Raw genomic sequence first — 72,089 nt, 5'->3', positions numbered from 1 at the left:
GTCAGAGCGAGTTCCTGCTCAAATGAGCATTGAGCTGGTGCTCATCTCTGAGACAGTGGTGGAAATTTCACATTCCTCTGGCGAGGGCAAGGCCCATCTATAAGACAACCACCGTTGACTTCCCCACACAGTGGTATTCGTTTTATCGGCCATACATGGATGATGGGATGGGTGCACTCCACAATCAGCAATTGAATGCATAACCTTCCAACTGTGAGCCGCTCGCTCTACACATAAACTCGCACACACACACAGAAGACAAAGACCCCCCGTACAGCTTCAACATACTTTTGGTGCAAGTGCTGTTAGCGAGCATCTATGAAGGCAAACACAGCACACACATATATACACGCTCACTCAGTGGGGATACGCATTGGATCTGTATGCAGCAGCATACTCTGCTGGTCCTGCGCATTCGGTCATGTCTCCTACTCAGGTGTGTGCCCCCCCCCCAACTGTTTTGCTCCGAGCAACTGTTTTGATCACATTCCAATTTAAAACGATTCGTCAAGAAAGGAAAATAAAAAAATATTTTTCGGCCCCATGGTGTAGAATGCAGTCTCCAAAAAGTTTTCACTCTACCGCTCTGGCCTAACGATCTATATGCTATTGTAGGGGTGTCAGGGGAAGGATTCCCACCAATAGGTGGGTTAGTGGGAGGGGTGATCAAGGAGATATAAGGAGAGAACGGGCGGGAAAAGGGGGCCTTTGGCGGGAACGAGATTGGGACGGCTGGGGACAGGTGTGAATGGAAGAAAAGGAATAAAGGACGAGACCCCTGCAATCTCGTGTCGGCTCCCCTTTACATTTGGTGGCAGCGGTGGGATCTTAATGGCTACAAAGAAGAATCCCCGCGGGAGGGAGCCGAGGGAAGAGGAAGCAGGGGCCGGGGATCCTTCCCATCCCGGGCAACAAGGGGGCCTGCTATCAGAAGCAGCAGAAGGGGGCCCGGATCGCCTGGAGGACCCCATGGAGGACCGCATGGCCCGCGTGGAGAGGGCACTCCAGGAGCTACTGCAGAGGCTCCCTATGGGGGGCCCGCCAGCACCGGGACCCCCACCCCCACGCATACTACGCGAGGAGAGTCCACGGGACCCGGAGGCCGACCAGCCGGCCGGGCGGGAGCCGCAACCAACCTCGTCACGCCAGCCGCCGCCGCTCCCGCCAAAACCCCCAGGGCTAAACACCCAACACGGAGAGCAGGTGGCCGGACGGCTGCGTCGGCTGGGGCCCGTCGACAAGTTCGTGGCTGAGGAAGAAGATTGGGAGGGGTTTGTCCGCCGATTCGAGGCTGCCTTCCACGCTCTCGAGTGGACAGACGAAGAGGCACTACGAGCGCTGCCATCCGTTCTGGGCAAAGAAGCACTCTCCTCTTACACCTCCCTTCCCTCGCACAGCAAGTCCACGCTACAGGCGGCCTATGAGGCTTTGGGGGAGATCTATTGCCCGGCGGAAGGAGCCTTTAAACGGTTCCAGGATCGCCAGCGAGGGGCTAAAGAATCCCCTTTAGCCTACAGGGGTGCGCTGCTCGTGTTGGCGAGGAGAGCTTTCCCTCGCCTGGCTGAAGAAGCGCTCGAGGACCTCGTGGTCGAGCACCTCATCGCCTACGCTTGCCGCGCCGGCGTTGTAATGCCCGTGGTGACGCCGGAGGAACGCACCTCGCTGTGGGCTGCCCGGACCATCCAAGCCCACGAGCAGGTCATGGGCCGGGCGCCACCCGTGGGCCCGGTGGCTGGCGCGGTGGGGGGGAACAGCCGAGCCGTTGCCGCGGCGCTACTGGGTCCAGCGACACCAACCGCCGAACCTGCACCGTCGCCACAGGCTGCCTGTGGGGCAGCTGGGAATGGACCGCCGACGTCTGAGACGGAGCCATCGCTGCGGGAGGTGTACGCGGCGATCCGGGGACTGGCGGAGCAGAGGGACCAGGGGCGCGACCAGCCGCCGCGTCGCTGGCAGCCGCCTCTACAACATCGCACCGAGCCCCCCCGACGGAACGCCCCGTGGGTCTGCCACCGTTGTGGTCGAGAGGGGCATGTGGCGAGGGGGTGCCGCACGGAGCCGGAGGCCGCCAACGTCACCTGGAACCCGCCGGGGCCGAACGCCGACAGGATCCAGGCGAGTGACGCCGTCCCGCCCGGCCTCTCGGTCGGGCCGAGTAATTACAATTCCGACGCCGCGAACTCATCTGGAGTCTCCTCGGGGTGGGCGCCGGTGGTGTTGTTTCCCGGTCCCCACTGTTCTGGTCGGGGGAAGGGGATAGCGCCGGGGCCTGTGATTGCGTCGCGACCAGAAGTGGCGTCGCGACCCGGAGTGGCGTCGCGAACGGACGTGACGTTGCATCCGGAAGTGACGTCGCGGCCGAAAGTGGTGTCGCGGATCGCGCCGGGAATTGCGCCGGGGCCGTGGACCGCGCCGGGAATCGCGCCGGGGCTGGGGACCGCGTCGAGGATCGCGCCGAGGCTGGGGACCGCGCCGGGAGTCGCGCCGAGGCCGGGAGGGACGTCGCGAGCGGAGGTGACGTCGCGGGCGGAGGTGACGTCGCGGGCGGACGTGACGTCGCGGGCGGAGGTGACGTCGCGGGCGGAAGTGACGTCACGGCCGGCAGTGACGTCGATGTCGGGCGTGGCGTCGCGGGTGGGCGGGGTTTCGCGGGCGGGCGTGACGTCGCGGGCGGGCGGGGTTTCGCGGGCGGGCGTGACGGCGCCGGCGGGCGTGACGTCGCCGGTGGGCGTGACGTCACCAGTTACCTGCGACGCCGGCGAGTTGCCAGGGGCAACGGCCCGGGGGCGGAGGCAGCCCACACGGGGGGCCCCCCCACACCACAAGGGGGGCCCATCCTACGTCACCAAGGGGGGGCAATTTGCACCACATAGAGAGCCCAGCCCGCAACCCAGGGGTAAGCCCACACTATGTAACAAGGGCGCGTTCACCCTGCTGAGACTCACTCCAAAGGGAGGAACCCCATCTTCGGTCCATTCACATCCATCCCCCATCATTTCACCATGCACCACAGGATAACGAGACGCCACCTGGTCAGTGGCCAGACTCAGCCACACAATGGAGGAAGCTGGCAAGGCGGGTGGTAGCGGCCACGTCAGGAACCTCGGTCCTGGTCGGTGAAATCGCGGGAGTGTCGGCACGTATCTTGGTGGATACGGGGGCATCAGCCACGATCATCTCGAGCACCATGCACGAGATGCTGCCGGATAAAATCCGACCTTTAGTCCCCGTCAAGACAACGTTCATTGCAGCAAATGGAGGCAGCATGGGCTTCCTGGGCCAGGTTGAAGCCCCGATACAGATTGGGCAGCTTTCGGTAGCAGGACCCATCCTTGTCTCCGCAACGTTGCCCGTACCCTGCCTGTTGGGGACGGACTTTCTGAGGCGGATGCCAATGAAAATCGATCTGGCCAATGGGCGGGTGGAAGTCCAAGGAACGCATCTCCATTTCCTAAAGGCGGAGGGGGCCAGCCGGGGTGTACCCTACGTGCAGGCTCTGGTCAGTAAGTCTGTCTCCATTCCCCCGGCAGCCCAGATGCTGGTTCCGCTGCAATATTGGTCCCCCCTCGTGACAGCCCGACCAGACTCACCCATCCTGGTGTCTCCGGCGTCAGCTGCCATGGATCGCCATGCACTGGTGGGAGCCGAAACTACTGTACAGAGGAACCAGCATCTGTTCATTCAGGTGCTGAACACCTCCGATAGAACAGCGACGGTGCAGGAGGGAACAGTTCTGGCCCACGTTAGTCCCTTGTCACTAGGAGCCCCAGGGACAGAGCCCGAGCTTGTAGGCAGCATCAGCCAGTCCGAGGACAGAGGGGCCGAATCGTGGATGGACCAGCTGGCGGGGCCTGAGCCGGGATTGTCGCCCGACCAGAAACAGCAGCTGCACTCGTTATTGCAGGAGTTCTCGGACGTGTTCAGCCGGGGACCATTCGACCTAGGGCGCACAAATCTGTCACAGCACCACATCAACACGGGAGATGCCGCACCCCTGCGCCAAAACACATATAGAATGAGCCCAATGGAAAAAGGGCACATTCAACAAGCGGTGCAGGAGATGCTGCGGGCCGACATAATTTCTCCATCCTCGAGTCCCTGGGGGGCACCGGTGGTCCTAGTCAAGAAGTCAGATGGGTCACTGAGATTCTGTGTGGACTTCCGACGCCTCAATGCCGTCACGCTGGCCGACGCATATCCCCTACCACGTATCGACGACTCGTTGGATGCACTGGCGGGAGCAAAATTTTTCAGTACGCTGGATTTATTGTCCGGGTTCTGGCAGGTCCCACTAGACGCGGACTCCCGGCCTAAAACAGCGTTCCGGACACCACAGGGCCTGTTCGAGTTCAACTGCCTGCCTATGGGCCTCCAGACTGCGCCGGCAACGTTCCAACGCATAATGGAGTTGGCCTTAGCAGGCCTCCAATGGGAAACGTGCCTCATCTACCTGGATGACGTCATTGTTTTCAGCCGATCATTCGAGGAACACATTGACCGATTACGTCAGGTATTCCTGCGGTTCCGGAACGCGAACTTGAAGCTCAAGCCGTCGAAGTGCCACCTTATGCAGTCGTCGGTACGCTACTTGGGCCACGTCGTCAGTGAGTCTGGAGTGGCTACAGACCCGGAAAAGACGGCCTGCGTGAGGGCCTGGGCTGTTCCCACAACGGTTCTGGAAGTACGCCGGTTTGTGGGTTTCGTTTCTTACTACCGCCGGTTTGTGCCCAACTTCGCAACCATTGCCAAGCCCTTGCACGTGTTGACGGCGAAGAACCAGAGGTTTTATTGGGGCCCTCTGGAGGAAGAGGCATTCCAGCAGCTGCGCTCACGTCTGACAGATGCACCACCATTGGCCTTTCCGGATTTTGGCCTCCCCTTTATCCTGGACACGGACGCCAGCGATGTGGGCATCGGCAGTGTTTTGTCGCAAGTCCAGCAGGGTCGGGAGGTGGTTATCGCCTATGGTAGTCGCGTGCTTTCATCAGCGGAGCAGCGCTACAGCGTCACACGTAGAAAACTCCTGGCAGTCGTTCACTTCGTGCAGCAATTCCGACCCTACCTGTATGGTCGCAAATTTACAGTCCGCACTGACCACGCGGCCTTGCAGTATTCGCTCCGCATCGACCAGCCTTCGGGCCAGCTGGCCAGATGGATAGAGCGCCTGCAGGAGTACAGGTACCAAGTAGTGCATCGCAAAGGGACCAGACATGCCAACGCAGACGCATTGTCCCAACTGGCGCCCCAGGGCCCTTGTGCATGCACCACGGGCGGGGCACACTGCAAGGAGGCGAGGCCGGAGGGGACGGTCATCGCTCCCGTACGCACGGCGGAGGGCGCACAGGGTGAGGTCCAGCTGACCGACCACGACCTGGGGCTGACCTTGGACGATTGGAGACGGCTACAGCTGGAGGAAGCCCCACTGAGAACACTACGCGCCTCAGCAGAGGCAGGGGGGAGGAGTACATCGTATGGGAGGATTTCCTCATGCGATGGGACCCGACAGGGCGCCGGCGATGCCTGGTAGTTCCGGAGTCGCTGCGTCAACAATTGGTTATGGACGTACACGGCCGCCAGCTGCTGCACCTGGCGGGGCGGAAGACACTGTACACATTACAGGGTCGGTACTTTTGGCCAGGTATGACCGCTGACGTGCATCGATGGGTCGCTACCTGCGTCGAATGTGTGCGGCGAAAGCCGCCACCCCGGGTAAGCCGGGCGCCCCTACAGCCCATCACGGTGACCAGGGTCAACGAATTGGTTGCGTTGGACATCCTGGGACCACTGCCGGTCATGCCACGGGGAAATAAATACCTGTTGGTCGGAGTCGAGTACTGCACGAGGTGGCTGATGGCGTGGGCCCTCCCGGACCAAACGGCACAGACCATCGCCGATGCCTTCGTGGGAGGCTATGTCCTTGATAAGGGGGCACCGGAGCGGTTGCTCACGGATCAGGGCAGGAATTTCTCCTCACAGCTTTTGAAGGACGTCTGCTCTATCCTGGGCACTAAAAAGGTCCGAACATCTCCGTATCATCCCCAGACCGATGGGATGGTTGAGCGGCTTAACCGCACCATAGCGGCCATGCTGTCCCAAGTGGTGGACGAAAACCATTCCGACTGGGACCTCCACATTCCATCGGTCTTAGCGGCGTACAGGGTGGCCCCGCACGCGGCGACGGGGTTCTCGCCGTTTTTCCTGATGTACAGACGGGATCCCGTTCCGCCTATTGAGGTGCAGCTGACAGACATTCCCGCAAGAGCTGACGCATGGCCGAAGGCACTAAAGACCTCCCTCATTTATTTGAGAGAGGCCCGCCAAGCAGCCGAGGCCGCATCGGCCACGAGCCAAGAGAGTAATGTACGGATACGGGAGAGGACAGTGACAGCCAAGCCCTTTAAAGTCGGGGACCAGGCATGGCTACACTGTCCTCAGGTGCCGGTTGGCCTCTCACCAAAGCTGCACCGACCCTGGAAAGGGCCGGTCAAGGTCATTAAAGCACTCCGACCGCAGTGCGTCCAGGTCCAACTGGGTAAGCGACGATGGTTTGTACACCCCACCCGCCTTAAGCCATACATCTCTCCACCGTCATCTTCACCAACATCACCACCAACATCACTGCCAACATCATCATCATCCCTACCCAGGCCAAGGTCGCCGACCACCACGCGCCGACCGGCAGGGGGTTCGGTGCCCTGTGTTCCCTTGTCACCTACAGCACCCCATGTGAGGCCTGACGGAGCGGCGGCACGAGCGGGGGCCGGAGAGACAGCGGCGCCAGGCAAGGCGACACCGGCACCAGCGAACCAGGGACCGCGACGAGAGGGCCTTCGGAGGAGGGGGCCGCCACGGTCATCTGCTGCCTGTGGATGTCCGGGCTGTTACAGGATGCTGGCTGGAGACCTGGGCAGGCCGCGCAATTGATTTTGTTGTGTTATATTGCATTGTATGGTTGTGGGGGGGTTAAGGGCTGTCGTCACTGTCAGTGGTGGGAGGCATGGGGAGACTTAAATGGTCCATGGGGGAGGCAGAACCGAGGAGGGTTATTTTTTCTCCGGGGGGGGGGGGGGGGGGTGATGTAGGGGTGTCAGGGGAAGGATTCCCACCAATAGGTGGGTTAGTGGGAGGGGTGATCAAGGAGATATAAGGAGAGAACGGGCGGGAAAAGGGGGCCTTTGGCGGGAACGAGATTGGGACGGCTGGGGACAGGTGTGAATGGAAGAAAAGGAATGAAGGACGAGACCCCTGCAATCTCGTGTCGGCTCCCCTTTACACTATGAAGAAGGGACATTTCCCAAAACGTCACCTATTTTATATATTTTCTTCATTACAAGGCCACACGTACACGGTACCATTGACGAATGTGTTGAGTCTAGATTTGAAGCTTTCGTGACTGCAAGGATTCATACTCTTTGGTTCTTTCGGTTACGTCACGTAGGTGAAAATAAAAATAAAATTAAATAGTGAAAACAACTAAATTAAATCACGACAGCGAAAACAGAAACTGTTTTCGCTGCGGTTGTCCCTACCTGATAACGGACGCTTGTGTTGCGCCCGAAACGTCGTTATTTAATTTAGTTGTTTTCACTTTTTTATTTTATTATTATTATTATTATTTTCACCTACGTGACTTTACCGAAAGAACCAAAGAGTAACGTGTTGAGTGCTTTGCTCTGGCGGTGAAGACCCCGTGTTCTGTGATGGCCACTTCTGTTTTTTCTGCTCTGGCTCCGAGGCTTCTCGACGTTGGCTTCTGCGGTGCTGACTTCGTAACATTTCGAAATTAAATTCCCACTCAATTTTAGACATCACTTAATCCGGTTAGGTCTTGCTTTCGGCAGCGATACACTCACAATCTGAAAGTCACGAGATCAAAGGTGTCAGTCCTATCCCGACAACGAAATTGTGTTCACACAAAAAAATCCCGCAATGGGGTGGCGACACGGTCCAGCGGTCGGAGCGTGTCCACCGCCTTCCGTCGAGGGTTCGAATCAGAAGAGGTCACCCTGGTTAATACTGCAGGTATATTAGCCCCACGAAATATGATGGGCCGTCTGCATCAGAGTAAAAGTTGTTCGAAAAAATAAGTAGGCCATTGTGTGCCAGCATCGTGGTCCAAATATAAAAAAGTAAATACTCGCAAATGACTCGTTTGGTAAACACAAAAGCAGCAATTGCACCCTAAACTTAGCAGGATCAGATGCTGATCGAAAAGCTTTCAGGACTACGACTAATAATGAAAAAAAACAATTTAAAGTACTTTCTCTGACAGACATCAAAACGGTGGCACTCTATGGATCCGAGTGTTGGCCAGCCACATCTGTACACGAACAAGCCCTCCACACCATGGAGATGAGGATGCTCAGATGGAGCCTCAGACTCACTCGATGGGATCGTGTCATGAACGAAGACGTTCGGAAGCGACTTGGTGTGGCCCCCATTGCGGACAAGATGCTTGAGGCAAGGCTTCGGTGGTACGGCCATGTGATGCGAAGTGAAGAGTCATCGGTGGCCAAGACTGCCGTGCGTATTGAGCCAGAGGGCCGCCGTCCACGCGGACGTCCGAAGAAGCGATGGATGATGGATCGAATAAAGGAAGACATGAAGACGGTCAACGCATCTCCCGAAGATGCCCTGGACCGAGCCAAATGGAGAAGACAATGCCGAAAAGCGGACACTGCGCCACAGCGGGAACAACGCTAGGAAGGAGGGGGGAGGCTCTGACAGACATCAAAACAATACAAATTACAGGGGTCTCGCCACTGAGCTGCATCCGTCACCAAGGCGGGGGGGGCACGTGATGAGGGTGTTCGGACTCCGTGCTCAGCGTGGGACGCGGGCAACAGCAGGCACATTCCCCAATGCGACTGGAGACGATGCACCACGTGTTCCTTCACAGCAACCGGTACGTGCGGATAACAAAAAACGAAATCCACGCAGATCACCTTTTGTGACGCACCGTGGGTTATCACGCTGCACCACCTCCACCAATCCGGTTCGTTTGCATTGCGTACAAACGCCATGACCTCCGCTGCATTGGGGGAAGCCGGTAAACGCCTCGGCGATTGATTTGCCCAACATCTTGGGTCAGCAGGTCGTGTCAACATCCAGTGGCTTGTCACTTCAAAAGCGGGGGCCATAGCCCCAGCGACGCGTCGGCGAGTGGCTCTTGTCTCGAGCTCGAGTTGGGGGGGGGGGGCGGGGGATGTAGGTTGAACTTCTTTCACACCGTACGTAGCCAACCGTGCTAATCGGAGGTGCGGCGGGTGGGGAAGCGGGGGCGGTCAACTGACCACAAAAATCAGTTATAAATATATGAGTTTTCAGACCGGAAAAAGTAAAAAAGTACAAAAGGCCACCTCGTTGAAAACTGAATACCGTTCAGCCGGCAGGACTGCAAGAATGACTCACAATCACTGAAAACAACCGTTTTCCCTCGTCTCATTTGATTTATTTTAGTCATTATGTGTCCCTGACATTCAATTTCTTAAGACGTATCAGGCCTCAGGAATGTACGCCGGTTAAATTCATTTTTGTCGAGTTGGTGACTGGGCCCAGGAATGTGTTGCCAAGTGGATTGTGCTTATTGCTCACAAGAACAAACCTTCCCACAATGCAAAGCGCCAGCAATAATGTTATAGTTTTAATACGAATACATTAATTAAGCAGTCGTACTATTTGATCATTGCAGAGATTTGTCTATTAATCAACAGCTATTATTGGGTAAATATTGACATGCTTATTTAAAAACTGGTCATCAGAAAACATTGTATTACATTTTATTCTCATCAGGCCCCATGGTGTAAACAAGCGCAGTCTCCCAACTCTTATGATTATGGACTTCAATTTTTAAAGCTTTCGTGACTGCAGGGATTCATCTTCTTGGTTCTTTCGGTAAAGTCACGTAGAAGGGAAATGATAAAATAATAAAAATAAAACATAATAAAATACAATTCTCAAGACGTTTCGGCCACAACGCAAGCAGCCGTCCTCAGGTGAAGAACAGGGCTGTCGGAAAGACACTTCAGACAGCGTCAGATTATGGACTTTGTTTATCTGGTCTCTCAATTTGCATTCTGAAGAAGGGACATTGCCACAAACATCGCCAATAATATGTTTTTACTTTTGTGGCCAAAGTGTTATTATTGACAAATGTGTTGAGTTTTTGGTTGTGATTTGTGCTTGTGCATCACTGCCAAAGTTGTGTCACCGAATAGTTCATGCTCATCAGTTTTACACAAATGTACTTACAGGAAGTAGCTTTCAACACTTCGTAGAATGTTTTTTTTCTCTGACGGCTTTGAGTCCATGCATGCTGAATTGTTTTTGTTTGATCGGGCTCTGTTTGGGTGAGGTGCCACGAGGGTCAATGAGGAGGGCGAGTGGGATGAGGATGAGGCTGGAGGAGAAAATCTGAGAGATGGAGACGCATTCCGAGGTTGTGTGCGCGCGTGTGTGTGTGTCGGTCAGTGTTTGTCACAGAGCCTTGGAGCGAGAGCCGCTAAAGCCAAAAAATAATAACCGCGAAAAAATAAAACTCACGATGTCACTGAGCCAAGACTCCCACACAAAAGCAGCCCATGTTTGCCCTGGGCTTTCACGGACCATTTGAAGCCTTTTACAAGGAACGGGCCTCTATTAGAAGGGGTGGAACACGTGAAAAACATCGCTTGGATAGATTGAATGTGTTAGGCGGGCAAACATTAGTGTGCTAATTTATAGACGTGTTCATACACACACACGCGCTCGTGGATACACACAGACACACACGCAGACAGACGTGAGTATATATGCACACATAAAGAGCTCCCTTTAGTCTCATATACTATAGAGGCGAGCGCTATTCGCGAGCACATGTTACCAGAGCCAATCAAAACGAAACATCCACAAGGCACGGACTCACAGCGGTCGGAAATCATAATGCAATCAAGATGAAAACTGTCCTACGCATATTTAACAAATTATTTGGGTGACGCTGCTACGGCTGCATTGGCAACAGTGCACAAGCACAGACACCAACCAAATCAACGCACGAGTCAATAACCCTGTGGCCTTAAAATAAATATAATGGGCGAGGCTGCAATGGCCCCTCTTCACAGTATATATATAAAAAATATATTTTTTCGTGAAAAACGCCGCCATATACGAGAGGGGAAATGAGAAGCCACGCTTTGGGGGTTTTGTAAGTGCGGATTTGAAGCACCAAAGCACCCCACGCCTCTGGGCTGCCCTCCCCGCTCTGCTCTGCCTTGTGAGGTCTTCAAGGCACGCGAGGGCATTGGTGGGTGACTCCCCATTTCAGCCTTTTAGGTTGAGTAGACCTTGGTAAGGCCCAGGGCAGATTCACATTCTGTGAGGTGGCTGGGTGGCTCATGAGGGCGTCAGAGACACCGCTGGGTCACATCCACTCTCGCCATCGCCGAGATCCGGGGTTCGCGTCCCGTGTTTGTACAAGACGACCCAACCATGATTACAATCAATGGATGATGCGGTTGGATGTCTCAGAGGTCAGAGACGCTGAGCCGCCACCACTTAGATCAAGGGTTTCAATCCGGCTATCAGCCGCCCGTGATCCAACCTGCGTGCTCAAGTGTAGTGAGGTGATGGAGCCCGCTTGGTCACCAATGGCTGCACACAAAAACCATCACAATGTAATTCGACCTGTCGTTTAATTTGGCGAAAATCTTCACCTCTGAGACTATTCAAAATTGACATGGGAGGAACCGAGTTTGCAGAGAATTCAAACATGTGGTTACTGGTGTGGATAAGATGCCGTTCAAGTGACTTCAGAAGTAGTTACGTGATATCATCTTCTCGGGCCATTCTCTGATGCAGGGTGATACACAGCTAGCTGCAGAATCAAGTGTGAATGTTTGACTCGTGACAGGGCACAGATGGTACGATTAATTGGACTTTAACGGCGAGAGAAAAAAACCCATACCAAATCCCAACATCATGGTCAGGAATTGAACCTGGGTATCTGGGACTTTAGCTCAAGGACACACGCACAACACACCTGGAATGTGCCAGATCCTAGCAGACCTGGAAACCTAAACAGGGTTGAGCCTGAACAGTGACCTGGATAGGTGACCGCCTTGCGTGACAGATGCAGTCGGAATTGTGGGCGACAGAGATCAGAGCAGCGAAATCCAATAAACCCGCACTGCCCGTCATGGCGAAGTGCGGACAAATAACCCTCTACGCAAGCACGGCATAGAAAGGGCCTCACCCAGCAGTGCATATGACTAGACACGTTGTACATTCAGGCGCACAGGCCAAGGAAGATGGCATCAACCCTGCCGGAGCGAGTGCTGTTGGCGAGAATCTATTCATCTCTCAGACCGGACTCGGGCACGTGCAGAATGCAGCTGCCGGAGTTGTTACTCGAACATCAGTTGCTGAGCACATTACCCCTGGACTTGAGTCTCACCTAATTGGTTACCGGTCAGGTTCCGACTGTAGCTCAAGATCCTACTTCTCACAATGCCCTCAACTATGCCTCCTCCCCCACCCCCCACTTACATCCGTGACCTCCTCCACCCGTACGACCCAACCGCGAGGTCTTCCTTCGTCTGAGTGTGGGCTACTGTCGTGTGCCGAGCTCGCACCTCCACTCAGTGGGTGACCCCAGGCCTTTTCCCGTGTGGCCCCCAAAGCTTGCGGTGGTCATACTCTTAGTTCTTTCGGTAAAGTCACGTAGGTAAAAAATTAAATTAAAATTAATAAAAAATAAAAACAATAAAAATCACGACGTTTCGGAGGCAACACAAGCTTCCGTCTTCAGGTGAAACTGTCACAGCAAAAATATGTATCAACTTGATACAGATTTTTTAAAATTGTTTTTATTTTTTATTAATTTTAATTTCATTTTTTACCTACGTGACTTTACCGAAAGAACTAAGAGTATGAATCCTTGCAGTCACGAAAGCTTCAAATCTAGAATTGCGTTGGTCACTTCCGTCCGATATTCCATCTGCCGAGTTCCTCGGTTTATTTACATCCCGCTTTAAAGCATTGGCTTTCCTAAAGGCCTTTTCTCCTTGTTAATGTTATGCGTTATGGGAGTGTGGGGGGGTATTTGTATCCGTGGTCAAATCACGAGCCTACGTGCTTATATTAGGGTTTAGAATTTCGTGAGTTATTTAGTTACTTGCTTTTAGCTCTGCACAGCGCCTTGCGACCTCTGGGTGAAACGCGCTTTTTAAGTGTCAACTACATCATGAGACCTCCTTTGCCAGTACCAAAATATACTAATAGGGGTTTCCCCCTTTTTTTGGCAACAAAACTGATACCTTTTGCAAGGAATCATGTTTACATTAACCACAATACTTGCAGTCAAATGCAAACAAAAAACAACACTGATAATTTATGCATTGTCCTTGGAACTGATTGGTCCACACCAAAGACAGCTTTTCTTAGAGCCTAATCTCATATGGTGTTCGACCAGATGACGCCAAAAGGCGCACAGTTCAAAGACAACGCACTATCAGAGTAGTGAGAGCTCGGGGTGAGCAGCTACATCATGGGACCTCCTTTGCCAGTACCAACATATACTAATAGGGTATAAATTATCAGTGTTGTTTTTTGTTTGCATTTGACTGCAAGTATTGTGGTTAATGTAAACATGATTCCTTGCAAAAGGTGTCAGTTTTGTTTCCAAAAAAAGGGGAAAAACCCTATTAGTAAGTGTCAACTATTATTATTCCAGCCAACAAGGCGACACGAGAGGGGTGGCGCAGTGAGCACCACGCCCGACCGCCTTTGTCTCCTGAGTGTTTACGCAGCATATGGAGGTATCCATTGAAAGGCTGAGTTGCCCGAGACAAGGTCCCCCAGGACAGGTTGAGATATCAGAGCAGGATTGCATACGGGGAAGATGTGGTCGCGTTTGCCACATTCTCATACGCAATAAAAAATAGTTTGAAGTGAAAAAAAACTTCACCAAAGCCTAAAGACGTTTTACTTGAAGGTTCGAATTGGTTATATTTACCACGTGCTTAAGACCGCAAATATGAGATAAGCGCAACGACTATGCGACGTTCTAGGTCTTTAGACTCAGTATTTGAATTTCGATTTAAAGCTTTCGTGACAGCAGGGATTCATCTTCTTGTTTTTTTCGGTAAAGTCACGTAGAAGGAAAGAAAATAAAATAATAAAAATAAAACATAATAAAATAATTCTCACAGTGAGAATTATTTTATTATGTTTTATTTTTATTATTTTATTACTTCCCTTCTACGTGACTTTACCGAAAAAACCAAGAAGACTCAGTATTTGCTGCATAAAATAATAAATCCTGCACTACTGCCTCACTCATTTACCTTTTTGCTATAAGAGGCCATGCTGACATATGGCCGAGTCGCGTGACAATGAAGAACGAAAAAGAAAGTTTTCAAACTGTGCATCGTCAGCTCTGATGAATATCGATCGACGCATCAATACATCACACTCGAGAGCAGTGGCTCTTAACCTTTACTACGGACTTGCAACCCTTTAGTTCTCAGTCGTAAAAAAAAATGTACAAAAAATGGACAAAGGTTTGATGAAACAAAGTCGTTGTGTTACGTGCCCGTGCATATTTGTGCGTTTCGATGATTTATCTTAAAAATACAAATGTGGCCACGTCTCGCACCCCCAGAAAGGGAATCTTGCACCACCAGTGGGGTGCAGCGTGCAGCCCAGGTGTAAGAACCACTGCTCGCTAGATTTGAAGCTTTCGTGACTGCAAGGATTCATACTCTTAGGTTTTTTCGGTAAAGTCACGTAGGTAAAAAATAATACAATTTATAATATAAATACAATAATAATAATAATTATTATTATTTTATTTCTATTATTATTTTATTATAATAATTATTTTATTTCTATTATCATTTTTTACCTACGTGACTTTACCGAAAAAACCTAAGAGTATGAACCACTGCTCTCTAGAGTGCCCATCTCGGTAACCCGCTGTCCTCCACCCTGCACACGTGTTCCGCCCATCACAACCTCCTCTGCCTCACTCCACGCTCGATTCTGAACCTAAACGTCGCCTGCCAAGAGCGGCCATGGAATTCCTGGCGTCGTCCGCACGAGTACATGCAAAGCCCCCTTTCTCAATCCACTGCTGGATGAGTGCCTCTCAAACGCCCTGCGAGTTGTGGGGGTTATTTTTTTCGCCATACTTCATCGCGATAGTCAGTATGGCGAGGTGGTGCACTGAGACGTGGAAGGATGTTGGTAGAGAACAAGATGTTGCTGGCCTGCCCTCGACTGCCCATCACGTAGCTGTGGATGCTCATCCAAGCACTCTCCAGGCTAAAGCCCGCTTAGCCTTGCAAGATTGGAGATCGGGCGGTGGCGAGATGTTAACTACCTCGCCTGGTATGCAGGAGGTCGTCGGTTCGATTTCGACCCTGACGCCTGCTGTATATTTGCAGTTTGTGTCTCTCTCTCTCTCTCATCATCATCACGGTGGCTAGGAGATATTAACTACCTCGTCTGGTATGCAGGAGGTCGTGGGTTTGATCCCGACCATGACGCCTGCTGTATATTTGGAGTTTGCGCGTCCCTCTCCCCGTGGTTGCGTGGATTTTCCCCCGGGTCCTTCGGGTTTTCCCCTCCACCTTTAGAAGCAACATCACGCGTTCAGAGTATTTGGCTGCTACACATTTCCACGTGATAAGCCACTTCGCTGAGCTATAATTCGTCGCTTATGAAGAAAATATCTATAAAGTTCAGTAGTTTAGTTCAGTAATTTCGGACATTTGAGTGATGTGTTTCTCTTCCCGCACAAACTATCAAATGCCGGTCCTCTCTTGCTGTGGAATGAACGAGCAGTGCCGACGCACGGGTCTAAAGTTCAAAATCCTAAAAAAAATTCTGGCGAAGACAAACACCCCCCCACACCTCTTTCCTTCTGTTGTTTTTACGCAATGGGGGCAATCTGCAGGAGACATCTCCGGTTTCAAAAGAGGCCCTTTTAGACCCCACGGCCATGCGTCAAACCCGACCGGTCGTAACTCAGGGGCCGCAGTTCCCTTTCATCAAACCGCGCTACACAATCACACAAAACTCCCTGTTGGTTTTTGTGTATTACTATTATTACATTGAATATTATGAAATTCTTCCTGCCCCCAGCCTTTGTGTGGCATTTACTTATCGGATTAGTAAAGATTTCTAAAGAGACAGACATATGCGCGGGTACACAAAGACAAAACAATCTCTGCAACTTCCATCTTTACCAACTGATGGGACAAATGAACCTTATGGCGGTACCCCGGGGTTCCATAGCACCCCGGCTCTCGCATGATGTCCGTTGATGCAGTCATTCTTAGTCTGTTGATGGTCGGCGATGCGGCGATCGACTCATCTCGACGAGCTGTACACGATGCACCGCTACGGTGCGTACCGCGAGCGTTCAGGGTTTCAGCGCAATCGTCCTCGCTGCGTTTCGACATCGCGGAGTGTGGCACTGATTTCGGATTGATTGGTAACCCAGTCGCGGAGTTAAGTACACCCCTGGGAAAATAGTGTCCCAGAAATAACATATGTAATTTATTTTGATTATTTTTCAGGCTACAGTCTACATTATAGACTGCCAATACACTCACTCCGATTAAGAACCAGGCTACAGTATTATTTTTTTTGTTTACATTTTTATTCACTTTTTGTTTTTATTATAATTTTTCTATTTACGTGACTTTACCGAAAGACCCAAAGAAGATGCCTCGGCCATTTCGTATTATTTGGTACCCCGGGGTCCCGCCATTAGGATCATGTGCTGTTAGCGATCACATATTATTATAAAATGCTGTGTGCGTGGTGGTACAGTGGTCGACACACTTTGCTACGAACCTGCAGGAGGCCCGGACTAGATTCGAGGCAATGTTAACTCATCAGGTGCCACGTGCTAAATTGACCTGTCACCTGCCCGTCTTGATCGACTCAAGCCTCAAATGAGCGCCTGTTTGCTGCGCGTAACCATCGCCACCCACACCCTCGTGGGCCATGGCGACCTTCGGCGGGTGCTCGCTAAAACAAAGGAGGGGTGGGGGGTCCTTGTCCTCGTATGTACCCTAGAGAGTCAGATGTGTATACACGGGGTGTGAAAACGTCTCTACGTACACCGTGGAAATTGTGCGCGGAAACACTCGAACGCATACGAGTGTGTCAATGTGTGGGTCTGCAATTCCGCGTGTGCGCGATGGGATGTCTCGGCACACTGCGCGGACCTCACATCGGCAAAAACGACATCAGCAGGGCTTCATAAACAAAGCTCAATAGCTCTCTCCATCAACGGGACGCAAAGCGCGAGAGACAGGCAGCCACCGAGGAGCGCCCGCTGCCAGGAGCGCTAACGCGTTTACACGATATGAGAAGCCGAATATGAAGCCAGATGAGCGATATTAGCGAGTGTCACCTCCACTCGACAATATTTCCCCCCGCAGCCCTTCCGAGGCGCAACGTTGCGCGCTCACGAAGAAAGCGGATCTGCCTCCACAGCGAGACACCCGGGGGGATGATGGGCGCAAGTGCTGTTTGCGAGCACCTATTATGTCCTCTGTGTGACCGACTCGGCGAGTTCAAATATCTGGTTGGGGGTCCACTGGGGGTTGATCCCACGAGCAGCCGATCAGGAACGTGGAATTTCCAGCAGCTTTGGCTCAGGACAATGGGCATTTTTGAGCACTGCCTCAAAGCCCGATTGAGCAGGAAATCAACTTTAGCCCGATGTCCGTAGCGGTAGGGGCTGTGTACGACCCATGCAAAAACACGCGTCTGGCCGTCTCTTATCTCAAAGGTGGCACAGTCGGGTTTTTTACAATCGGGTTTAATTGTCTTTTTATATTATAGCCGATCATCTGAGATTGGGAGAAATCCGGTTTAATTGGTTCTAATTGCAAAACCGCACTTCGCAACGATGGGCTTCATCCATTCCAAGCGAAGGAACTCACTGGCGCCCACGATTGTGGAGGAGAAGCTCGTGTTCATCAAGACCAACCTGCCCGCCGCATTCTACGACTACCCCGTGCCCGACGGCCCCGAGTACGATAGCAGCACCGACGAGGAAGCAGCCTAAGCCTTGGATCAGAGTTTCGTATTCATTAAACCAGGTTTTAATTCCCCGAAATCGGGTTAAATTGTATTAAAGAAAAAACCCGATGCCTGCCGCTGAAAAATCGGGTTTTTTTCCCACCCATGTCTTATCTACGTGAGTGTTCACGACGACGATGATCATCATCACAGCGTCCCAGCAATGCGAACCGACTCATCAGAGGGCAGTGAGTGTCGTCTTCTAGCACCGTCGGTGTCGTCTGCTTCCCGCCTGTCACACGCGATGATGGATGCATTTAGGAATTGGTCACATATCTCAATTCTGATGCGAGGCTTGACGTCTCACCTCCGCCTCCCTTCTTCCCCCCTCTCATCCACCTCGCACCTGCTTGCTAGGGGCTGAACGATTAATCGATTTCAAATCGAAATTTTAAACAATGCGATTAGCAAATCGCAAAGACTGCGATTGTTTGCGATTTTAAAAGTCCTATTATTTTCTGATTGGAATTGTTTTATTTTTTATTGACTTTATTTAACTTAACAATTGTTCTATGTTTGATAGTTCGATTTCAATGAAAACATTTTAATAAATACATGTTGTAAGCAATTCATATCTTTTAAGTTCTTATCCTTGCATTAGACTATTGAGAGCAGTTCATATTTTGATGGTATCATGTGGTAATGCTACTTCATGTTTTAAATCTATGACACAGTGAATATTGAACTGAGGCTTGACTTAAAAATGTTTTAATCGCAAATCAAATCGCAATGTCAGAAAAACCGCAGATATTTTAAATGGTTCAGCCCGACTGCCTGCCCCCCCCCCCCGTTAACATCGTCTCAGAAACACACGTGGGCCAAAAGGGGCCGCAGGCGCGCCCGCAGTGACCACGCTGCCGAATGTCTTGAGAATCTTGAAGGATTGTCCCTTCATAGACTACGCATCCATGGCGATAGTTTGTTTGAACCACCGATTATGGCACATTACTAAAATTGGTGTTGTTTAAAGATGTTTAGGGATAATACAAAAGTATATAAAAAAAACAGGATAGGTCACATTTCACATATAAAATGCATTTAATTTATATTTGCTAGTTGTTTTTTTGCAAAAACAACGTTTGCACTTTACTCAAATGTGTCATTTTGAGTCCATTTCCTTGCGTTTATTAGGGGCAGATGTCACTTGTTCCTATGCAACGGAGAGTTCTCTGTCCATGTGTCCCCATCAGTCTACAAGACAAGTTACGTTTTTACACAACCACAAAAAACCTGTAACCACCACACACCTGCCCAACACCACCACCACCCAGAGCTGTAGAGCGTTTGGCCAAAACTGGGACAAAAAGTTTCTCCTGGGAATGTTTTTGTGGCTTTGTTGTACAGCTCCCAGGTGCGTATTTGGGTTGTACCCTGCGTTGTTCGCAGCGATGTCCGACGTTCCGTTCATCGCCATCAAGACCCGGCAACACCACCAACAGCAGGCAACGCAAACTAACCGAGTGAGAAAGCGAGCCACTTTATTCGGATTCCTCAAGAAGCCCCCACAACACGTGGAGCGAAACGTCGTTCATCGAGCCGAACAGCAAGTGGTACAACCGGACAACGCATCGGAACAGCCATGAAAACGCTTTACAAAAATATAGATACGCACAGCGCGTTAGCGCACGTCTCCCTCGACACACATTTCCTGTACAGCAGATGACCCTCGCACAGGGGAGGCTCCCCACACAAACTGGCTTGCCAGCTTGTTTTAACTCACAGAACCCTGCTCCATTTACTCAATTAATATTTATTAAAACAAATTTTATGGTTTCCCCCCCACCCCCCCCTACTTGCAATAAAAATGGGATGCAACGGTAGGCACAATGTGTTTTTTGTACAAATCTGTATTCATGGCGATGCGGGTGACGCTATGTGGTCATGCGTGACGCGATGCGGTCATGTGTGCGATGCTGTGCGATGCTGTGCGATGGTGCGTGTGATGTTGTGGAGCTGCGAATCCTGCCATGTTTACCGAGTACAACATTCGGGGCCCCCAACAACTCTCGTCTTCACTTTTCCACGGAGAAAATGTTGCCACCAACACTTTCCCACCAACACTTCCCGTCAAGTTTCTCTTCCCGGATTCTTGTCGACTTGACCCACTTTCCACCAACAGTTAAACTTGAGTTACCACCAACTTTCTCAAATGCCCCTGTGCCTCTTCCCACCCGGCAGTATAAATAGATACGGCACAGTGAGTTGATTGGCAGGTCACGTGTGGCGGGGTAGAGTGTGGGTACTCTGGCCTCTTCCCAAACATCTTCCAAAGTGGTAAAGTAGGCCAAATACTTCTTGGTTCTTTCGGTAAAGTCACGTAGAAGGGAAATAATAAAACATAATAAAATAATTCTCACGACGTTTCGGCCACAAGGCAAGCAGCCGTCCTCAGGTGAAGACCAGGTCTGTCGGGGAGACTTCAGACGCTGTCTCCCCGACAGACCTGGTCTTCACCTGAGGACGGCTGCTTGCGTTGTGGCCGAAACGTCGTAAGAATTATTTTATAATGTTTTATTTTTATTATTTCCATTCTACGTGACTTTACCGAAAGAACCAAGAAGATGAATCCCTGCAGTCACGAAAGCTTTAAATCAAAATTTAGGCCAAATACCTCGAGAGGAGGCCCCTTCGGTCAGCAGTGGCGTGAACATGCAATTGCGACTAAGAAATGAACAAGGCTGTGCTGTGACTCTACACAACACCGTTTTGCACGAGTTAATAAATTAAGTAACAATTCACGGGAAATGGTCAAGACTTTTGGACATGGTACACGTACGTGGTCGTGTGTGGAATCAATTTAAATTCGACTCGCAGATGTTTATGGTTTTACACCACTATTGATTCTAGTCTTGTAGCACTACAGATCCTATAGATTTTACACCACTACACATTGCTTTTGGCGTTTAGTTTATCCTTCTCCTGCACCTCCAATTATCACGGTTGGCTACGTACAGTTAGAAAAAATGTCAACATACATACATGGGAACAAGCCAGGCCTCAACGAGGCTTCGCTGTAACTGGGCAGTGTGGCTCCCTTACTTCACAGGGAGCTGTGCACTCTCACTCAGGACCAACCTCGGAACTCTAAAGTTTGTGACGTCACAAGGGGAAAGTGGAAGAGCAATGTCGTCGATGGCATTGCTCGCCGCTAAAGGTCAAACCCCATGGCGGCGTTATTGCGTGAAAAAAACCACAGCAGAAAATTAGGATATTACACTATTGTTTGGAATAGAGTACGCTAAGCCAAGCGTAAATTGAAACCGAATAGGAATATTACGATCGCTTCCCTGCAGCCGCAGAGAGGAGGAAGCAGTGGGGACAAAGCAGGAGGGACCATTACCACTCTGTGCTGCACAAGCCTGAGATTTGGATAAGAAACAAGTCCAGGAATAGCCCACTACCAGTGGCGTAGACTTGGATTCCCCATTTAATTCCTTGCGCCTGGGACCATGCCAGCCACGCTACACCACTACCCAGTAAAACTTCTCATTTTGTCATAGAAACGGAGCATGAGAGTACAGGTGAGAAGATGGGTACAGGCTGCCAAAGCAGGAGTGTGGGAATCCCGCGCACAGGTTGCGAGCGAGCTTACGAGTGTACGCGCGATGTAGGTACCGCATCAAGAAAGCACGACGCATCCCAAACTTGTGCCCGGTGCCAATAAAGTTATTCAAATGTCGTATGGCACACACACAAACACCCACACGCAGCTACCGGATTATAAATCGCACCCCCAACCTTTCCTTTAAACGTGCGTCTCAACAGTCCGGAGAGAGAGCGGGCCCCGTCGCGGCTCTCAGAAGAGAGCGCTGCGAGTGTATCCCAGCACGCACAGCGTGTGCAGCATCAGGTGCTGCACCTCGGCCCAGGTGTCCTCGTGAGCGACGCTCACCTGCGCCAGCTCGCGCACCACCTCCTCGTGCTCGCTCAGCTCGCGCAGGTGCAGCTGTTGCACGCCGGGGAGAGGGGGAGGAATTGACCGATGCAAGATTGAAGATTTATGCAAATGAGGATGCAAATTAGTTGCCAATACATTTAGGTGAACGGATCTAACAGAACTGTACAACTGCGACAGAACATACGAGTAAGGTGCTAATCTTATTCACATATAAAAACCAAATTCTTGAATGAAATCAAAATCCTAAATCATTAATTGGAGGAAGGGTGGATTTTACATTTACACGACCCCTAACTTTGTTCCCATGACCCTTTATCCCGATGACCCCGCGAGTCCATGACCCTGTACCCCAATGACCTCACAAACCCACGACCCGTACCACAATGACCTCACAAACCCACGACCCGTACCCCAACGACCTCACAAACCCACGACCCGTACCACAATGACCCTACAAGCCCGCACCTTGAGGAAGAGCGCGAGCTGGGCCTGCAGCAGCTGGAAGTTCCCGCGGGAGCGCAGGCCGTGCAGGGCGGAGCGCAGGAAGGCGGCGAGCAGCAGCGGGGACCCCCCCCCACGCGGGGCCCAGCGCCCGCAGCTCCGACTCCACCGTGCCGGGGGGCAGCGACGAGAGCTCGCCAAGGGGCCCCGAGACTACGGGGGGTGAGGAGGGGCACGCGGACGAGGCGGGGGTGGGAACATGGGGACGAGGGAGGGGGGACATGGGGATGGGGGGTGGGGGGGGGGGACAGAGGGACACGGGGACGAGGGGGATACACAGGGATGAGGACAATGGAGAGGAGGACACAGGGAAAAGGATGCATCATGAAACTGTAGCGTCATCCAGAATCGTGGCAGGTGGTTGAATTGTTACGCGCCCTACGGCTGCGTCCGATGGCAATGTTAGCGAGGGTTCTCGTGTGTGTGTACCCCCCCCAACTCCCCGTGCCCTCACAGTCGTTCGACTCCCACGCCTCCTCGAGGCTCCGGCTGAATTCCGACTTGGGATTCAAGTGGCCCAGCTGCACTACCTTGGTCACGGCCTGCAGGCACACACACACAGGCGCACAGAAACACACAGGCGCACACACACACACAGGCGCACACACACACAGGCGCACAAAAGCACACACACAGGCGCACACACACACAGGCGCACACACACACACACAGGCGTGCGCACACAAACAACACAGGCGCACAAAAGCACACACACGCAAAAAAATACATTTGGTATTTGCACCTTTCTTTTCGCACAAAGCGCCATTCTATCACAATGGCACGACGGTTATGCTTTTGTAAGCTTTACAGATTCAAAGATGTCTGTATAGAGTATTGGAGCAAGTGCTATTAGCAAGCACTTATTAAGGTTGAGACAGTGTGCCTGGGGGTGGCATGGCCAGCATCACACTCGGCCGCCTTTGTCTCTCCAAGAAATGATGTTCACACATTGCACCAGGTACTCATTTAAAGTCGAGTCAAGCTCGCGGAGGCTCAGAACCGATTGAGATATTTGGTCGCCGGGTTCAAAGCAGAGCGTGCTAACCACTGTATAGTCTTCAACAGACTTTCGGGGAAGCGCTATTAGCGAGTAGCACTTATAAAAGTTGGCACGACACACGAGGGGCAGAGGTCGCAACTGGGTACCCGATACCCGTACCCTACCCGATACCCGGCTACCCGTACCCGGCCGGGTACGGGTAGCCGTTTGCGACCCTGGTGCGGCCGGGTACGGGTAGGCCGTGAGTCACTGGTGAGTAACCGTTTGTCACTCATTTCGGGTAGGGTACGGGTACGGGTAGGGTACGGGTGGGTACCCGTTTGCGACCCTGGTGCGGCCGGGTATGGGTAAGGAATCAAAACGCGTTTGCGACCTCTGACGAGGGGGTGGGTAGCCAACACCACGCCTGACCTCCTTTGTCTCCCGAGGGGCAACGTTTACGCACTGTACCAGGTACTCAGTTGAGGCTGAGCCGACTTAGGGGAGGCCCAGGACCAGTTTACACGAGACACCCACACAAAGACAGACACACAAAGACTTGCCTGCGAGTCCGCGTTGGCCGGGGCACAGAAGGCCGGTGTCAGCCCTGGAGTGGTCGGCAGGAAAAACGGAGCCTTTTCTGGGGCACGGGGAGGCTCCTTGGGTTTATTCCGCTTCTGTAAAGAAGAGGCGACCAAAGGTCAACACTCACAGTGACTTCACTCCAACAGTAAGCCCGCAGTCATCTCTTTCCAACGGGAACTGACAGTCAACTCAAACAAGAGGATGTGGTAATCAAGGCAATATCGGGTCGTCGTTTAATTAAAAAAGCAATTTTTAAAAAATCTCCTCTATGCTGGTTTTATTCTATGGTAGGGTATAACACGCCGCTTCGAGATCACAGTGCTGAACAGGAACACACGAGGCGTGTGAGTGGGTGGGCGTGCGTAAGATATTTTCCGTGCGTATGCGTCGAACGCGAGCGTGCGCGTCATTCCAAACGATTAGGCCATTGTGCGCCTGGGTACACGGTCCACATTTTGACCTAAATTCTAAATATTACCTGCAAATTACTCAATTGGGATAACACATAGCAATTGGCAGACTAACTCCCCACTCGCAAGCTAGGTGGTGAACCACCTTCTGCGGGGGTGTCATTTCTAATGCGTTGAGATGAGACGTGATAAAAGGAGCTTATCGCGTGAAAGGTTTCTCCGAGATGCTACCTCGGCGTACAGGAGAGTGGCTCCACCGAAAAAAAAAATTCTCAACTACGCGTGTGAGCATGCTTGAGTGCGTGCGTTTGTGTGCGCGCATGTGGAACAAGCGCCGTGGTGACGTCACCGCCACTTAGTGGTGTTGTTGTTTGTGCGAGTGGTGCTGGCCACCCACCCCCCTCCTCGCGTGCCACCGTGCCGGCCTTCATTGAGGTGCTACGGAGCTAACAGCACTTGCCCCAACAGTCTGTCAAGTACTTTTTTGGTTCTTTTAAAAAAAAAATTTTTTGCCGTGCAGTGTTTTGACCCTGCAGAGTTCTCCCCCCCCCCAACGTGTCACAGCTTTAGGTCGAGCTTTAGGTTGAGCATTAGGTTGAGCATTAGGTTGAGCAGTAGGTTGAGCATTAGGACCATGCTTGCCACTCTCCTCCAGCCCACGCCCCGCCCCCACACTCACCCTGGCTCCCCCCCCCCTCAGCTATATAATCCCTTGTCACAGTCATCTCTTTGGCATACTTCAGCGGTTTTTTTCGCTGTGGTTGTCCCCGCCTGATGACGAACGCTTGTGTCGCGCCCGAAACGTCGTGATTTAATTTAGTTATTTCTATTTTTTTACTTTATTCTTATTTTGTATTTTTACTTTATTATTTTGTATTATATTTTTTGGTTTGTCAAGTATATACGGGGGGAAAGGGGGGGGGATCTTTGTTGTCGTGTCGTCATTGCGTGCGTGCGTGCGCGAGCCCTTGCCCTGATGACGTCCAGGTTGAGGAGGTTCTTCCAGCGGCTCTCGGGCACGGACGAGAGGGTGACGAGCGATTCGGAGAGCTGCTCCGGGGAGTGGAACTCGGACACCATCGCCTCGTCGCCCCCGTCCACGTCGTCGCCAAAGTCTTCTCGCACCGCGACGTCACCACCTACGCCCGCCCCGGTGGAGGCAACCACGCTGGTGAGACCTCAACTACCTCGCCTGGTATCAGAGGTCGCAATCGGGTACCCGATACCCGTACCCTACCTGATACCGGCTACCCGGCCAGGTACGGGTACCCGTTTGCGACCCTGGTGCGACCGGGTACGGGAAGGCCGTGAGTCACTGGTGAGTAACTGTTTGTCACTCATTTCCCAACGTCTTGTCTCTTCTCACAATTCAAGTTCCTAGAATCAACCCACCCGCGCCTGCAACATGGCTTCATCCCATAGGTCGCAATCGGGTACCCGTACCCGTACCCTACCCGATACCCGGCCGGGTACGGGTAGCCGGGTATCGGGTGGGGTACGGGTACCCATTTTCGACCCTGGTGCGGCCAGCTACGGGTAAGGAATCAGAACCCGTTTGCGACCTCTGCCTGGTACACAGGAGGTCGTGGGATTGATCTGGACCCCGATGCCTCGTGTATATTTGGAGTTTGCGTGTCTCTCTCTCCTCGTGGTCGTGTGGATTTTTCTCCGGGTCCTCTGGTTTTTCGCTCCATATTTAGAACCAACACGCGTTTTGAGTATTTGGCTGCTATACACTTGCACGTGATGAGCCACTTCAGTTGAGCCATCATTTGCGGCCAGGTCGCTTCTGAAAAAAAAAATCTACGTAGTTCAGCGGACATTACTTGGTGAAATAAAAATAGCTAGCGAGTTCGTTATAGAGCGAGTCGGTGAACGTGGGCGACAGTAAATTAGTCAATGAACGGCTGACATGGTGCATGATATTCTCAAGTGAGATGGGCGAAGCGGGGATTTAATTGAGTTAAATGACAAATGAGATGGTAAATGCGTGTGAAAATGGCAGAGTGAAGTAAATCAATGAAATGGCGAACGAGTAAATGAGCTGCTCAAAGTGATCAAAGGAGTTAATGGGATAAATGAGTAGATGAATGTGTGAGTTATTATTGCACATATGAAATGGAGAATGATTTGGCAAGTGAGTTGATGCAATGGAAAATGAATGAATAAGGTGGCGAGTGCATGGGTGAATGAATGAGATGCTGAATGAGCTGGTGAGTGAGCTGGTGAGTGAGCAAGTGCATTAATAAGCTGGTGAGTCCAATAAACGAGCTGGTGAGTGGGTAAGTAACCGAGTGAATACATTAGTTGGTGAGTCAATGAATGAATGAGCTGATGAGTGGGTGAGTGAGCTGGTGAGTGAACGAGTTAACGAATGAGTTGGTGAGTGGGTGAGTGAGCTGGTGAGTGAACGAGTTAACGAATGAGTTGGTGAGTGGGTGAGTGAGCTGGTGAGTGAACGAGTTAACGAATGAGTTGGTGAGTGGGTGAGCGAGCTGGTGAGTGAACGAGTTAACGAATGAGTTGGCGAGTGGGTGAGCGAGCTGGTGAGTGAACGAGTTAACGAAGGAGTTGGTGAGTGGGTGAGCGAGCTGGTGAGTGAACGAGTTAACGAATGAGTTGGTGAGTGGGTGAGCGAGCTGGTGAGTGAACGAGTTAACGAAGGAGTTGGTGAGTGGGTGAGCGAGCTGGTGAGTGAACGAGTTAACGAATGAGTTGGTGAGTGGGTGAGCGAGTGCTCTGCGCACCGTGAGCAGCTCCTCCCGGCAGAGCCTCCGTCCTGGGCTCGTAGTCAGCCGGGAGCGGCCGCAGGGACACGTGCGTGTACATGCTCCTGTTAGACCTGCACAGAGAGCACACGCACGTCGTATATACACAAAGATCTCCTGGGAAGCCTGAACAGACTGTTGGGGCAAGTGCTGTTAGGGGACGTCAAGCACCTAGGGGGGGGGGGGGGTCAGACATTTGTGACGATGTGTGACGAGAGGGGGGTGGTTTGAGAAATGTGACGTCACATCAAAATGCGCAACTTTTAATAAATATAGACGGCACGTTCTACTTAATTAAATAGACTTTTTAATAAATGTTTTCTCCTACAACATCAGAGTGCAGCGCCACATTAAATACGCACTACAATGACAATAGTTTAAAGCGATTTGAAGCATGTTTTCTTTTTTTGGGGGGGGGGGGACGACGACAGAGCTTTGTGACGTCATATTTGAGGGGGGGGGGGGTCTGACTTTTTGTGACGCCGTGTGACGAAGGGGGGAGGGGTCAAAAATCGTCCAAAATCGCGTGACGTTATTTATGGACGGCCCCTTAGCGAGCGTCTATGAAAGCCAGATCGGCACACGAGGGGGTGGGTGGCCAGCACCACGCCCGGCCGCCTTTGTCTCCCCACTGGTGATGTTTACACATCGCACCCAGTCCTAATTTGAGGCCGAGTTGACCTAGGGGAGGCCCATAACCGATTCAGTATATCGTCACTGGTGCTGGCTGTAAGCGGGAACCACACTTGGGTCGTTGGGTTCGTAACGCAGTGCGTGCTAATCATTGCACTACCATCCCACACACACATACCTACACACTCCTGCTGCGTGCAAAGACAAAGACGGAGTTGACCTTCGTGAGGCTCAGTGAGCAATTCAGTGAGTGGGTGGACAAGCGAGCGAGTGAAGTGTGTGGGCGGGCGAGTTTACGCGCGAGTGGGTGGACAAGCGAACGAGTGAGTATGCGGGCGAGCGAGCGAGTGAGTGAGTGTGTGGGCGAGTTTACGCGCGAGTGGGTGGACAAGCGTGTGTGGGCGGGCGAGTGAGTGTGTGGGCGGGCGAGTGAGTGTGTGGGCGGGCGAGCGAGAACTAAGAGTATGTGTGGGCGAGTTGACGCACGAGTGGGTGGACAAGCGAGAGTTCAGGAGCGTGGGTGAGGAGTGAGTGGGCGGGTGAGCGTGTCAACTCACCACAGGTAGATTCCCAGGTGGTCGCTCAGGGCTGTGGCCAGGTAGTCGCCCGTGGGCGACATGGAGAGGCTCACGACGGGCGAGGAGACGGTGAGCACGTCCACCAGACTTGACCGCGACCACCACCACCACCAATCCACCATTAGTACCGCAGCAATACCACCACATAGTGCGTGTGTGTATACTGTGTGTGTGTGTGTACACTGTGTATGTGTGTTCATAGTAGGCATATGTGTAATGAGTTTGTGTGTATAATAAGTGTGTGGTTTGGTATGCGTATATAGTGAGAGTACTAGTGGGCAAGTGCTTGTGTATAGAGTGAGTGCGATTAGCACAGTTGCTACGTACGGTGCGAAAAAAGTTAAACATGCATGCAGAGTGTGTGGTGTGGCACGTGTATCTAGAAATGTCGCGATTAGCACACTTATCTGAACCTGCCCTGGGCCTCCCCTATGATTACTCAGACTGAAATGAGTACCCGGTGCAGTGTGTAAACATCAGCACCACCAACCTCTTGTGTGTGCCGTTCTGGCCTTCATAGGTGCTGGCTAAACGTACTTAACCAAACAGTCTGTGAAGGCTATATGGAGGAACTGTTCTCTTTGTACATAGCGTGTGTAGTGTGTGTAGTGTGTGTAGTGTGTGTAGTGTGTGTGTAGTGTGTGTGTAGTGTGTGTGTAGTGTGTGTGTAGTGTGTGTGTAGTGTGTGTGTAGTGTGTGTGTAGTGTGTGTGTAGTGTGTGTGTAGTGTGTGTGTAGTGTGTGTGGTGTGTGTGGGTTGTGTAGTGTGTGTGTAGTGTGTGTGTAGTGTGTGTGTAGTGTGTGTGTAGTGTGTGTGTAGTGTGTGTGTAGTGTGTGTGTAGTGTGTGTGTAGTGTGTGTAGTGTGTGTGTGTAGTGTGTGTAGTGTGTGTCGTGTATGTACCAGCCCGAGGGCAGGTCCCAGGTCCGCACGCTGCGATCCATGGAGGCCGTGAGGAGCCAGCGTCCGTCCGGGCTGAACGTCTAAGACGCACGGAGACACGGAGTTACACGGACGTGCAGTCAGTCACTCGGGCAGATGGAGACACAGACATGCACGTAGACAAGCAGAGGAAGATACACAGCGATACAGACAGGAGACACAGACATGCAGATGCGCACACGGAGACATGCCGACACAGATATAAATGTGGATACACACACACACAGAAACACAAAAATACCCACAGCTATGTACACATGGACACACACATTAAATATATTCACCCATGCGGTGACAAACCCAGACAGCCAGACTGATCACACAAAGCCACAGAGAAAAATAAATACGCGCGTGTGGTGAGGTGTGGAGGTGTGGAGGTGAGGTGTAGTGACGTGTGGCGAGCAGTGTAGATCCTCACGGCATCTGTGATCTGAGCGCCGTGTCCGTTCAAGACCCTGACGATCTTCTTCATCTCCACGTCAAACACGAGCACGGAGAGGTCGTCGCACCAGACGGCGAGCAGACCACTACGCACCGACACCACCGCCAACGACATCATTAACACCCCCAAAAACAATATCAGCAGCACCAACATCACCACTACCACCAACATCGACACTTCAACCACCTCCGATTAGCATGGCTGGCTACGTACGGTGCGAAATAAGTTCAACATTCATACAACCATCACCTACAACTTCTTCAATAACACAATAGCGATTCACCACCACCAATAACATCACCAACAGTACTATTATTATCATCAATACCATCAACAACACCAGAGCTATTCAATGCCACCACCAACAGGACTACACATCATTCCCTACAACACAATCACATATACCACAAAACTCCATCACCTTCGATACGCCCAAAACCAGCAACAGTCATTGCTATCACCACCACCACCAAAGACAACTGTAAGAGTCCTCTTCTCCCAGTGTCTAAGCACCCCCCCCCCCCCCCCGTTACTCCCACAGAGATGAGCGCTGCTGCTCCGTTGTCCATTTGTTTAATTGGCCCCCTGCTAGAGACTGTCCACTTCACGGGAACTTGAAATTTCCACCACTGGCCTGAGCCGTTGGCTCCGGTCATCGCCTCGAGCGCGACGGTGAATTCCCACGAGCCCCTCTCCTAATGCAAACAAGGCCCCCCCCTCCCAGCTCCTCTCACTACCCTCCTCCTCTCTGCCACCTGCCATCTCATTCCTTCTTCATTTCCCTCCTGTCAGCTTGAGAAGTGACAAGGGGCCGAATGAACTCCCTTTAGCTTCATTGCTGCAGTCGCACTCGCACCCTTCAGTTCCAACGTAGTTTCTTTATCCTCCGAATCAGTCTCATTCTTTGTCTCCCTCTGCTTCTTTTTCCTTGTACGTCACAACAGACATAGCGAGGGTTGTAGGTTCACGTCTGCATTCACTCGCAAGACACATCCAATCTATTTTCGTCATTCATCCGAATTATTTTCTGAACAAGCGTTGCCTTTCGTCTAAAACCCGACCTCTCGTTTCCTACAGTTTTGAGGCACCACCGCCTCCTCGCTCGCGCGCCGGGATTTCGGGTTGCACCGCGCGTGCTATTTGGTACGATGCCCGACGTTTCTCTTCACGTGCTGGGGGGGGGGCAGCCTCTTTGGGAAGCTGGCAGAGCTCCCTGCCTCAATCGGCTCGTCTCTCTCGCAGTCCGCACACCCCGGGAGGTCACCTGTCGCGGTGCAGGATGGCGCCGCCCGGCGCGGCGGGGAGAAGGGTCTCGTGGAGGAGCGCGCGGGACTTGAAACCCCAGACCCGCAGTGCCGAGTCCCCCCCGACCGACACGGCCATCTGACCCAGATGGTCGAGGGCAACGGCTCGCACGTGGCCCCTGTGAGCTGCTCGTTGTCACGACGGGATAGGGCAGACATATCACGAGGTCAGGTCACGGCCAACAGCGGGAGAGGTCATCACACTTGTGAGTTGAGCGCTGTGACCAGTGGCGGGATGTGGTTGGCATCGGCACGGGCGCAAGGCATGAAAAATTGGTGGCCCAGTCCAATTTACACCACCCCGACACCCTCTCTGTAGGGCGACGCCTGGGCCGCTGGCCGTGACTTCAACGCCACTGTAATATGGCCATATTAAGGTCGTGCCATGCCCAGCCTTACCCCTTCCTGTGCGTGGGTTAAACCGGGCGTGTGTGGGTTAACCCAGACGTGCGAGGGTTGTGGCGTTACCCGTGGGCGAGCCGAACGAGCCGCGCGGCAGGCCCGACTGCAGGTTGTAGACGTTGACGTGGCCGGAGGAGAGGCCGATGATCGCAAAGTTTCCGCAGGGAGAGACGGTCACCGCCTGCAACCAATGCCAGCGTGGTGAGCATCAACGGTTTGTTTGGTATTTTTGCGTTGTTGTCAATCGTGCGCACTCGATAAGCGCTTAGTCTTTTCTCCCCATTCTATTTTCTCTTTCTTGCACTGTAATTGTTCTGCGTGTAGTGTGCAATGGTGCGGTGCAGCGCTATGCATTGTGATGGTCTAGTACTGCTGGTAAAGTAGGGTATGGTGTGGTGCGGCGTGGCAGGCGTCGCACCGTGGCGGTGGTGGGGTCCGTGCGGTCGCGCTTCATGTTCTCCGGCTCCAGTCGGTGGCTCCCCATGGATCCGCGCAGGAAGCTCCACGTGCTCGCGCTCACGAAGCCTCGGTGGCACGACACGATGCCGTCCCAGTCGCTCTGACGTGCCGTCTCTGACGGATGCGTAGGAGGGTGGGAGGGGGAGTGGGACACAGGGAAACGTGATGACAGGGCGATACAGGGGACCAGCAGGCGCACACACGAGACACCCAGCAACAAGTGTGGACACACCGGGGGCGCACACGGGTCCACGAGAGGACACGGTGACGAGCAGGCACGCAGTACGCATGGGTACGTGTGGACGGGTAAGATTACGCAGAAACGTGGGGGATATGCAGGGACGTGTGGGGATACGGAGACTTGGCTACACGTGGGCAAGTGGGGAAATGCGGGAGATACACGGACACGGGAAAACGAGAGACACACGAGGAGACAGAGGGACGTACGGGAACACATGCGAACACACAAGTAGACACAAAGGGACATGGCACGGACACAGAGGGTTACAGGAGGAGCACTTGGGGATATGAGGGGACACGCAGAAGCTCGCATTATCTTCAGGATCATCATCACCACCAGTGTCATCCGAGACATAATCAACAGCACCATACTCATATTAAGAACCAACATGAACGGCATTATATCACCATACTCATCTTCAACTTGTCATCGTTATCATCACCATCGTCATCACTCGTCGTTTGATAAAACACTCAACTCCATCTCACACATGTGCGATTGCTCACAGACCTGATGCGAACGCGCAGATGGGTGGCAGCTTCATCGTGTCCAGCTTGAGCCCTTTCTTTTTTGACTTCTTCTTGTTGATGGAGCCTTCACGTTTCACGCGGCGCACGTGGGAAGTGTTGGGAGGAGCAGAGGCACATGCACACACACGCATTACAGATGGTGAATGTAGGCGGGCCGATTATGGAGATGACGATGATGATGTTGGTAGGGATTATGATGCTGTTGTTTATGTTCATAGTACACAAGGCAACATTGTTAGGGTTGCCGGAGACCATGTTGATGGTGGTCACGTTGATGGCACTTGTGGTGATCGTATCAATGATTCTTGCAGTCACATTAATGGTACTGTTGTCGTATTGATGGTAACGGGGGTTGCATTCATGGTATATGTTGATGGTGCTGGTGGTCACGTTGATAGTGGCGAAGTTGATAGTCCGGTTGGTGGCGTTGGCGATCACGTAGATGGTGATCACAGTAATAGTGACGATGTTTACGTCCGTGGTGCTGATGGTGATCAAGAAGGTGATGGAGATTCGTACTTGTTGTCATGGTCACTAAAACGATCTATACGACTACAAGCACCATTAACGCAACCACCACCATCAAGATAAACTCCAGGAACATTGGTGTGGCCACGAGTACTCTGAACATAACAACCAACTCCAGTAACCTCACCAACAGCGCCACGGACCGATACCGTCACGGTAGTCACGTTAATGACGGTGGCGATGGTAATGGTGTCGATGGAGCTATTGACGGTGATTTGTGGTTGTGTTCATGTCGATGAGAGGCCCCGCGAACTCCTGGTGCGGTCATTACCGCGGCCCAGGCTTTTGTTGAATCGGTCGTGGACCACAGAGAAGGACTGTAGCGTCCCGTCCTGTCCTGTGCAGGCATGCATGCGGGGGACACGTGGACAAGCACGGTCAGACACGCAACAGGTACGGACAGACAGACTTGGATACGGACAGACACTGACACGGAGAGACAGATGCACTGACGGACATGGTTAAGACTCGGAGATACGGACACAGACTGGCTGTCTGGTTGTCTGCTTCTCTATTTATTTTAACACGAAGGCTTTCGCAACCAATATCATCCATAAGAGGTTTTTTGGGTTAGATCGCATAAATATATAAATGTGTCGTTAAACAGGTCACCATACTTCAATAAGGATTACCGTTGGTACGGCTATTTTAGCACACACAATCGACAGGAAGTACAAGAACAATGGCCGTACGTAATGGGCATGCATAATGTATGTTGATTACCATATAAATAACCCAAACGGAAATGGATACCCACAGTCATTTATACGCATCCATTAATCCCCCCCCCCCCATTTCGCGCAAGAAGAGCACACAAGTGGCGTCATCACATCTAACCCTCTATTTAAGGAACGAAACAGGAGGATTGTAATTACTGGCAAAACGTCGTACTCAGATTGTAAATGTTGTGGCTTTACTCTCCAACACACCGGTGTGCTGTACTAGTGACGAATTGGCCACGTTCTGTTTACGTGACAACCCTTACTAGTTGGCTGTGTCGGGTGGTGGTGGGTTTAACGACACATTTATATATTTACGCGACCTAACCCAAAAAAAACCTGTATTATTATTGATGCTAATCCATTTGTGTCAATGTCTGGCTGTCAATGTCTGGCCTGCTGCCTGGCCGAGCGGGCCCCTCTCACCGGCGCTCAGGATGTTGAAGCCATCCTGGCCGTGGTGGCGGATGCTCGTCGGCGGAGCGCTGTGCCCGCAGCGCTCGCGCAGCAGCCTGGGGCTGCCCCCCGCCGACTCGAACACCCACACCTGGGGGGAGCAAAGGGAGGCCGCCATGAGGAGGTGTGGTAAGGTGTAGAACACACTGGAAAGGCATTGGGAGGGGGGGGGGGGGGATGAGAGGATACTCAGTAAAGAGTGGGGGAGAGGCGAGGCAAGACAAAGTGGGGCAGTGGCAGAGAGATACAGGGAGGCATGTGACATACCCTGAGGAAAAAAGGAAGCAATGAGGATGACAAGGAAGGAGAGCACGGAACACAAGGGCACAGATATGGAGAATCAGGCACACAGGGAGGCGAGGGTAGACAAGAGGAGGTTCAGGGACAATCAGGGACGTACGAGAAGGAAGAGGAGAAGACTCGGCATAAGAAAGACCCCAGCTGGGCCCCGAAGTGAGAGGGCCAGGAGGTATGCGGTCAACAATGCTTGACTCAGGGAGGAGGAGGACGCCCCTGCCATGCATAGTCCCATGGGATGTTGGCTCTCAACAACAAGGCAACTCCTATTACTAATTGCGCATGGGACGCAAGCTTAGGATTGATCACCCTGTCGCTGGCCGCCTTTGGGGAGGGTGTATAGTGTGAAAGGCCGAAACACCCTAGGAACCAAAGGTACACTTACTGACGATGCGCTCCCCAAATTTCACCAGGCTCACTGTTCATGAACTCTTGGAAGTGCTTGCACAAAGGATAGTAACATCTTATCCTGTGTTCTTGGAATCGTGACACATTGGGGAATGACGGATGCTTGAAGATGCACAGAAAGACACGCGGAAAGACCGAGGCACGAGAGGAAACAGGCGGAATGCACGGAGAGGCAGTGTCCCAGAGCGACGGGGAAGCGTGAACGCACCTTGATGGCGTTATCCCCGGCCGTCGTGAGCAGCAGTGGCTCGTTGTGGATGAAGGTCGCCCCGGCAATGGCAGCCGCGTGCGTGTCCCGCATCTGTGCCAACAGCTTCCTGTCGTGCAGGTCCCAGAGTGCAATGTGGCCCAGGGAGCTTCCTGTGGCCATTACGGCCGGACCGTCTGCGACAAAGGACCCGCGATAGGGACGAACGTTGAGTTACAACACGGCCATAAAGGCACCAACTAGTGACCTTTTCGATGTAAAGCTTTCGTGACTGCAGGGATTCATATTATTGGTTCTTTCGGTAAAGTCACGTCGAAGGGAAATAATAAAATAAAACATAAAAAAAATAAGGACGATGTCTTTCCGATAGCTCTGTTCTTCACCTGAGGACGGCTGCTTGCGTTGTGGCCGAAACGTCGTGAGAATTTTATAATGTAATTTTTTTATTATTTCCCTTCTACTTGACTTTACCGAAGGAACCAAGAATATGAACTGGTGACCATCGTATTGCAAGTCGGGGGCTTAAACCACATAGACACTCGTAAGTTAAACACGGCATTCAGGTCTCTCTCGTAATTATCATTGACACTTAAGTGCCTATGAACAAATAGGAGTGCATGCTCTCGTCAGATCTCAGAAACTAAACAGGACTGAGAATGGATACACGGTTTGGATGGGTGACCACAATGCACACAGACTGTTATAGGGCTCTGCGGTGGGGCATTGTGGTTGACAGCGGAGCGCAATGCGGCTCAGGGGGCGAACCCAGCATGTGATAGTGGGCAACCCTGACCAGCTCGTGCACTACATTGTTAACCTCGGGTGGACTCAACGGAGGCGGCATGGAAGTCATCCATTCAGCTTCCCCCTGAGGATGTGACCTGCACATGGACTTACAAGTTGCCATGCACAGAAGTGGGGGGGGGGGGGGGGCGGACACATCTCGAATTCCCCAACAGGACTCCCTAGCGGCCATGCAGGGTACGGGGCGCTCCCACCTGTGCGGAAGGATATGCAGGTGACAGGGCCCCAGTCCTGGTGGAATTTCATGAGCGTCTCGTCGACCTTGATGTTGTGCAGGAGCACGGAGCCGGACTGGAGGCCCACACCGACAACATCCACCGCTGGGGCCTGAAGGGAGGTGAGGTAGGTGAGGCGAGTGAGCGAATGAGCAAATCGTGGTGCAGTCATACACTCTATTATTATTATTATATGGCCACTACCAGACAGCAACTTCAACCAACCACCAAACACAACGATTAACTACAACCGTCAGAGAGCCACTAATTACAAAAACCCACCACCATGGCCAAACGATCGACAGACACATTGAATCAGAGCATACAACCACAACCACCGACCAAAGCCAACATCAATGCACTAGGCTTGAGAGCCTGTTTTAATCAGCGGGAGCTGAAACCACAATTTAAACCCCGGTTTTAAGTGGCGACAGCTCACAGCTTAAGACACAGCCATCATTAACTCCTGGACAAATGCACAGACAGCCACCTTAAGAGAATGTGGTATCTGAGGCTAAATATTGGCACTCTTAGTCAGAAAGCCTCACTGAGCCTTAAGACTTTATTTTGTCAGGAGGGTCCTGCATTGGGATTTAAAGTGAAATTATTACTTCCCTTCTCCAACCCCCCTTCCCCATGGCGATCAGATGAATTGTCACAAATAAATTGATTTGTTATTTTTTTTTGCTTAACATTGTGGTGTATGAACAGCGTCTTGCGGCCACAGGAGAGACGTAAACACGTTACATATTACAAATTGAACAAACTAATTCCTACACGAGCGATTCAATGTGTGTTTTTGCCGCGGGCATAACAATCGACGACGATTTGTTACGGCCAGAATTGGGATGTCGCGATGTTTGGCCAGCTCCAGACATTAGCGTTGTTCACACGGTGTGTGTGTATGTGCGTGTCTATGTGGGGAGCGGTAGTGCAGTGGTTAGCACGCTACGAACCCAGCGAACCCCAGTTAGTTTCCTGCTCATGGCCAGCACCAGTGCCAATATACTGAATCGGTTATGGACCTCCCCTAGGTCGCCTCAGTCTTAAATGAGTACCTAGTGTGGCGTGTAAACATCACCACTGGGGAGACAAATGCGGCCGGGCGTGGTGTTGGCCACCCACCCCCTCCGTCTGCAGTGCTGGCCTTCATAGGTGCTCACTAACAGCACTTGCCCCAACAGTGTGTTAAGGCTATAAGGGGGATCTTTGTCTTTGTTTATACACAACACCTACCTGCTCCAGGCAAGTAACTTCTGAACCCCATCCCTTGAATGTGAAGAGCAGCTTTCTGTTTGTTGTGTGGGGGGAGACACGGGTCGATGTGAGTATGGTAACAAGCACAGACACACCCAGGGATACGGGAATGCACGTTTAATGGTTTCACAATTTCACTGCGGCAACCATTTAAAACATGTAAGTAAAACTCAGTTTTATATAGCGCTATTCACCCAAGGCCTGATAGCGCTTCGCAACACAATCGCAGTAAAAACCCTCAATATTTAAACCCAATAGGAACAGAACCCTACACAGACGGATATGCAAGAGAAAATAAATGTGTTTTCAGGCGAGTCCTCAAAACCATGACGAAGCATTCCTAGATCCATTGCCTACCCCGTAAGTGGATAATCGGTACCACCTAGGGTGGCACATGCTAATCGTTATTGTATCAAACATTTTATATATCCACCACAGAAATGCACGACAGCGATTTCATTTATAAATCACCATTTATTTTGCATTATCAATATAAATGTGCCGCCTGTTTCACAGTAGATTTTAAAGATTTCATGGCGTCATAAAAAATATAGTAGGCCGTGTGTGTGTGTGTGTGCCAGCGTCGTGGGTCAAATTCGATAAATTAGTCGCAAATCACTTGATTTAGGAACCCACGTGACAACAGCACTCCCTTCTGGCAGACAAATGCCGACTTGCTGGCCAGTGCCGCATCCACCCTGTGCTGCACAGGGACAGCTGCCACCGGCACTGTAAATATGTGAAGTGACGATGGCACAGCGGACTCACCCAGTCTTGAGGTTCCACAGCTGCAGAGGGCCCTGCCGGGAACCAAGCAGGACCTTGTTCATGTAGGTGCTGGGGTGCACGACGGCGCTGATTCCAAACACCTGGGGGTCGGGTTCCAGCCTCAGGTACTCCTCTGGGAAACAACGGAGGGAGCAGGGAGGGCGGCACGAGGTGAAATATCATGTTAAGAGGGAAGGGGTCGCGGTGTGGCTGGTACACACGTAACGTGTCGCGCACCTCGCCGCGACGTGATTAACTAGATTTAACAACAGAGATCTGAACTGCATGTAGCCCACCAGCTCTAAAGTAACTGCTTGTGGTCTGCATAAAACTGTAAATGCAACGCACAGCTTTGTGTGTTGCACAATGTATTTGTATTGCAGCCTGCACTATTTTTGTGTGTTGTGATGAGCTTCCACATCATTTATGGATGTGAACTGATGTAATTATCAGTCACAATTGGCAGTCATTAATCCACCCCATTCATTAAATCCCTTTTTGTCAAGTATAGTAGGGACCACCATGTATGCTCGGTTGTCATAGGTGGATTCAGGGCCGTGCTAAGTGATCGTTGGCATACAGTAATGTGGTAAATCCATTCTTGTATTGCACATATATACTCCCCCGCCTTCACCAAATCAACCAAAGTGGTGAAGTATGTACAATAACTCAGACGAGCCCCACGGCACGGAGAACTCACATCCAGCAGTGGATTGTGTATGGGTCGGAGTGCTGGCTTTAATGCCAAGAGTGTGGTGCTGGTCACACCGTGGATTTAAACACAAAGATTCCCCATATGGACTTCAACAGGCTGATGAGGCAAGTGCTGTTAGCCAGCGCCTATGAAGGCAGGTACGGCACATGAGGGGGTGGGTGGCTAACACCATGTCCACCTGCTTTGGTCTCCCCAGTGATGATGTTTACACACCGGACCAGGTACTTACTTAAGGCCGAGTCCACCTAGGGGGGCCCCAGGAACAATTCAAATAATCATCACTGGTGGCGGCCTTGAGCGGGAATTGAACTCAGGTCACTTGGTTTGTAGCGCAGCGCGCGAACCACTGAGCTACAACCAACACGAGCCCTCACACATTCGCACGCAAACGACAGCACACAAATCCGCGTGCACACAGATTCAACATGCCAGACGCGCTCACCTTCCGTCTGAACGTCCCACACCACGAGGACGTTGTCTCTGTCCACGGACACCAGGTGGTCTCCGAACGGCAGGAGGAGGTGGACTTCTCCCGAGTGCCCTTCGTAGGTGTGCACCACCTGCTCGATGGGGGGGCGCACGGACACACGCACACGCAACGCCCGTTCAGGCAACGGGCAAGTGTCCTCCTCCGCCCACCGCACCTCAAAACTAGGGTTGCTCAAAATCATTTTATTGAAGCTATCGATAATTGCATGCAAACAAAAATATATTCAAATTGATTATCGGTTCTGCCACACATGAAAATTATGCATCACCGATCTCTGGGTTAGACCGCGGAATAATCTGTCTACATTTAAATCCAAGAGACACCCTACCACCTGACATAGCCAAACAAATGATACGGTCGCGTTCGCAAGCGTTTAACGCACCAATTACGATTGCTTCAGCTCTTCGGTAAGTTGAAGAACAATTTTCACAACCAATTTTTTTTATAAGATACTTTAATTTAATTATTAAAACGTATCGGCGAGCTGAAACAATGACTGGTGCATTGTTAAATGCTTGCAACCCACATGACCATTTCATTTCTGAATCAATATCTGCGAAAATATACATATCAACACATCAAATGTCTAACAGCTGTATGTATGTGTTGGAACGTGCCACATGGTGATTTATTTCAAGTTAATTTAAAGAGTACAGTAAATACCGAGGTGTACACAAAACAATGCATGAAACACGACTAAAATAACACTAAGGTTATGGGAATGCACGAGCCTTGGTAAGGAAGTAAGGAAGAGATGCGGACAAAATGCAGAATACTCTTTTGTTTTTTCAGTAAAGTAATTTTGCTGTGACGGTGCCACCTGAAGACGGAAGCTTGTGTTGCCTCCGAAACGTCGTGATTTAAATTATTTTTATTGTATTTTTTACCTACGTGACTTTACCGAAAAAACCATAGAGTATGGACCCTTGCAGTCACGAAAACTTCTAATCTAGAAAAAAATGCAGAATGTTCTCACTGGTTGTAGACGACAAGTACAAATCACAAGAAAGGGAGACACGAGCAAAATCACATCTGGTAACGCGAGGTCTCTCCCTTCGGCATCCGCTTGCCCACACCGCGATGCTGTACACCCACCTCTTTCCCGCGAGCGATGGTAGCGATCTTGCTTCCGTACGCCGCAAATGCCAACATGCGGTTCGCTGCGAGGCAGCTGATGTCTTCTGGGAGGGCATTGCCTGTGAGGGGAATGGTGAAGTTGCAGTGAAGTCGCTTGTAACAACAACAACAACTACCTCTTGGGGAAAGCCTTGCTCAAAAGTCAAGTACTTTGTTTTCAGAAGGGTCCTGATGCACTGGGAATTTCTGGCCAATTCCAAAAATGGGTAACAACATATATAACCTGTACATCGCCACGTACTAAGATAAATGACTTAGTCTATCGGCCCTCTTGCCTTGGGATGTTTGTGCCACTTCCATCAATGAGCTTTTGACTTCGTGTGCGTGGAAACCGGAGAACCCGGAAAACACCCACCACTCATATCAGGGGAAGACACTCAGCACTGCCATCCCTAGCCACATTAGTATCGTGTCTACAGCACTTGGAAAGTCTTGCTGTTTACCCATCCAAGTAATAACCAGGCCCGGCCATGCAAAGCTTTCCAAGATCTGACGAGATTCACTGCACTTGGAAGCTGCAGAGAGTAACACAACATCAATACTGCCTGTTTGTAATGCTGGTCTCACCTGTGATGTATGATGCCCTTCACAGCAATGTATTGATTAGGAATTAATTAGAAATAATCTATACACTTGAAACATTAACGACAAGAGGTGGAGCAATATCGGAGAGGTTCGCGCACCGCGCTTTGAACACAATAACCCGAGTATGATTCCCGGCCACAGCTAATGTTATGGTGGGGAATATCTGGACCAGTACACTGTACACCCCTTTCACCAACTCACACTGTCCAGTGCGGTGAAGTATGGTCAAACATCTACGACCGACACAGTGTTGGGAGGCCTTCACCCAGCACTGCATTGGCAAAGGGTTATCATTATTAGATTTTAGTATATACTCTATAGAGTTGCAATATGGCCGGGCATGCACCGCTGCATTAATATTGATTCTTACGCTCACAATGCACGAATCAAATTATCTGTGTGAGAATGAACTAAACCTGTGCCAGAGGTCGCAAACGGGTTTTGATTCCTTACCCGTACCTGGCCGCACCAGGGTCGCAAATGGGTACCCGTACCCGGCCGGGTACGGGTAGCCGTTCCCTACCCGTACCCGTACCCTACCCGAAATGAGTGACAAACGGTTACTCACCAGTGACTCACGGCCTACCCGTACCCGTACCCGGCCACACAAGGGTCGCAAACGGGTACCCGTACCTGTACCCAGCCGGGTACGGGTAGCCGGGTATCGGGTAGGGTACGGGTATCGGGTACCCGGTTGCGACCTCTGACCTATGCTGGACCTCTCCAACGTCGACTCAGCCTTAACCGGGTACCTCGCGCGGTTTGTGTGTGTGTGAACATCATCACTGGGGACATAACTGTGGGCGGACGTGGTGCTGGCCATACCATCCTCTCTTGCGCCACATTTAGAAACATAGACAATTTTGCTGCTATAAATTTCCACATAAGCCACTTCGTCGAGTTATAATTTGTGGCCAGGTTTCTGAAATACAAAAAGTACAGTGGCCATTACCTGGAAAGAAAATAATTTTTGTTTTATATTTGTACATACTTTAAAAGCTATTTGTTTACCTTTCCTATAATTATCACTCCTATCGTGTGTTGTGTATTGTTTGTTGTTGTAACATTCTAGCCTGTCCTACTGGACATTTGTGAAACAGCGCTTCATAGCTCATAGCATTCCTCCACTATAAATAAATATTATGATTGTGAACAAGCGCCTGCTCACAGCACTTGCCCCACCAATTTGAATGTCTCCAAGGGGGACAATCTATGTATTTTTGAGCGTGTGTGTCCGTACGCACGCATGTGCATCACTCACTGATGGAGACAATTCCAAGCTTGTTAACCTGTGGAACACACACAAGACGTGGTCAGTCATTTATTCAGAATCTGAATATTTATTTCACAGATGTCCCGTATTCAACCATTATCTCGTCTATAAAGACTCCGATTTGGTGACACTGCTTTGGCAGTGGTGTACAAGCACAAATAACTACACAATAAACATATTCGTCAATAACACTGCCGTTCAAAAGTATATAATAGGCGACGTTTTGGGCAATGGGCCTTTTGCAGAGCACACCTCTCTCATGCTCTGGCCTGCCAGGTGCTAGAGTGAAAGGCGTAGATGGGTCATGATAAGTTCGACGCAACACTATACGATACACAACTCAAATTGATAATTCGCGTCGTTGTGGAGAACGCAACAACATAATTAAGCAGACCAATATACTGTAAAGGTGAATGATTATTATGTTGTACAGATGTATATTGGCTGTCTAAAGTATGCGCATCTGCGTGTATTCATCACGCCGTGTGCACGCACCCGTAATTATAATATTTATTGGGGAGACACATACCCCTCAATATTCAAATATGCTGAAAATGTCCTCCCCAATATATTGCTGTAAAAAACAATTGCTATGCTATGTAAATAAAAACAACAATTTGCTAAACCTTGGCCACAACATCTGGACTTGTCTTCATATAAATCAACGCATAGATTTCTGTTTATATGATTGTGGTTATGGTTGTACTTTATTAATCCCTAATCTCTGCCATTACATACAATGTAACAATAAATGGTAAAAAATAAAAAAAGAGCAATTTAATACAATACACTATTAGACATTATTGTAAAAAATAAGAAAGTCCATCCCATGTGTGAGTAAATTTTAAAATATTTTAGGCAGGAAAATAGTTTTAAAATTTAGATATTTTTCTGGGTTGGGACCCCCAGACACCCTGGAAGATTTGGTCCCCCCCCCCCCAATGGCTACGCCTTGATGTGTATACATGTTTCTGTGTGTATATACACACACACACGGGTGCATGTACAGTTGTTGAACTTCTTTCGCACCGTACTTAGCCAACCGCGCTAATCGGAGGTGCGGTGGAAAGACAACGCAAACTAAAACACAAACAGCAGTTCTAAAGAAACGAGTTATCAATCTGGAAACCCTTAGCTGTACGAGTGCACGGTGTACAGCAGACATGCGTGTACTGGGCATGATTACTCGTGTCCTGCACGTTGTATGTGTACAGATGTGTGTGTGCACACTTGTATATAATGTACAGACGTGTGTGTACACACGTGTGTATAATGTACACTTGTGTATAATGTGTAGCTGTGTGTGTGCACACTTGTGTATAGCGTACACACGTGTGTGTGTGCACACTTGTGTATAGTGTACAGCTGTGTGTGTGTGCACACTTGTGTATACTCTATAGGCCTGTGTGTGTGTGCACACTTGTGGATAATGTACAGACGTGTGTGTGCACACTTGTGTATAGTGTACAGCTGTGTGTGTGTACACACTTGTGTATAGTGTACACACGTGTGTGTACACACTTGTGTATAGTGTACACACGTGTGCGCACACTTGTGTATAATGTATAACTGTGTCTCACGTTGTACATGTGTATGTATAACTGTGTATAGCTGTGTATGTGTATAACGTCGTACATGTGTATGTATAGCTGTGTGTCTCACGTGTACATGTGTATGTATAACTGTGTATAGCTGTGTATGTATAACTGTATATAATTGTGTATAACTGTGTACATGTGTATAACTGTGTATGTATAACTGTGTATAACTGTGTGTGTATAGCTGTGTATAACTGTGTGTCTCACGTTGTACATGTGTATGTATAGCTGTGTGTGTGTTTCACGTGTACATGTGTATGTATAGCTGTGTATAACTGTGTATAACTGTATATAATTGTGTATAACTGTGTACATGTGTATAATTATGTATAACTGTGTATAGCTGTGTATAGCTGTGTATGTATATCTGTGTATAACTGTGTGTGTATAACTGTGTATAGCTGTGTGTGTATAGCTGCGTGTGCGTGTCTCACGTTGTACGCGTGCATGTATAACTGTGTATAACTCTGTATAAGTGTGTATAACTGTGTATAACTGTGTATGTATAGCTGTGCGTGTGTGTGTCTCACGTTGTACGCGTGCAGCCGGGGCCCCACGGCGGTGAGCACGTACGCCTGCTGGTGCCGCCTGTGGACCCGCACCACATGCGGCACGGGCCCCGTGTACAAGCCGAGCGCGCGGAACCCCTCGAACACGCGCGACATCGCTACCCAACAACAACAACAACCACCAACAACAACAACAACAACTAACTAGCGATTACAAACTAACTTGCGATTAACGAGTGAGCTACAGGCCCCGGGCCGGCTCGTGACCACGTGCGCGGCCTCGCAGCAGTCGCCTGCACGCAGCGGGCGATAGGATCGGAGAGGGCCTCGTTGAAGCCGTGACGTCAAAACGCCACGTGAAACCCTTGGTGACGTCACGTCGATGGGGGGAAGGCCCCCCCCTCCCGAGTTGGATCTGTAAAGATGACGTCACGTCGATGTAACTACGTTGATCGCTGCAGATGACGTCAGTTGATGTAACTGACTCGACGGCTGAAGATGACGTCTTGTTGATGGAACTACCTCGACGACTAAAGATGACGTCATGTTGATGGAACTAACTCGATGGCTGCAGATGACGTCATGTTAATTTGAACTAACTCGATGGCTGCACATGACGTCATGTTGATGGAACGACCTCCATCGCTGTAGATGACGTCATGTTGATGGAACGACCTGGACTGCTGACGATGACGCCATGCTGATGGAACATGGATTGATCCCTTGGGGTGTTATTATATTATTGTTTCTTTCGGTAAAATCACGTAAAAGGGAAATAATAAAATAATAAAAAATAAAACAATAAAATTCTCACGACGTTTCGATTTCAACACAAGCAATAGTCATCAGGTGACTTTCATGCGAATGGATTGGCTGGAACACGTCGCAGATCTGTGAGAACGGCTGGACATCTGTGACAAAGAGCTCCATAGCTCATCTGATTCCCCCAGCCGAGTTAGAGAGTCTCACCCCCAACGCCACCTTCAGCAAGGGGCCGTCCATAAATGACGTCACGCGATTTTGGACGATTTTTGACCCCCCATCGTCATGCGGCGTCACAAAAAGTCAGACCCCCCCCTCAAATATGACGTCACAAAGCTCTGCCCCCCCCCCCCCAAAATAAAACATGCTTCAAATCGCTTTAAACTATTGTCATTGTAGTGCGTATTTAATGTGGCGCAGCACTCTGATGTTGTAGGAGAAAACATGTATTAAAAAGTCTATTTAATTAAGTAGAACGTGTTGTCTATATTTATTTACAGTTGCGCATTTTGATGCGACGTCACATTTCTCAACCCCCCCCCCCAAGGTTCGTGACGTCATTTATGGACGCCCTCCAAGGCGCTTGTTGATCGTCAACAAGCGCCTTGGGGTCGTTGTCAGTACTCCGAGGCCAAGGATCTTTTTTTTGTCCTGGGCTTGATGGGGCTTTTGCCAGTGCGGCCCCCAAGCTTTGCATCGCCTTTTGCCGCTGCCAATAAGACACTCAGGGTCACGAAAGTTAAGTCCGTCTTGAAAACTCATCTCTTCAAACTGCCCTTTGCCTTGGCACGTTCTGTTTACGTGGCAAACCTTACTAATTGGCTGTGTCGGGTGGTGGCGGGTTTAGCGACACATTTATATATATATATTTACGCGATGTAACCCAAATAAAACCCTGTATTATGGATAGAATTAAGTTCTAGAAGGGCTAAACAGCTGATATTTGACACAAATGTAATCGAGCCTATTGCTCACTTCCAGGGGCGGTTTCTTCATTAGGGCGATTGGGCGACGCACCACCAATGTCATTCAACCACAGAGTCACGCTAGCCGTCACTGTGCCTCTGGATATAGTCCAATCAGCGTCATGTCACGTTCTGTGGAGTACCGCCTCTTTTTGGGCGATTTCACTTCGGCTGAGAATCGCCCCGAGTGGCCCCATAGACTTACATTCAAAGATGTTTTTTTTCGAACGGGGGCGCTGCAATGCATTCTCTATGGCTTCCGGGATGGCTCGCCCTAACGTGCTTACGTCATCATACGTAAGCACGTTTCATCGAACAATATAATTTGTCGCCACCTAGTGGAATCTTTAATAAAATATACTTGAGTGGATTGTATATTAATAGTGAGTATAGAAACAAACAAGATGTATTGTAAGAGTCACTTTATTTTTCATTAATATTAAAGAAGTGAAGTTGCCTTTACATGCTTAAGCTGTTAATTTATCCATTGCATGGGTGGACCTTATCCTTATCAATCATCCAGACATTTGCCCCCCCTGAGAGATTTTGCAGGAGCCGCCACTGCTCACTTCATCTTGAACCCTCCTATGCAGCCTTTCTTGTGATGTTCAATCACACCTTGCAAGTTGACTCTCATTTACATGGGTTTCACGCTGCCCACTTTCACCTCGAGTGCGACCTCGGGGTCGTCACGAGACAAAGACTCGGTGCTGAACTCGCAGACAAGAAAGTTCTGCGGAAGAAGACTTCACAGAACTGCTGCTCCAAACGCAAGTGAGCTCTACGCCACACTAGGGGGCAGCACTTTCCCACCCGCCCTGCCAGACAGAGAGAGATAGACATGTTGTTCGCATGACGGTTAAATCCGAAAGAGTTAAACGTGTAAAACAAACTCAATTTAGCACGATTGTTGTTTTCTTCTTGGTTCTTTCGGTAAAGTCACGTAGAAGGGAAGTAATAAAATAATAAAAATAAAACATAATAAAATAAGTATCACGACGTTTCGGCTACAACTTGCGTTGTAGCCGAAACTACAACTTGCGTTGTAGCCGAAACGTCGTGAGAATTATTTTATGATGTTTTATTTTTATTATTTTATTACTTCCCTTCTACGTGACTTTACCGAAAGAACCAAGAAGATGAATCCCTGCAGTCACGAAAGCTTTAAATCACGATAGTTTTGTTTGTGCAGTTGTTGCTGCCCAAGCTGAACGACCACCAACTCGTCAGACTTGACAGCGTCGTTTACACAGGCGAACGTTCCAGGCAATGACCCTCCTCCAAAGCACACAGAGTTGCTTGTGCACCACTGCAAACGCAATATCACCAGACCATTATGAATACGCAAATTCGTCAACAACATTGCATTAAAAAGAAAACGTACATCGTAGGCAATTGTACATGTTGTGAGTTTACTCTCCAGAACGCCAGTGTACTGTAGTAGTAATTAATTATACTTTTTGTTTTTTTCGGTAAAGTCACGTAGGTAAAAAAATTAAATAAATTAGATCACGACGTTTGGGAAGCAACACAAGACTCCGTCATCAGGTGTAACCGCTCCAGTCAAATACGCTACAGCAATTTTACTGGACGGAGGCTTGTGTTGCTTCCGAAACGTCGTGATTTAATTTATGTTTATTTTTTACCTACGTGACTTTACCGAAAAAAACCCCCATAGAGTATGAATCCTTGCAGTCACGAAAACTTCAAATCTAGAATTAGTAACTAATTGGCACGCTTTGTTTACGCGACAAACCTTACTAATTGGCTGCGTCGGGTGGTGGTGAGTTAACGACACATGTATACTTAGGCGATCTGACCCACATTTGTTTATTTATTGATGTGTTTATGAATAGACAACGTTTCGGGCAATTGCCCTTATTCTTCAGAGTACACACAGAGACGCTAGTGAGGTATTCACAGGCAGCTGCCAGGTTTCGAACCCAGCGTCTCTGAGTCAGGTGGTCACCCTCCGCCATCGATTGCTATAATAATGTTCATGTCGTCATGCACTGCACCGTGGGTTCAACGAGTTAAGAAAAAACAGTTTTAGAAGGACGCTAATGGATGTTAACTACCTCACCTGGTATGCAGGAGGTCGTGGGTTCGATCCCTTCCCTGTGGTCGCTTGGATTTTTCTCCGGGTCCACAGGTTTTTCATGCATTTAGAGTATTTGGCTGCTATACATTTTACACGTGAAACGCCACTTTGTTGAGCTATCATTTGTGGCCAGGTCGCTTCTAAAAAAAGAGCTGTATAGCTCAGCGGGCCTTATCTGGTCAAATACAAATGATGTGTGTACCGAGGAAACTATTGAAGTCGGATTAAGATGAAAGTTATTGAAATAAATAGCTGAACGGCAGCAGCTTGCGGCGCTTTTTGGAAAACCTAATTTTGGTGATGAAAAAAAGGATCACCAATGTATCTAGAGAGGAATGTGTTTAACCAGTGCATAGCACGTGCAATCAGAAACACGGACACTGACAAACACAATGGAATAGCAGCTGCAAAGAAAAGCACGGAGAGATGCATGCATGCCTGGGAATACACCGAGAGAGAGAGAAAGAGCAACAGACACACACACACAGATCAGACACCAAACACACATTATAGACATAGTGTTGACTGTGTGGAGAGCGGGTTTGGACAGCATATAGATCGAGACGGGACTACGGCTGGTCGACGAAACTTGTGATGGAATTGGTAACCTTGGCGGGCACCCATCCAAATACTAACCCGGCTCAAACCCTGTTAGCTTCCGAGAATTTGACGAAACGGGCAGAGGGTAAATCTGTCCTATGTACACCTGTAGCAGAGTCTTTGTGGGGACTGAAACTAAAATTACAAGAGCATTTGCAAGCAAAATACGGCATTGCATCAAAGCACCTCCGATTAGCACGGTTGGCTACGTTCAGCGCGAAAGAAGTTCAACATTGTACACACAAAGCAGTGCGCGATTCACCCGCATTGCGTCCGATCTCGCCAGATCAGGGGTCGGCAACCTACGGCTCCGGAGCCGCATGCGGCTCTTTACGGGCTGCTTCTTGACGATATGTACGTGAGTACAGTATGTACTCAGATGCATTGCGGCTCTTGAAATACTGAATTTTGTACCGAATTGGAAAGAAATGGCTCTTCTTGTTATTTTGGTTGCCGACCCCTGCGCCAGATCAAATAAACTAAGTAGGTCTGAGCCTGGACAATGCTTGCATGGGTCACCGCCATGCACACCAGGATGTTATTGGTGGCCGCGTGGCTGTGTTGCGCAATGTTCAGCGGATGATCAGTGTAGCGAATCCAACGTTGTACTGCACTTATATGCTCCCCGTCTTCACCAGCGGGCTGTTCACGGTGGCCAAATAACCACCACGATCCCGCAAGGCCCGGTGAGGACTACAAAATCATCATCATCTGGCGGTTGATTAACAACATGATTGTACGATTTGTATTGCATTAAACAACTCTGCGAAACCCCTTCCCTCCCTCCCCAGCTGGTGTATGGTACATTCCGTAGAGACGCGTGTAGGTATTTAATTAATGAGCACCTCGGGCAGTTCCAATTACGTTGGAGACGGGGGTGGAGGGGGGGGTGGAAGCTAGGAGAGGTGTTGATGTTGACTCAGTGTTGAGTTTCGTCGAAACATTTGATCTCTTGTGCAAAGATAAGAGATTGCTACCGAAGAAAGAAGGGGGACAACATCCCAAAGTAACGCTGCTGCTGCTGCTGTTCTCTCCGCATGACAGCTCCTGCCGCCTTATCTCCCTCTCAAATTTCCTGCTCTCCAACCTTGCGCTCCATTACCTCTCTCGCTTAAAGCAATATTCACTGATGTCTCCTCGGCTTGTACCGCGTGTTGTTCGGCATGCATCGAACATGTTTGCATTCAGTATGAAGCTCCCCCAGCACGTGGAGCAAAACGTCGGACACCATGCCGAACATCACGTGATGCACCCCCCCCCGCTCCCCCAAGAACGACACACACATCGGAACGCTGCAGTGTGGCACAACAGCGAATCGCCTCCGGCGGTTATACCAGCTCATTAATGGCATTGGCTATGCATGGCAAACGCAGCAGGGATCTCATGAGTCTTGTACCTTATTCAGGGTTTTTTCTGCTAAAATATCGGTAACCGAATGATAAAAAAGCCCTAAATAAAATCCCGCTTTACTGGTTCGTAGCACATACAGCTCAGCATGTGCGTTCATTACTAAAATTCAATTGGAAGTGTGCATCGGTTCCTGACTACAGGAACCGATAATCTATTTAGAAAAAGGTTACCTGTTGACCGTTTGTTGTTTAACAAACATAGTAATGAATTGACAGGACAGCATTACAGTCTTGATAATGATTGTCGTTGTTACGACACCAGTGGGGTCACTTTGTACCAACGCGTGTTTGATTCGCGTGGCCGCAAAAAAACTTCTGCACGGCGAACAAATTTCCGTCGGCAAAAAAAAATTCCCTCGTAATGTCCCAGTGCCCCTTTTCGACTTTTAAGCTCTAAAAGGGCCCCCCGATAACATCAACCCTGGCATCCCACACAAAGCACTACAAATTAAGAGGCGGCTCTTTTACCTCGAGATGCACGGGACAGATAGCGGTTGTCGGGGCGGAAAGGGTTAAACAAACCCCCAACTTTGGAACCATCACCCGGTCCAGCCCCTGTCGGCTGCGCTATCAGCAGTGTTGAGAAGTAATCAGTAATCGGTATCTGATTCCAGTGTCCGAATCGTTATCCGATTACTGGAGGTGATACGAGAGCCGTAATGTAATGCCGCCGTTTATTTTCTTCGCCTTGCATACCGTGACGACGATTTACAGGGGTTTCTCAATCAACTGCATGTTGGACGAGGGTTTCCACTTATGTCGCGTCGTTCACGGGGCTCGTTTGACCACGAAACACCACGGATGGTCAGCGTGGACAGGTGGAGAGAGAGAACACAGGGCCGGTGGAGATGTCACTCGATCTCCACGGAACGCAGCCGGGCATCGAACTCAGGTGGCCGGTTTCGGAGTTGGGGGGGGGGGTCCGAGGTGCACTGCACAACCTGCTCGCAACATTAACAACAAAGGTAAAGGTCCCCCGTATAGTCCAGTGGCGAATGCGGTGGGGAGGGGGAGGGGGGATTGGGGCGATCGCCCCATTGAAAACCCGAAAATTGTTAACGTTATTGATTTTTACCGGAAGAACAAAATTGATTGTTTTACATTATTATTAATTTAAGGTCCTATTTTTTTTAAGCTTCAAATATAGGGACCGCCTCCACGACTCCCCCACTCCTTGTGGGGAGTTTCTCTCTGTACGTTTCACGATCCGTCTCGGGTAAAGCCCTAAACACACTCAATCAGCCATCACCTATTAAGGCGCGAGAGAGAGGAGGCACAAGGTGGGTTGTGTGACCAGCACCACGTACAACAACAAAATATAAGCCTGTAGGGGCAAGTGCTGTTAGCGAGCACCTATGAAGGCCAGAACGGCACACGAGGGGTGGGTGGACCAGCACCATGCCCGGCCGCCTTTGTCTCTCCAGTGGCGTTGTCCACACACCGCACCAGGTACTAATTGGAGGCTGAGTCGACCTAGAGGAGGCCCAGGACCGGTTCAGATAATTGTCACTGGTGTTTGCCGTGAGCGGGAATCGAACTCGGGTCGCCAGGTTCGTAGCGCAGCGCATTAACCGCTACACTACCGCTCCCCAACTTCGCCCACACACACCCCAGTTACACGTGCACACACACACACAGTTACACGTGCACACACACACACAGTTACACGTGCACACACACACACAGTTACACGTGCACACACACACAGTTAAACGTGCACACACACATCAGTTACACGTGCACACACACATCAGTTACACGTGCACACACACACAAATCGTGTTAGCGAGCGCCTATGAAGGCTGACGCAGCGCGCCACGGGCTGGGTGGGTTAGTGACACAACTCTTGGAAATCGCTGTCTCCCCAGTGCTCATGTTTACACACAGATATTTGTACTGGACGCACTTCAGGCTGAGTCGACACTGTTGGAAGCCCACGACCGCTTCAAATATTCGTCACCGATGTTAGCCGTGAGCGGGAATCAAATGCAGGCCGCGGGGTCGTTAGCTCAGTGGGTAGTAATGTGATCAAGGCCGTAATTATATAATATATATTGGGGGTGACACATCCCCCCCAAATATTCAAATATGCTCAATGTCCCCCACAATATATTGCTATAAAATAGATTTTTGTTTATATGATTGTGGGTATGGTTGTACTTTATTAGTCCCTCATCTCTGGCATTACATACACTGAAATAAGAAAAGGTAACAAAAAAATAAAAACAGAGCAATGTAATACAATGCACTATTATAGACATTATTGTAAAACATAAATAAAAAGTCCATCCTACGTGTTAGTGAATTTTGTAATATTTTAGGCAGGAAATGGCAGGAAATTCGTTTTCAAATTGAGATTTTTTTCTGGGGGGGGGGACCTCCAGCCCACCTGGAAGATTTGGTCCCCCCCCAATGTTGACTCCATGGCTACGGCCTTAGTTTGTATCATTGCTTGCTGGCAGCAGCCACCGTCAGCACTTACGTCCAAGAGTCGCGGCTGTGCTGTCAGCGCCAATGCTGCCAGCTACGGCTGCAACGTTTCGTCGTACATGTTAGGAATGTTGTTTATTGTTAAATTTGAATCACAGTTCCTATGATCGCTGTTACATTCTTTTTATAGCTTCACTTTGGTGATTTCGAAAACGTTTTGGTTTAGCCATGTTTGTTTATTGTAGTACAGAGTTAGACTGGTAACTTTTATAGAAATTGTCTTGTGGTTCTTATTGCTTGACTTGCATCCCACTGGGATTTTTGCACACAGCGTTGATATACGGTGGCTTTTTCTGGAAGACTTTGCTGTTTTTTCCTGAATTTTTCTGTTGCGTGTAGTCACTTTAAGATGTTTTTTGTTCATGTTTTTGTTTGTTGCGGTTGCACCCGAGTCAAGAGCCGCATGGCTCACAGGGCTATCGTACCTAATAAATGAAACTGAAAAAAAAACCCTGAAAAAATGCCACGAGGCGAAGACTCCATTCGCATCCCTGCGTGCTGCTGCAGTAAGCAGTGCACCACCCCCGTGAGCGTGCCATCACAGAGGCGCGTCTCCAGCCACTTGAGTCGTCGTAGACCCGTTTTCAGTGCCGGATTATCCTAGTCGCAAAAGTAGCTACATATGTAGTCGCTACGGGCCCCCGCACTTTCAAGGGCCCCGCGCTAAATGCTTTCAAGCTATCATTTCCGGTTGAGTGATTCTGCACTTGCTCTATTACGATAGTACTATACCGCCTTCAACTTTTATGAACGACCGGGTGTTTAAGGTTAGCGATTTGTCGTGTTATCTGGCTGTATAGCAAATGAAAAAAATCAATTACTTTGCTATGCAAGTTAAAAATGTATGTGTTTTAATATTTACGTGTTTTTAATTTATTTAGGGTTCCTTTATAACATGATGCTACAGGCCCCGCACTCGTTTCATGCGGCACTGCCCGTTTATCCACAGTAGGGACGCTGCAACGTTTATATACTCCGCTAAGAGTGTTTGTCTTTGGGGAAAGTGCGGTTTAGCGAGCAGTTATTAAACGCCGGCAAGGCAAATGATGTTGACGGAGTGTCGTGGACAGGACCACACCCGACCGCTTTCATCCCCACTGCATCGCGCGCTTTCAGATGCGCTTCTGTGGCCGTCTGGAACGCTCTTGCTTCCGATATTCGAAAGCCACTGGAGCTATGCACTGTTCAATCATCTCGATTGAAAACTATTTCGTTTAGAATGGCTTGTTGTGTTTAGTTTGTTGTCCTTCCCGTGCACCTTCGATTAGCATTGTTGTCTACGTACGGCGCGAAAGAAGTTTACTTACAGTACGTACATAACACGTAGGCTTTTGCGACCAATATTATTCATAATAAAGGTTTTTGGGTTAGATCGCGTTATTTATAAATGTGTTGTAACCCTCCACCACGCGACACGACCAATCAGCAAAAAGTGTCACGTTGACAAAAGACAAATAGTTCACTACTTTAGCCCACCGGTGTGTTGAAGAGTGAAACCACAACATTTCGCCAGACGAATTGCCCGATGATGCTGTATGCAATTACCAGCGAAACGTCGTACTCAAAAATTGTAAATGTTGTGGTTTCACTCTTCAACACACTGGTGGGCTAAAGCAGTGAACTATTTGTCTTTTGTCAACGTGACACTTTTTTGCTGATTGGCCGTGTGTGGAGGGTTACGACACATTTTTCAATAACGCGATCTAACCCAAACACGTTTATTATGAGTACGTACATATACAGGCTATAGGGGCGACTGCTGTTAGAAAGAACCGGGTCACTGACACGACACGCGGGGATTAGGTGAGTGGCCATCACTACGCCTGACCGCCTTTGTCTCCCCAGTGTAGTAGATGTTTACACACCACACCAGAGCACCTGCTATCGTATGCAGCACAGCAAAAACAGCCAAACTTGAATGTTGGAAATCTCAGCGAAGGAATTTAGTGATATCAATTGAAAAACCCAAAATGTTGCGATAAAGCATTTTTTGTTAAAAGTATTTATTGTATAATCCAGTCACTGGTGGTCAGACTAAGACCATCCCCTCCCCGTGGCGGATTCAGAATCTCCCCAAGGGGGCGGTCCCGAAATGTCAATCTTTTTAAATAGGGCTCCTCATTAATACATACATAAAACATGCAATGTATTTTCTCTGGTAAATATCAATAACATAGCAATGTTCTGGGTCTCAAGGGGAGGGGGGGCTGAATATCCCCCCCCCCCCGCCACTGTCAACCTCTAAGGTATCCAAGAAACGTTTGGATTTATTTGTACATTTCCGACTAGTTAATCAAATAGTTCATAATAAAACGCAACTACACGGCAAATTTTGAGTAACGGTATTCCTATTGCTCCAGCCCCATCTCGTCACATCTCGGAGGCTAAGTAGGCTTGAGCCTGGCACACGACTACATTCCAGCACCGTGGAGATAGCGGCGAGGGTTGGCGGATTGCCACACAAACGTTGCGAAACTCCCTTCCCAAGGGAGTCGAGGAAGAGTCGTACCCTGGCTCGCTTGCGTGGGATCGAGTGTCCCCACCCCCCGCATCGCGTGGGGGTTTCTCCGGGTGCTCCGGTTTCCTCCCACATGTCAACGCTCATTAATTGACCGATAACATCTTCATATATAAAAAAAACGCAGGATCGCAGAGCTTGGACAATTGTTGGGCCACTGTTCACCACGTGGCTGCCTGCCCACTTGGTCCTGGTTCCTCCTCGTGCCTCTGAGTGGTTCTTTCTACGAGAGGGAGCGCCCTCCAAGTTGCAATGATTATTATCCTACACATGTGACCAGCACGCACGAACAGGTGGCCACAATAAGGGCTGCTGCTGGGCTACGTCGAGGGCAGCAAAGGGCAATGCACCAACATTTATTATTGCGCTGCACCTCTTCTATAGGCTCCTGCATCTGTGCTCTCCGCATTCACTAACCCACACTGGTGAGGGTGATGAAGTACAGTCAAATAACCGCCTTCATCCAGCAGTTGATTGACAAACAGTGCGGCTGTACAGACAAGCACGCGCACAATCCGATTACAGCTTGAATACTAAGCAGCGATACCGGGTTACCGGTCTCTGTCACCTGGCGATCTGATTACAGTGATGGATTACTTTTAACGCAGCTTCCTCATGACACGACTACTCCCGGACAAGATCCGTGTCTCTCTCCCATCCGTCTGCTACAGGTGTGACCCAGGCGACTGTGTGTGTGTGTTTATCTTCATGGACTGGTGGAGCTGATAGCGAGTCAAACACCAACACTCTCCTTCCCGCTGATCAGGCAGGGCTTGTCCACGTGAAGACACCCGGGCTCGATTTGGTGCTGCTGCGTTGGTACCCCGTTGCACAAGCACGAATAACACTGGTCAACACACTTTTTCTGGCATAAGGTATTCCAACGGTTATAAGGTAATACTAGATTTGAAGCTTTCGTGACTGCAAGGATTCATATTCTTAGGTTTTTTCGGTAAAGTCATGTAGGTAAAAATTTAAAATTAATAAAAGTAAAATTATTTTATTTTTATTTTACTTTTATTAATTTAAATTTTTTACCTACGTGACTTTACCGAAAAAACCTAAGAATATGGTTATAAGGTAATTTTGGGGTGCTGATTCCAAATCTGGCATCAGTTTTGAGATATCAAATATTGCATTGTCAATAAAAAACTGCAGAAGATAAATATTAAATAAATGTGGATATCTACATAAAATGATATTATAAACACACTATCCTAAAAATACAGCACCATATTTTAACACTAAAGCAGTCACTGACTCGCAACAACTTGAAATCATAAGTGACAGTTAATTTCGGGTAAAATCAATGAAAATTGGGTATGCCGATAGCATAAAAATGAGATGTGATAGAGAAAATTTGAGATCAGATTTGGAATCAGCACCCTGAAATTAGTCTAAAACAGCTGCAAAAGTCCAGGCCAGATTTTTTTGTTGACCAGTGTAATAAATGGTTAATGACACTCTGACCTGAAATGGAAACATATACAATAGGCGACGTTTCTGGAGACGGCCCTTCTTCATAGCAAATTAGTGATATTGCTATGCAGGCCAGCCATACATTATGTGCGACAAATGATGTGCTATGGAGAACAATCATGGCCCGAAACGTCATGGATTAGATGTTTTATTATAAACTCGCAGTGTTGTTGACGTCTTGACTTGTTCATTTCTGCTTTGGTCACAAGCTCACGATTTTCTGTCTTGAAACGAACCAGCGTGTGCATTCGTCTTTTTCTTCTTCTTTGTGCCCAGCCTTTGATCATGATGTTGGCTGTGCGTTTTTTGTTCTGCTAATTTCAATTGGCAGACAATAGAGAGATGCGTGGCCTCGTTTGCCTGGTACGAGTGGACCTCCCCAGAACTCTTGACAGCCAACCCAAGCTTCCCCGAGGACCCTCTGAGTGCATACAGCTGCAGCTGCGGTGGCCAATACTGGGCAGTGAACACCAATCACTGTGGTTATCCGTTCTGGCGGACCTCAACGGGCTCTGCGATCCACTAGAAAATTATAACCAACAATGACCACTTGTGACTACTCTACAGACGCAAAGCACTTTCTCCATCTATTAGTATATATTTTTTAACGTATGAATTGTTAGTTGGGGCATTTTTTAAAAAAATGTCATCAGCTGTAACGAGATGTGTCTTATGTTTGAAGCGTTTCTTCTTCTGACTTGTCCTGAGATTCTCAACAACGTCTCTCACGACCCACGAAGTGGTCTCGGCTGGTCAACAGCAACAATAACAAAGATTCCCCCGTGTAGCCGGCCACCGCACCAGGTACTCATTTGAGGCCGAGTCGACCTAGGGGAGTCCCACGACCGGTTCAAAAAATCGTCACCGGTGTTGGCTGTGAGCAGGAATCGAACTCGGTTCGCCAGGTTCATAGCGCAGCGCGCTAATCACTACACCACCGCTCCACACGCCACCACCACCGCCACCACCACCACCGCCACCACCACCACCGCCACCACCACCACCGCCACCACCACCACCGCCACCACCACCACCGCCACCACCGAAAGCTCCGACGAGCCTTGTGTCGGCTAGGCGGAGGCAGGGGGACGAGGAGGAAGGGGGCTTTGCCAGGCTCCTATTGTTGTTAGCGATTTGACTCGCCACAGACGGTTCCCAAACGCATCAGCTCAGCGAAGCACAATCCCTGCAGCGATCCTCCAGCGCGTGTCACATCAACCCAACCCTCTCATTCCACACTGGCCCCCCACCCCAACCTCTCAACTCCAGCGAAGGCAGACGGAGATCAGAGCAGAGCACTGCTAGGAAATGCTTAACACAACAAGGGAGGAAGGGTTAACACAACACGGTTGAATCGCAAAAGCATGGCGAGGCCAAACAAAGCTCTGAAAGGACGACACCGACTCACAAAGACGACAGCGGAGATAGAGGGAGACAAAGGCGGCTCTGGGCTTCCCCCGACTCGGGTTGCCCATTTTGCTTGTTCACTTTGCGTGTCCGTGTGATTGATTGACGCGTGAGAATGAATATCCGATTTCCCTTCCCTCGCGCACGACGGGGCGACAGGCGGCTGGAGAATGAGCGAGCAAGTGGCGAAGCGAGCGGCGGAGCGAGTGAAGGAGCGAGTGACGGAGTGAGCGAGTGGTGGAGCGAGTGACGGAGCGAGTGAGTGGTGGAGTGAGCGAAGGAGCGAGCGAGTGGTGGAGCGAGCGAAGGAGCGAGCGAGTGGTGGAGCGAGTGGCGGAGCGAGTGGTGGAGCGAGTGACGGAGCGAGCGGTCGGTTGTGGAGGGGCGAGTGGACTGATTGTGGCCAGGTCTAATTCGTAGGCAAAGTGGTTCCGTGAAGAACGGGGCACGGCGGTGGTGGTGGTGAATGTGGTGGTGGTGGTGGTGGTGAATGTGGTGGTGGTGGTGAATGTGGTGGTGGTGAATGTGGTGGTGGTGAATGTGGTGGTGGTGAATGTGGTGGTGGTGGTGAATGTGGTGGTGGTGAATGTGGTGGTGGTGGTGAATGTGGTGGTGGTGGTGAATGTGGTGGTGGTGAATGTGGTGGTGGTGGTGAATGTGGTGGTGGTGAATGTGGTGGTGGTGAATGTGGTGGTGGTGGTGAATGTGGTGGTGGTGAATGTGGTGGTGGTGGTGAATGTGGTGGTGGTGAATGTGGTGGTGGTGAATGTGGTGGTGGTGAATGTGGTGGTGGTGAATGTGGTGGAGGTTTTTTTTCTTCCCTCCGGTTTCCTCCCACGTGAAGAAGCCGGACACTCATGAATGGAATCGGCCACGTATCCCCGTGCGTAATGCGGCATGACACTTCTTGTGCGCCGAAATTGCCATATGAACCAAAATCGTAATTCATTAATTAATTTATTTTGGCGACTCCATCCCACCGCGCGCATAAACACCGCGACCGACCAAGAAACCATTCTTCTCTCGTTCTTCACCAAGCACCCGTCGTTGCCAAAATTGCCCTAGTCACAAACACAACTTCAAAACTTTAATTAGCGTATCGTGCAGAGCTCCTCTAGAGGAACAGATTTCCGTGTCGTCCGCCTTCAACGGACATAACATGACGTCGCAACGCAGTTTGTGCGAGAGCCGGGCGCTCATGGGAACCCCGGGGTCCCGCCATGAGGTTTGTATCCAGAAGGCGTCCTGATCGTCGTCATTATCAGAAGCGGCAGCGGCCACGGTCAATCCACCGCTGAGTGGATGCTCCAGCCCCCCACTTTACCGAAGCGAAGAGACGTGGACACCCCGAGTAGCTCCACCGGATCGAGGCACCCAGACCAGTTAGGAACTCGACGAGAAGCGAAACAAAAATGTGTTTACATCACCAGCCTGCATTGACCGGCGTGGTGGAGTTACGGTCTGTCCCTCTCTGCCCCCACCACCACCGCCCTCTTCTCCATGACCGACTCCCCTAAACCATGGCCCTTAGTCCCCAGCAAGCCCTGGGTCCTGTTCCTACGCGGTGACAAACATATTCATCTGTAATGCCTCAATCAGGCTGCATACAAATGATATGGTGAAGGAGTGAAAACAATGCCACGCTGGAATTGAATTGCATTTGGTGACGTTTCGTCACGCTGCACCACTTTCTTGTGGGATCCGAGAATCTATACCACTCCCAGCATCGTGCTGCTTTCAAAGCAACATATTCTGCAACCTACCATGCACGCAGAGCTTGGTTGTGACAATTCAGTGCACGTGTTTGTATGAGAATGTGTGTGTTGCATAGTGGGGAGCGGTAGTGTAGCGGTTAGCGCGCTGCGCTACGAACCCGGCGATCCGGGTTTGATTCCCGCCCACGGCCAACACCGGTGACGATTAACTGAACCGGTCCTGGGCCTCCCCTAGGTCGACTCAGCCTCAAATTAGTACCTGGTGCGGTGTGTAAACATCGCCAGTGGGGAGACAAAGGCGGTCGGGCGTGGTGCTGGCCACCTACCCCCTCGTGTACCGTTTCGGCCTTCATAGGTGCTCACTAACAGCACTTGCCCCTACAGTCTGTCAAGGCTATACGGGAGATCTTTGTTTTTGTGTTGCATAGCACAGGGTGCTTCACAAAAAGTGTTAACACTTACATGAGACGATCGTTTTTAATGAAAAAATTACGGATTAATGCACTGTAACATGATAGCAAATGTAATGTTAATAGCTTCAAAAAGTCAGTCTTCACTTGTTCGCCATCATTGTCAACACGTGCCTGGAATAGTCTCCTTTTCTCGTGGTATTGTTGCAAATTCTCAGAAGTGTTAATATTTTTTTGAAGCACTCTGTATTTGTGGGGAGCGGTAGTGTAGTGGTTAGCGCACTGCAATACGAACCCCGCTCGTAGCCAACACCGGTGACGCTCGAACCGGTCCTGAGCTTCCCCTAGGTCGACTCAGCCTCAAATGAGTACCTGTTGCGGTGTGTAAACATCGCCACTGGGGAGACAAAGGCGGCCGGGCGTAGTTCTGGCCATCCACCAAACTCTTCGTGCACCGTTTCGGCCTTCATAGGTGCTCGCTCACCGCAATTGCCCCAACAGTTTGTGGAGGCTATACGGGGGATCTTTATCTTTTTCTGTTTGAGAGGCGCAGTCCTCTCTCGTTGCACGTTCGATCGGCAAAATTTAAATCGCGCAGAAGGTCCATTGCCTGAAACGTCGCCAACTGATGGCGAATCTATTGGACGTGTTGTTATTTGTGCGTGCGTGCGTGCCACACCGCTACCAACGCAGCATCGCAAATCGTTGCGTCCTTGCGATAGCGCCGAGTCGAGCGCTCCACCACTGCGCCACTCATCATCGTTCAATAAGAACGTCACGGAGACACTCACGAGATCGCGCCCCGGCTGATGCGATCACGGCGAGGCGAGGAGATGCGGCGGTGATGGAGCCCTGGGTCTCAGAGCCCGCGCTCGTCCTCCTGGGCTCTGTCAATTTCCTTGCAACGTCTCCATCGCCACCTCATTGTTAATTCCCCTTCCATTGAAACAATATTGCATCTGTGTGCGAGGGAGTGTGTGTGTGTGAGGGAGTGTGTCTGTGTGTGTGTGTGAGGGAGTGTGTGTGAGCGTGTGTGTGTGTCTGTGTGTGTGTGTGAGCGTGTGTGTGAGTGTGTGTGTGAGCGTGTGTGTGTGTGAGCGTGTGTGTGTCTGTGTGTGTGTGAGCGTGTGTGTGTCTGTGTGTGTGTCTGTGTGTGTGTAAGCGTGTGTGTGTGCGAGGGAGTGTGTGCGTGTGTGTGAGCGTGTGTGTGTGTCTGTGTGTGTGTGTCTGTGTGTGTGAGAGTGTGTGAGCGTGTGTGTGTGCGAGGGAGTGTGTGTGTCTGTGTGTGTGTGAGCGTGTGTGTGTGAGCGTGTGTGTGTGTGTGCGTGTGTCTGTGTGTGTGCGTGGGGAGCGGTAGTGTAGCGGTTAGCGCGCTGCGCTATGAACCCGGCGACCAGAGTTCGATTCCCGCTCACGGCCAACACCAGTGACGATTATCTGAACCGGTCCCGGGCCTCCCCTAGGTCGACTCAGCCTCAAATAAGTACCTGGTGCGGTGTGTAAACATCACCACTAGGGAGACAAAGGCGGTCGAGCGTGGTGCTAGCCACCCACCCCTTCGCGTACCGTTGCGGCCGTCATAGGTGCTCGCTGGCAGCACTTGCGCCTACAGTCTGTTAGGCCTATATGGGGGATCTTTATCTTTATATCTTTGTTTGTGTGGTATCGTGCATCGTGCTACGAAGCCGGCGACCCGAATTCGATTCCTGCTCCCGGCTAACATCGGCGATGATCTAAATGAGTCCTGGGCCTCCCCTAGGTCGACTTAATCGTCAATGAGCACCGGTTGCGCTGTGTAAACATCAGCATTGGGGAGACAAAGGTGGCCAGGGGCAGCGCTTGCCTCCCACCTCCCTGTGAGTGTAAGGGTATGGACTGCATGGATGTGGTGGAGTGGTGGTGGAGTGGTTAGCGCACTGCACTACGAACCCCCCCGCCACCTAAGCTCAATTCCATGCCATAGCTTTCAGCCGCAAGTGGTATCCGAACCTCTCCTGAAATCAACCAAAGGTCGACTCAGCCTAAAATTATACATCATCACTGGGGAGACAAAGACGGCCGGGCTTGGTGATGACCACCACCAACTGCTTCCCTTCCACGTGTACTTGCCATTGTTGCCTTAATAGGTGCTCGCTAACAGCACGCGTTTCTTCGTTGCATGCCCAGGGTCTTTGTCACGCACGCACCTTGAGATACAAAGAAGGGCCCGAGATGGCTGCATTGACAGTCCAGGGCCATCCATCATAATCATTGCAATAAAGCTGTCAATTTGGGAGGCAATAACGGCTGACGTTAAGGAGCTGCCGACAGGAATTTACACCGGAGACCAAATCGAGAGTATCACACACACACACAGCGTGGTGTACTATGCACGTTTAGGGTACCGTGTCCCTGTGAAGTACACGGCGCTCCGGAAAGTAAGACGCACCCTCAAACCTATGCCCCCGGTATTAAGCGAAATAATCTGAGATAATGACAAAGGTCCCCCGTCTAGCCTTTGCCAGACTTGTCGGGCAAGTGCTGTTAGCGGTCTGCTGCACACGATGGGAGCGGCTGTTCAACACGACCGTTGTCTCCCCGCTGCTGATGTTCTCACACAGCACCTGGTCGTCATTGAAGGCTGAGTCGACCTAGGGAGAGGCCCAGGACCGATTCGGATATTCGTCAACCAAAGGTTGGCCGTGAGCGGGAATCGAACTCGGGTCGCTGAGTTCGCGGCGCAGCGGAGCTGAACTGCGACACTGCCGCTCCCTGAAAATGATGATTGTGTCTGGTGTGATGCGTCAACGTCGCCATTGGGGAGACAAAGGCGGCCGGGCGGGCGTGGTGCTGTTCCACCCATGCCTTCATGTGCCGTGCCGGCCTTCATAGGTGCCACTCGCTAACAGCACTTGCCCCAACAGTTGGTTAAGGCTATAAGGGGGAGCTTTGTCTTTGTGTATGGTGGCGAGCGGTGGCGCAGCGGTTAGCGCGTTGCATTACGAATTTGGCGACCCGAGTTCGATTTCCGCTCATAGCCAACATCAGTGACGATTATTGAACCGGTTCTGGGCCTCCCCCTAGGTCGACTCAGCATTCAAATGAGCACCTTGCGCGGTGTGTAAACATCGCCGCTAGGGAGACAAAGGCGGCCGGGCGTGGTGCTTGCCACCCACGCCTTCATGTGCCGTGCCGGCCTTTATAGGTGCTCGCTAACAGCACTTGCCCTTACAGTCTGTTATGGCTATACGGGGGGTCTTTGTATCTGTGCGTATCTATCTCTATACATATACTCATCGTGAATATTTAGAAAACTGTACAATACTCCACCGTGTCTGTAATAGTCTCGCCAAATCATCTCACGTGGCGGTGGCTAAAGTGAGAACCATTCTCGCAACGCGTCCTCCTCTAAACGCGACGTTGCATTCTCTTCGCAACTGACGCACACGGCGGAGAGGAAATAAATCCTGGCGTTCCATGTTTCACAGAAATAAGCCCTTTGTACTCGTCGGGTTTCTCGGGTAGCGACGTTAAATTATTTACACGTGTAAATATATACACATCATAAGGAGGTGACATTTCATATTCAGTCAATTTAGTGGCGACCTTCACCGCGTGAGCGTAATTTACTTGATGGGTGCTGCCAAAATTCCATGATCCGTACACTCTCCGAATGAATGAATGAAACGAGACAAAACAGGATTATACCACGGGACAAACGGTGCATTCTTATGAACAGACCCACTGCGGGTAGGATGTTTCAAGTCAGTGCGAATATATCAGTTACAAAACAATGTATAATCATCGTCATCATCAGCGGTGATCAAGCCACTGCTGGATGAAGCCCCTTTCATCTCCCCCATGCCATCGTCATCTCTCACCATCCTGCGATTTGACCATTTGCTAATCCACCCAGCAGCTGTACACGAGCTGGTTTCATCGCTCCGTCTCTCCGGGCTGGACGTCCTATCGTGCACGTTCTCTTTCTCTTTGTCTCGCCGTTGGCAGCCACTCACTCCGTCGTTATTCTCGACCGCACCATCGACCTTGCACCATTCCTGCTCGCTAACCTTGTCCAGTCCCAACGTTTCACGCCGACTGAACGATGCCTTTAAGCTGCGCGTTCTCTCCACGCGCACATCACGAGACCCGCCACGGTCTCTTCGTCCAGGTGCGTCGATCCAATGGCCTTCTTGCCATGCCGTGTCAGTCGTCGGGGTTTGTTCGGCCATACTTCACCACGTCGGTCAATGCGGGTTGGTGAAGCGGCGACGGGGCCTAGCGATTCGCAGAACAATGCGTTTGCCACAGGCTGTGTGGGCAAGTGCTGTTCGCGAGCACCTACGCAGGCTGACACGGGCGACACGGGGGTTAGGCGAGTGGTCAGCACCACGCCTGGTCGCCTCTGCTGGTGTCCACACACCGCAGCAGCTGCTCAATCAAGGCTGCGTCTCTACTTGGACCGGCTCAGGACCGGCTCAGGTCATCGTCACTGCTGTCGACTGCCAGCGGGAATCGAGCGCGGGGTTCGCAGCGCAGTGCGCTGATCGCCACACCACCGCTCCCCCACAACAACAACAAGCGCCATTCGCTACTAAGTGGCGGTGACGTCACCACGGCGCTTGTGCCAGGCTAGGTGCACGTTGAGGCCACGTGAGGTGTCGAACGCCCGCCGGCAGGAGGTCACGGGGCAGACCCGGGTGGTGCCACGGGTCGACTGACTTGTGATTTAGCCACCCGGCGCTCCGCTCGATGTTGTGAGCGTCGCTCCTCCGCCCTCCGTTGTTGTTGGAGGGCGACTGCCTCCAACTGCCCAATAGCGTCCTTCACGAGCCTCCTCCACAGAGGCCGATCTTGACACCGCTGGTACCAGTCATCGGCAAGTCCACTCAGCTCAACATTCTCCTGTACCACGTCATTCCATCTCTTCTCTAGCCCGTGCCGCGCCCGTTTAGCCCCCTCGATCCGGCCGAACAAAAGCTGTTTAGGTGCACGCACGCGCGCACGCACGCGCATTCACAGGGGCCGCGCGTCTTTATCAGGTTCGCGCACTCCGAAAAGGGCTCCTCTCGTGTATTATATTTTATTTTGAAACTGAGTGAATCATCATCGTCGTCGTCGTCGTCATCATCATCATCATCAAAGGCATTGTTCCGCACGCCGGTCTCCCGGCGACATCAACAACGACAAAGGAACACCCGTCTCTCTCTCTCTCACGCATCCGCTCGCAAATTGTGTCCCTAATTGCTTCCAAATCAAAGACTGGGGGGGGGGGGCTGCCGTTGTAGCCGGTACCGTGTGCTGCGCGCTGCGACCACACTCGGCAGCGCTCGCTCGCTCACTCACTTATTCACTCACTAATTCACTCACTCGCTCACTCATTAATTCACTCACTCATTCACTCACTCACTCATTCACTCACTAATTCACTCACTCATTCACTCACTAATTCACTCACTCGCTCACTCATTAATTCACTCACTCATTCACTCACTCATTCACTCACTGATTCACTCACTCATTCACTCACTAATTCACTCACTCGCTCACTCATTAATTCACTCACTCATTCACTCACTAATTCACTCACTCATTCACTCACTAATTCACTCACTCATTCACTCACTCATTCACTCACTCATTCACTAATGCACTCACTAATTCACTCTCTCATTCACTCACTCACTAATTCACTCACTTACTCACTCCCTCACTCACTCACTAATGCACTCACTTACTCACTCGCTCACTCGCTCCCTCACTCCCTCACTCCCTCCCTCACTCACTTACTAACTCACTCGCTCGCTCACTCACTCCCTCACTCACTAATTCACTCACCTACTCACTCCCTCACTCACTCACTAATTCACTCACTTACCCACTCACTCATTCACTCACTCACTCACTCACTCGCTCGCTCACTCGCTCCCTCACTCCCTCACTCCCTCCCTCCCTCACTCACTTACTAACTCACTCACTCGCTCGCTCGCTCACTCACTCACTCCCTCACTCACTCACTAATTCACTCACTTACTCACTCCCTCACTCACTAATTCACTCACTTACTCACTCCCTCGCTCGCTCACTCACTCGCTCGCTCACTCACTCACTTACTCATTCACTCACTCACTCACTCCCTCACTTACTCACTCACCCACCCACCCACTCACTCCCTCACTCACTCACTCACCCACCCACCTACTCCCTCACTCATTCATTCACTCACTCCCTCACTCACTCCCTCACTCCCTTACTCACTCACTCCCTCCCTCACTCACTCACTCACTCACTCACTTCGTCACTCACTCCATCACTCACTCATTCACTCACTCACTCACTCACTCCCTCACTCATTCACGTACTCACTCACTCCCTCACTCACTCAATCACTTACTCACACACCCAACCACTCACTCCATCACTCACTCCATCACTCACCCACTCCCTCTCACACTCCATCACTCACCCACTCTCTCCCTCCCTCCATCCCTCACTCACTCACTCACTTCCTCACTCACTCCCTTACTCACTCCATCACTCACTAATTCACTCACCCACTCCATCACTCACTCACTCACTCACTCTCTCACTACCTCACTCACTCACACACTCACACACACTCACTCACTACCTCACCCACTCACTCACTCCATCACCCACTCCATCACTCAGTCACTCTCTCACTACCTCACTCACTCACTCACACACTCACACACTCACACACACTCACTCACTCCCTCACCCACTCACTCACTCCATCACCCACTAACTCACTCCCTCACTCACTCACCCACTCCTTCACTCACTCCATCACTCACTCACCCACTCACGCACGCACTCACTCACTCTCTCACTCACTCAGTCACTCGCTCACTCACTCACTCAGTCACTCGCTTACTCACTCACTCACTTTCTCCCTCACTCTCTCACTACCTCACTCTCTCACTACCTCACTCACTCACTCCCTCACTCACTCACTCACTACCTCATTCACTCACTCACTCACTCCATCACTCACTCACTCTCTCACTACCTCACTCACTCACTCACTCCATCACTCATTCACTCACTACCTCACTCACTCCCTTACTCACTCCATCACTCACTCACTCACTCCATCACTCACTCACTCCCTCACTCACTCACCCACTCCTTCACTCACTCCATCACTCACTCACACTCTCACTACCTTACTCACTCACTCACTCTCTCACTCACTCCCTCACTTACTCCCTCACTCACTCCCTTGCTTCTCAACTCGCCCAGCACCGAGTGGGAATCAGAGACTTCGATGGGGGCTGGAGGAGGAATCCGATGAGCTTCGCGAAGCTCATTTTGCACAGATGTCCGGTGCGAGAGCGGCTCAGCAATAAAGAAAAATAAAAACAATTTGAGTTCCAAGTTAGAAGGAAAGGTCGAGAGGTCATGAAACGTCGATGCCACAACCACGCTTCGTCCTGGCTTCCTGTTTTCCGTCAGCTTCTACAACAGTTTCACAGTCAGTCATCCGACCTCCAAGATCTACAATGACCGTCTAATCACCACCAGTATCTCTGGCCGTATGTCTCCTCCCCCCCTTGGTCTCAGATCTCTGATTGCCACTGCAATGCCTGTCCCCACGTTATCACACGCTTGACACGTCCTTCAAGGACCGCTCTTGCAGTTTTACTACCGCCACCACATGGCTTTTTATAGTTCCCTCGTTACAGAGTGGACAAGTCCTGCGAGTGCGCATCGTATAGTCTCTTCAACACCACCAGCACCACCATCTGGATAGAGATACCTCCCCCTGGTCCTTGTCCTCTGGGTGCCACCCCGTTAAATCAAAGCAATCTCGTACCAACATCTCTTCTGAACCTCCAAGTCGCTTACCATCTGATGCCAATCAATGTGTTTCCAAGTTTCGTGTTTGTAAAAGTCGGGCCCCTATACAGCGGCACTGACACAATTCCTGCCTCAATATGAACACCCGTCTCTTAACTCTCTCTCTCTTTTTTTACGATCAGTGGAAACAAGAAGATGCTCGGTGTAGTCGGCACTTTGCTTCGTTCATCATTTCGTAATTTTTTTTTTACTTTGCTTTATGTAACCCCACCCCCCTCTCTCGCTCACTCTCTCGCTCTCTCTCGTTCTGCACGCCGCCCCCCTCGCAGTCCGACGGCCTCCGACGTGTAGCTCATAACTGCATGCAGAGCTCCCCGTCATCTGCCACCGAGCACACGGCCTCCTCCATCGCCCACTGCTCCTTGAAGGCCGGCACGGCGTGGGTCAGCAGCGCATGCTCTCTCTCTGATCTCTCTCTTTCTCTGCTCTTCCACGTCTCCGAGTCACAGACGGTGTAGCCGGCACAGCTGAGAACCTGGGTTCGAACCCGAGTATTGGCCGCGCTCTGATGAAACTGCGCTTTTGAAGTAAAGCGATTCGATTGATGGTCTCAGTCCGGTCACCAATGATTTCACAGAAAGAAACAGCGGCAAAAACCCCTCGTCATATTGAAATCGTTTTACTCATTAATTCTGCGTATTGCAAGTGTGCGAATCTAACATTTCGGTTTGAATGCCGTACGATTCATATTATGCGAAGGGCACGTAACGATGCTTGCCACTCGCCGTGCAAAAATTCGCGACCAAGGGGAGTTCACGAACACTGCTGTTTTATCTTCTTGGTTCTTTCGGTAAAGTCACGTAGAATGGAAATAGTCCGTTCAGACTCTGTCTACTCGACAGACCTGTTCTCCACCTGAGGACGGCTGCTTGCGTTGTGGCCGAAACGTCGTGAGAATTATTTGATCATGTTTTATGTTTATTATTTTATTATTTCCATTCTACGTGACTTTACCGAAAGAACCAAGAATATGAATCCCTGCAGTCACGAAAGCTTTAAATCAAAATTTAACTGCTGTTGTCGTCATCTTCAGGGACCATAGATAGACACAAAGCGCTGCAGTGCTCGCTGCGAATGCAAAAATAAACTCAACACATTCGCCATGAGCATTGGCTGAACAGGAAAACATGACGGGCGACGTTTTGGGCGAACATCCGAATGGAGATCCAAGTTCTATCTTCTTCGTGTCACGACTTTACGTTGAAGTGCCACTAAAGTTTCCACCACTTTGCCTCCAAGTAGCATGCGATTAGACCCGGGAGTTCTGCAATACAAGTCAGCCCACTAACCAGGCCCAAATCTTGCTTGGCTTCCAAAGATTCAGCGAGACCAGGCTCATTCAGGGCTATTTGGATCGTCTAGGCCACTGGTTTCATAACCGTTATACTGCAGCCTTGCAACCCTATTTGGTTCTCGATCTTAAAAAAAGAATGATGATGTTAATACACACACAGGGTTTAATGAAACAAAGTAGTTCTACTTATGTGCCCGTGCTTAATTTGTGTTTCGATGATTTATCTTAAAAGAAATGTGGCCCCCATCTCGCACCCCCCCAGGTGAAGAACCACTGGTACATGCGAATAAACACGCGTAGTGATTACAACAAGAACAACAACAACAACAACAACAAAATAGGAGGACCATGTCGGGGTCGAGCAACAGGCCCAATTCCCAACTCATCAATCAATCACAGCGGGGCTGATTGACCGAGCAGAGGGAGCAGTGGCGGCGGTGGGCGTGAACGGCAAGTGGGAGCGAGTTCATTCAAAGCGCCGAGAATGAAACGCAAGACAATTAATCACGATGTTGCACCGAGCAATGTGTGTGTGTGTGTGGTGGGGCGTGGGGGGGCGGGGGGGTTCGCATCAATACGGTGAAGGCACGCCGTGTCGAGCCGGGGGTGGGGTAGTCGCAGTGCTGGGTTAAGGCACGGGGCTTTTGGGCCTCCGTCAGCTGGAGGGCCTTCAGAGATGAAGAAGTGAAAAGTTATTTCATTTGTGAATGCTGAATTTGTATTTGCTGTTAGCCTTGTAATTTTTTTCTTTAACTTTGTTTTCCTTTTGAAACTATTACTGGGGGGGGGGGGGGGGGGGCTCACAGTATCCTGTGGCCCAGGGACCTACACAATCTGAATCCGGCTCTGGGTAATCGCATTGGCTACCGCGTGTTGCAGGTGATCAGAGAGCGAGATGGAGAGATGAGGGCAAGACATTGACGAGAGAGGAGAGAGATGACAGAAGAGAGAGAGAGGAGAGAGAGTTTTGTTGACGTGAGGATGGAGAGAAAGTGCCATACTGCACAACGCCGCTGGTGTTGGGAGTTTAGAGACGTTTGATAAAACTTTTGTGTTCTTGTAGATATCACATAATTAATACAGTCGTTAGTCGTATCCTTGTTTGTTTTTTGCATCGTGTGCCTTTTTACATTGGAAATGTACGTACGCACGTGCGTGCGCGCGTGCGCGTGTGTGTGTTTGTTTGTTTATCACGCTTTTATTTTCTCAGATGTGTTATAATCGGAGCGAATGAATGTGTCAACAAAAACAAAGGTGCCGGGTAGCTTTAGAAGGTGGCTGGGGGCCATGTCTCTCGCGTGGCGATGTTGACACACTGCACCAGGTTCAGATTTGAGGCTGAGTCGACCTAGGGGAGTGCCAAGATTGGTTCAGATAATCGTCACTGGTGTTGGTCGTGAGCGGGAGTCGGATGCCGGGTTCATAGCGCAGCGCGCTAACCACTGCCCCACCGCTCCCCACACTAATCAGTCACACATACACACACACTCTCTCTCTCAGTGGTGCTGGTGTGAATAATAACGCATGGACGGATGACTCGGAGACAGAATGGTCTGCAGTCTTCCTCCCATCGCCCACACTACGCCACACCTCTTTTCCTCCCCCCGGACCCTACCACCATCATCCCCATCACATCACCCATCACCGCCTCCACATCACATCCCACCAACCCCGCACCCATGCCCCAGGGAGAAGAACCCAGCATTGTATCGATGTTATTTACGGTTCCTTGCAGCGCAGAGAGTTCGGCGCGACATTCACGCATGGCTTCGGAGGAACCTCGCAAGCGATCGGCGCTTCCCCATGTCACCTCCACCTGCCGCCTTGCCAATCACCGCGGGCAGCTGGCACTCAACACAATTCGCAGGCGTAAGCCATTATGAGCCTTTATGAGCTTCATAAATTAAACACTCGATTTGTGCTTGGGCAATGGTGCACAAGCACAAAAGCACCCTCCCCCCCTCCAAAAAAAGCGAATATCAACGCAGTCATCAACAACAACACCGCCTTAATGTTAATTATTAGTACACACAGGCCAGAGTGGCTCTAACTCTCTCTATGTGCTTTCGCTGGGACTCCACCTCCGATTAGCACGGTTGGCTACGTACGGCGCTAAAGAAGTTCAACATACATCTCGGTTGATCGTGGCCCTGAATAAGGAGGAGGCGCCGCCGTGTACCCCTGTCCGGTTTTCCGAGTTAACGGCGGAATGAGGGACAATCGCCGTCCAGCACAACACTCGAATCGTGATAACGACGACCTTCATGGCGCAACGCAACTTCAGTCGCGAACCAACGCGCCACGCTGCGACTCGCCGGTCGTCTCACGGACGGTGGCGTCGTGGCGGCGGCGAGGAATGGC

At 50.5% G+C, this 72,089-nt stretch overlaps 1 protein-coding gene across 1 annotated transcript; it reads right to left on the bottom strand.

The window, feature by feature from the left end:
* Positions 1–19,454: 19,454 nt before the first annotated feature.
* On the bottom strand, positions 19,455–45,050 carry WDR36 (WD repeat domain 36). The gene is given in 24 exon segments (XM_078861045.1): positions 19,455–22,024; positions 22,442–22,549; positions 22,551–22,630; positions 22,932–23,019; positions 24,020–24,133; positions 25,424–25,590; positions 27,199–27,293; positions 28,410–28,517; positions 29,332–29,411; positions 29,789–29,897; positions 31,077–31,242; positions 31,585–31,699; positions 31,937–32,091; positions 32,729–32,812; positions 33,548–33,613; positions 34,422–34,542; positions 35,365–35,540; positions 36,363–36,495; positions 37,620–37,674; positions 38,409–38,541; positions 39,566–39,683; positions 40,709–40,809; positions 42,597–42,624; positions 44,737–45,050. Coding segments are annotated over 24 exon segments (2,685 nt in total). The 5' UTR covers positions 44,872–45,050; the 3' UTR covers positions 19,455–21,874.
* Between the last annotated feature and the right edge of the window lie 27,039 nt (positions 45,051–72,089).

This window comes from Lampetra fluviatilis, chromosome 1 (assembly GCF_964198595.1).
Source record: "Lampetra fluviatilis chromosome 1, kcLamFluv1.1, whole genome shotgun sequence".
Lineage (NCBI taxonomy): Eukaryota > Metazoa > Chordata > Hyperoartia > Petromyzontiformes > Petromyzontidae > Lampetra > Lampetra fluviatilis.
This window is presented reverse-complemented; position numbering and strand designations above follow the sequence as displayed.